General features: G+C 40.8%; 2 protein-coding genes and 1 pseudogene across 3 annotated transcripts in view; 1 reads left to right on the top strand and 2 right to left on the bottom strand.

Moving 5' to 3' along the window:
- Positions 1-2721: 2721 nt before the first annotated feature.
- Positions 2722-34283, top strand: LOC141764449 (noelin-2-like). Its single transcript, XM_074629712.1, has 8 exons — positions 2722-3274; positions 11866-12015; positions 15010-15165; positions 21877-22096; positions 23703-23809; positions 31086-31262; positions 32595-32768; positions 33393-34283. The coding sequence occupies exons 1-8, from the start codon at positions 3131-3133 to the stop codon at positions 33711-33713; spliced, it is 1449 nt and encodes a 482-aa protein (XP_074485813.1). The 5' UTR covers positions 2722-3130; the 3' UTR covers positions 33714-34283.
- A 17822-nt stretch (positions 34284-52105) lies between these two features.
- Positions 52106-57787, bottom strand: LOC141764456 (P2Y purinoceptor 14-like; annotated as a pseudogene).
- Positions 57788-59431: 1644 nt separating this feature from the next.
- LOC141764455 (P2Y purinoceptor 14-like) overlaps positions 59432-63431 on the bottom strand; it is a 5387-nt gene continuing 1387 nt past the window's right edge. The window contains exons 1-3 of one of the 2 annotated variants that reach the window (XM_074629720.1): positions 63088-63431; positions 61266-61525; positions 59432-60023 (exon numbers count right to left, since the gene is read on the bottom strand). The exon at positions 63088-63431 is cut by the window's right edge and continues 1387 nt beyond it. In XM_074629720.1, coding sequence (XP_074485821.1) covers positions 59438-60023; positions 61266-61525; positions 63088-63285 — 1044 coding nt within the window. In that variant the 5' untranslated portion in view covers positions 63286-63431 and the 3' untranslated portion in view covers positions 59432-59437. The remainder of the gene's footprint in view (positions 60024-61265; positions 61526-63087) is intronic. The other variant, XM_074629721.1, reaches the window with a different exon arrangement.

Raw genomic sequence — 63431 nt, 5'->3', positions numbered from 1 at the left:
CATAAGTAACATATCTATTTACTAGGGGTGAGGGGAAACATTGATACAGCGTAGTATCGCAACATTATGCGTGGCAATATTGTATTGATACACAGACATCAAGTATCGATCTTTTTTTATTATACAAACTATTAATCTCTTAACAATCCATTGGTCCGCTTGTGTATTTCAGAGGTGAAGATCCTGGTATCACATGAAACTACAAAACCTAAGGAATCGATTGGTACCAACCATGTCATGTTAGCTGGTCGGGCTGAAAAACACTCCAAAGTTACGCTAAATTTTGGCGAGGAAAAACTGGCACAGGCATTTTCAAAAGGGTTCCCTTTACCTCTGACCTCACGATATGTGAAAATGAAAACTCTGAGATGAACAGAGTGAAAATTGAATCTTATTAGTTAAACAGATGTTGACAAACTGCATAATTTGAGGTTGAAAAAACATAATAAATCACAATATATCTTATCGTAGTACTCAGCATATCGCAATATGTTTAAAATCACAATAAGATCCTATTGTGACTTAATTATCACGGTAATATCGTATCGTGGGGCCTCTGGTGATTCCCACCCCTAATATTTGCTGTATTTCTCTATCATTTAATTACTTTTTAGGCAAATACAACAAATGTATACATTTTTATTGTTCGTGCATAGCCCATGTAGCATATTAAACTATTTATATTTTCTTCCTTTGTTGGTGTATTAATAGTGCTTTTTCTCACGTTCATCAAATGTGCAAGCCCAGTTTGTGGTGAAGAGAATTGTTACCACTTCAGTACTTTTCTACGCATTTGGTTTTAATAAGATCAGAACAAAAGAAAAAATATGTTCAAAAGAGTTGAAAAGAGGACATTGGTTGATTTTGCAGTTATTATTATCGTTTTTAAACCGACACTAGTGGCATCTGTGGGAACCCAAACAATGAGGAAGTGAAGCCAATGTCACAAAAAATAAACAAAGGGTCAATCTAATATTTTGCTGAAGACACCAAATACCTCTTTCTCTAGTTTCACAGGTGCTGATTTGTGAACTTGAATCTTTCAGGGCTTATAATTATTTTCATTATAAATTAATCTACCAGTTATTTCATGAATGAATCACTTGGTTTATAAAATGTCAGAAAATAGTGAATAACGGTCGGCCATAAAACAAATTTGCACTAAAAAATATGCTCCAATCATAACATGGCAAACTGCAGCCCAACAGGCAACAACAGCTGTCAGTGTGTCAGTGTGCTGACTTCACTATGACTTGCTCCAAACTGCATGTGATTATCATAAAGTGGGCATGTTTGTAAAGGGGAGACTCGTGGGTACCCATAGAACCCATTTTCATTTGCATATCTGGAGGTCAGAGGTCAAGGGACCCCTTTGAAAATGACCATGACAGTTTTTTGCTCGCCAAGTTTGGAGCGTTATTTAGCCTCACATGACATGATACCAATGGATTCCTTAGGTTTTCTAGTTTCACATGATGTCAGTATCTTCACTCTAGCTTTAAAACTGAGCCCGCTATAACTTCCAAAAGATCGATTGCAAAAGCAAATCCTCACAATTGAGATGCAGGAACCAGAGAATGGTTGACATTTGTGGATGAAAAATTGCCTAAAAGATTGATCAACTATCAAAATAGTCAGTTTCACCTCTAAAGTGTTTGCTTTTATTTCATTTTTTTTGTCAGTGTTCAAATTAAAAAAAAACAAAAAACACTTGATTGAAATGAAATGTGACAAAATAGATAATTCTCAGTGCAGTCAGTATGCAGACTAAAAACAGCTCCATGAAAAAAAAATGGTCTGTCTCTTCTTGAAGTTTAATCTGCAGTGTCATCTGCAGTTTGATTCATCAGTGCACGCATTGTGTCATTTCCTGATAGTATAAAGTTAAGTATATTCATTTTTTTGTATACTAAATGCAAAAACGGTATATCAGTATATAGTATATACACCACACACTTAGTATGTAGTGTGGAATAGGACCATACTTCTGCTCTTTGGCAGATTTATTAGTTCCTTTTGATCTGCAGTCCCTACTCTCTACTCTAGTGGCACATTGGCTGGATGTTATTCTGGGAGTTTGTTGCCTCCATGGAAGCGCTGCCAACACAGATCAAATAAAACTTCCCATGAACATCTTGTACTTCCTCTCAAGTTTTGATCAAATCAAGTGTGAAACAGCTTGTATACGGAGGTTGAACTTGGGACATGGGACCGCAGGCCACATGGAGGCAGTGTTGCATCAGTTTGTACATGATAAGCACAAACACACACATTCAAACACACACACAGAGCAGGGACAGGTCAATCTGGAGCATTGTGCTTTCGTGTAGGCGTTTGCATTTAATCAATAGAAAGGCATATAGGGGGGACAGAGAGAGGAAAAGAAAGACATGTGTGTAAGGATGAAAAGGGAGAATTAGAGGACAGGAGGAAAGGACTATGGGTAGGAAAGGAGACAACAAAGGACAGATAAGGACAGAAAGAGGACAGATATTTAGCAGGTTTTTATTATCTCACTTCATATTTGATATCATCTGCTTGTTCATTTAGGAAATATTGTTCAAGAGGAGAATGTGCTCATTTGATGAAGAAGTTGAGAGAATAGATGAGAGCATGAATGAGAGGGAGAGTGTCTGGGAGAGAGATGGAGAGAGAGAGAGGGTGGAGGGAGGGAGAGGCAGAGAGTTAGTGGATAAATGAGAGAGCAGCTCTGGCTCAGCCACAGCGTCTTACTGCCAGGCGAAGGAAGCAGTCCAGGAAACACACACACACACAGATCAGTCGGACCTAACCAGCTGTGTCCAGGAGCATCTCCTGCAGCCTGAGCCGAGTGTTGGATGTTTGGACTTGATACGTCTTCACATGGAGGCATCTGGAGCGGCTAGTGCTCCAGGATTTATCCTCTAACCTGTGGCAGAGACTTCAGCAGTGGGACGATCCCGGCTGTGTTTTTTTGGGGGGATTCTAGAGCTGGAAACTCATGAGCGTGCACACCGACGTTTTATACCTGTAGCATCATGTTGTTGATGTTGTGTGTCATGACTGCTGTTAACAGTTTGGACTGTGTGTGAGAAGCAGCCAGAGTTTCTGTTTGTGTGTGTGTTTGGTGCATGAATGTGTGTGTGTCAGGATGAGTGTTCCCATGCTGAAGATTGGCGCGGTGCTCAGCACCATGGCTATGGTAACTAACTGGATGTCCCAGACTCTGCCGTCGCTGGTCGGACTCAATGGAACCGTCATTTCCTCTGAGGGCACGCATGAGCGGATCGTCAGTGTATGTATTCTGTGTATACACACTATATACAAACACACTTATATTCCAAAACAAACAAAAAATGCTTTTTTTTTTGGTAACCAGAAGCATCTTTCTCTAAATATATGTCAGTTTAATGGTACAGAAGATTGTTTTTGTTTTGTTATCTTGTGTTCTTTGTGTGTACACTCACTCACATGCTTCAATCAGCTGTTTTGTACACATCATCACTACACACTCTCTCTGCACATATAATTGCATAAGCTCTCTAATGTGATAATTCTTTGCGTTTGATTAGAGAAATTGCTGCAAAGCACCCAGGCAATCTGGATTTAGGAGGGAAAAAGGAGTCAAATTTATGGATCGACACATTTCAGGAGCGTTTAGCCTGCATGCAGCAGACATTTGATCTGTTCATTGGTGCAGAAAATAGAGCAAAGTGGGAAAAGAAACAAAAAAAGAAAAGATGTTTAGAGGAGCAGAGTTAGAACAACATTTGAAAAAAAAAGCGTGTTGCCAATATGAAGAATAAATAGCACTAATAAATAAATAATATCTTCTGTTTATATGAGTCATAAAGAACACATGTACAGTATGCACCCACTGCTATACACACACACACACACACACACACACACACACACACACACACACACACACACACACACACATACAAGCAGAGGGGTAATAGGATTGCTCTCTCTCTGACTTAGTGGGGTGATATTTCTCTTGGGGATGGCTGACTCACCCTTGGGACAGCCAGCGATTTGTTGCCCTAGCAACACCCTGGCAACCTCAGATATGTAGATGCTGTACCGCTGCTCATACAGGGATCTCAACTCTGTATATAAACTGTGTTTCTGTGTGTGTGTGTGTGTGTGTGTGTGTTTATGTGCGTGCTTAAGCTTTGCATGATTTAGCTTTCTGGCCCGAGAGGCACCTCACAGCTGCTGTGTGGCGGTACTTTGCAAGTTCAGCAAAGTGCATGCAGTCTCATACAAGTAGACGCCTACACACAAACAGACACAAACACACTCTACAAAAACACACACAAGAACTGGCTGAGAACTGATGGAGATGTTAGAGGTGCAGTGTTTTGCTACTTCATGCTACGTCAGGAGATGGTAGACAAAAAATCTCTGAAATCTTAAGCTGTTGTGTTCCTGTCAATCAGTTTAATGATGACGTGTATATACACTATACACATTGTAAGCCAGATCAGAGGTTTCCAACCTTCCACTCGTCATGTTCAAAATTGGATGTTATTCGACACTATTATTTATATAAAAGTGGATGTTATTACAGTATTTTTTTAATGCAATTGAACAGATATTGTCTGTTTAGGTTGATTTGGTCAAGTTTATCCATTGAGGCCCTGACACACTAAGCCAAGTTCGGGGCCGTTGGTGAGCGTCTGTCGGCCTAGTTTTTGCGGTGTGTCCCGCACCGTCGGCTCTAGTCTGCCCGTGTCGGAGGCTTTTCGGCCGATTCAGCATGTTGAATCGGCGGCGTAGCTCATCGGTGAGAGAACCCACTCTGATTGGCTGTTCAGCTTAAACGAATCAGTGCACGAGAAGAGAAACGGAAATGAGGAAAGCAAGTAAAGTCAAGAGAAGAAGGCTCTTCTCATTTTTCATCTTCGTCTCATCTGATCATTCTAATACACAGATATTTTCACAAATACATGGCCATCTGGAATGAAGCTAAGCCGCGTTGTTTCATGTACGCATCATAACAACGTCTTGTATATCAGCTCTCCTCGGTCTTCCTGTTTCCCTTTTCGAGTGATGAATACAGATTACCGCCGCCTGCTGGTGTGGAGAGTTATTTCATCTCAAACAGACGCAGAATGTGCGTGCTAACTGACCGTCGGCTGTTGTCTGTGCAGTGTGTGTAAGTGCATCTTGTCAGCCAAGACAAAGGGGACATAAGGTGACATAAGGTGACATAAGGTGACATGAGGTGACGCAACAGTCGGCCTTCATCGCCGCTCGTTCTTTGATGTTGGCTTGGTGTGTCTGGGCCTTTACCTTCAGCTATTTTAACCATTTATCCATTATTATCCATTACTTTTAGCCATTTTAAAAGTGTACTATATGATATCCAGAGCATTAATCAGGTTTCTGCTTGGTTACAGGATCAATATATTTTTTGAATCAAATTGTTTTTCAAATTAGTTGAACTACTCCGCAACCTTTCCACGTACCCTCTAGCAGAAAACCCCCCTCGGGTACAAGTATTGGTTGACGACAACATGTTGACCTTTACACTCGCGCTTTTTATTAAGTATTGCATGTTGTCGTATCTCTTCCACCTCTGTCTCTATCTGCTGAAGTCTTGCAGGAATTTAGCTCTGTTAGCTTTCTCTCTCTCTATTTGCACTGATCACAATCAGCTGAGCTGCCTGAGTAGATTTTTATCATTTTTCCCTTGTGTGAAATGAGCCCTTAGGTGCCGTATGTCCTCCTCTGTTTAATTACATCGAACAGTAGGCACAAACGATGCTTATATTCCCATCACATCCACGTCCTCCTGTTCGAAACACCCCTGCCCCCGTCAGCTCCATTGTAAATGGGACTTCAAGGTTACAACACCAAACCCAGCTGATTGATTTATCAGACGTTTCCCTCCAGGCCTCCTCCTCCCCCTCCCGTACCTCCTCTCGCGTCTCCATCATCCCCGCTTCCTCCTCTGTCGTTATTCTTTTTCAGGGTTTGTAGGGCAGCTTCTCAGACAGATAAATGTGACAGGCTGGTGTGTGTCAGGTTGAGCTCAGCCGTAGCTTTACATTGTTCCGAAATGTTAACACGACTGTAAGTAGGTCAAACTGAAGACCTAGTTAAATCTCGCCCAAAATGAGCTTGTGATTTCACGTGTTCCCTAATTTAACATGTTGTGAATTGGGTCCAACGATTAGACCTCAGGGAACAATTGCTGTCACCTCAGCACTACCTAATGAGGTCCCAAATAACCCCAAAATTAAAAAAGAAACACGTGTCATTATATAACAACACAGGTGGTATTTTAGAACTATTGATAAATGTGTCTTGCTGTGAGCTGCAGCATTGAAAATCACCTCAACAAATGCATGTTGTTCTCGTTAAAAGAAGTGTTTGCACTGTTCCTGCAACTGAATACTTAATTGTGAAATTTAAACACCACTGTATTTATAGAATTGAAATATTTTACTTTGAGAACCACCTATCTGAATTTACGTGGTCTGAATTTTCAGGAGGTGGTTTCAAGTGGTGCACATTCAAAAAAGTAGATTTAAAACCTGCAATAACTGATTTGGCTACTGTACTTGGGGGCAAAGTAAACAAGCTGTAAACACAACACTGACATATTATCACCTTTTAAGTTGATACGGAAAAGCAACATTGGCATTAAATTGGAGTTGTGCCACCTGATGAATTTAAGTACTATTCACTCTTTTTTTAGCTCTGGTTTTGGTCTCCACCAACTCCTGAGGGAACTATCTGGCTCTTTAGCTGCTAAATGCTCCACTATGTTCACCAGCTAATCGCTACCTGTGTCTGTCTGCTGTTTGGTGCTGAGCAGGTAGCGTACAGTCATTTTTTAGATCCTTATAGGTCATTTTCACCGCAGCCATTTTGACATGTAATTGCAGGGTAAACACAGATGTAATTGATACAATTAATTATTGTCCTATTTAGCGTCACAGCCAATCCAGTGAGCCAGCATGCACAATACCATGGCATTGGGCCACCTAAATGGATCAGGGCCGAAATTAATTTCATCAATTACACCTGTGTTTAGCCTGCAATTACATGTCAGAATGGCTGCTGGGAAAATTGCTGAAAACAGCTGCCTGCTGTGGCCGAAAAACAATGCCATGAGAGCGGTGAGTCGTCAATACCATGCTCCCTCAGAGCAACATCTGTGGCTTTGTGTTGTGAGATAAAGCTGCACATTTTAGAGTGGCCTGTTATTGTGACCAGCCCAAAGCACACCGATGTAATAATCATGCTGTTTAATCAGCATCTTGATATGCCACACCTGTCAGGTGGATGGACGATCTTGGCAAGGGAGAAGTGCTCGCTAACAGGATTTAAACACATTTTTTTTTTAGAGAAATAAGTGTTTTGTGTGCATAGGAAAAGTCCTTTATTTCAACTTGTGGAAAATGGGAGTGTTGCCTTTGTATTTTGGTTCAGTGTAATTTGCTTCCTTGTTATTCAGGGATCTTTTTTGTCTGAATTAGGGCTGGGCGATAGGGATAAAATAACAATATACATCACGATATAGCATGGTAATTCAGTAAAAAATGACATGGTAAACTATATTTTTGTGAATGAAATACTTGACAAATGAAAAGTACTGAATATTTTCTCATTTTATTAGAACTTAGGTGCAAAATGAACAGTTTCAAGTGGCCTAGCCTTTATCTTATCTAAATGAAGGTGATGTAATATGATCAAAAACAGCTGATAAATGAAGGACAGGTGGCAGGCATTAGGGCTGGGCAGTATATCAATAATTTATTAATATTGTGATATGAGACTAGATATCTTCTTAGATTTTGGATTTCGTAATATCGTAATATGGCATAACTGTTGTGTTTTCCTGGGTTTAAACATTACAGTAAAGTGATGTAATTTTCTATTTATCCAAAATGTCATTGTGTAAATATATTGTAAAAGCACCAGTAGTCAATCCTACAATATTAATTTGGTGAAAAATATCGTGATATTTGATTTTCTCTATATCGCCCTGCCCTAGCAGACATTAAGGTCCATACTAATTTATACATACACATCTTGGTCTGAATCCACTGCATGTAATGTAAGGTGTATACAGCCAACATAACATCAGTGATTAGTATATCATTGGTTATAATAACAGTACAGGTTTATTTTTTACTGGTTTTAGACCTGTTTTGTTGACATTCAGTGTCATTGCAATGTACAAGTAATGGACATTTAGTGTGATTGCGTCAAACATTCAAACTAATTGAAAATGCGGCGCTATACATTTAATTATCTGTGTTATCTGGGGGTGTGCACGGCTTCTCCATAGATTATTTTATTCATACGTTAACCGTTGCGTGTCGTACAACAGAGATGCTGTTCCTACATAAAAGAGAAGAAGAAAAGGGACACGTTGTGCCGGTTAATGACAACGGATAGCCTGCTCTCCAAATATGCCTTTAGTGGGGACCGGTGTGTGGCAAACTTTGCTGATGATTGTTTTCTGGTCCGTGTCTGACTTTCTTACGAGCTCTTCTTGTTTTGGTTGAGCTGAGTCTGGGAAAGTTTCTGTGCTCTCTCTGTTGTAGCAAAACAGCTGTTCCCACATGCAAGGATCAGGACGTAAAGCGCCATCCAACTGACGTAAATATTGCCATAATGCAGTTCGGCCGCTGGTTTTTCAACATCACAATATCACACATTTTTTATCTGTTCAAAATGTACCTTGAAGATTTGACAAGTATTTAATACTCTTATCAGCATGGGGGTGGGCAAATATGTTTATTGGAAATCAATTAACAACACAAAACAATGACACATATTGTCCAGAAACCCTCACATTTAGCATCAAAAATATGAAATCATAACTGTCAGTGTGCTGACTTGACTATGACTTGCCCCAAACTGCATGTGATTATCATAAAGTGGGCATGTCTGTAAAGGGGAGACTCGTGGGTACCCATAGAACACATTTTCATTCACATATCTTGAGGTCAGAGGTCAAGGGACCCCTTTGAAAATGGCCATGCCAGTTGTTTTTATGACATAGTATAGGTACCAATGGATCCCTTTGGTTTTCTGGTTTCATATAATACCAGTATCACTGAGCCCGCTACAACCGAAAAATCGCAAAATGCATTAACACCTTAAAGAAATTAGTGGCGTTAAAACGAATTTGCGTTAACACGTTATTATCTGGTTAACTTTGACAGCCCTAGAAAATATAAATCATTTTAATATCATTTCATGATATACAGTATCGTCATATCGCCCAGCCCTAGTCTGAACAACAAAGGAGGAAATAAACTAAACCAAAAGTATATTCAAGTAACAAAACGATTTGCTGAAGTTGAATGTTATGGTTATGGTACCAGCCACAGTAGAAGCGAAGTTGTGCATTAGTATGGACTGTGAGTAGGCTAGAAATCATTTTTTTTGTTCAGATTTGTTGGCACTCTGGGGAGCCGGTGACTTCTTGCCAGAGAGAACAGCAGCTCCGGCTGTGGATGCAGAGGGTGGAAACTCTCCAGCTCTGCTGCTAGCTTTCCTGGACACAGGCATGTGGGAGATGTCACAGCTGATTTTAGCTGCAAAATATCTCATTTAGACACAAGCTCACTATGGTGCTGTCAGGTACAATAAAGTGCAAAGAGCATGCCCTTTCCTTTTTAACATTAATGGACACTTAGATCACAATATGTGTCACGTCATGAGCTCCTGAAATCCTGCTGAGATTTATCAGCAAGATCGAATTAGACAGAAACATTTTTTAAAGGAAAATATTAGTCCACCCTTCTAACTACAGCCTGACCTGAATAACACGCCGAGCAAATGTGTTAGAAAATGCACAAAAGAAACTGCTTCAGTAATATGACTCATTGAGTCCGTTTGAAAAACACCTTTTCATAAAAGATATCAAACACAAAAAAAATAGATAGAACATGTAAACACTTCAAGGTCTGTGAAATATAGCTGGAGCAGTCACTTTATTTTTGCTTTAAAGAAGCACAGCATGACTCCCTGCCTTATTAACGTTAATTGTCCTATATACTGTACTCCTATACGGATACTGCATGTACTCTTTGAACACATACTGTATATGAGTTGTACGCAGCCTGAAGAGAAGCAGGTCCTAAGGGATGTGATTCAGGGCAACATATTCCATAACAGCCTTGCCAGTGTTCATGGAGCGTGTCTCATTTTGGTCACAATGGCTGGACAAAAAGGGACACATTTAGATTATATAGATCAAATCTAGCTCCAATGTTTTAGAGGTAGCGAGGGGACAAAAATTTTATTTTGAAAAGTGTGTTCCCAGTGGAAATTACAAGCTCTGCAATCATGTTGCACAAGGTATATATTTTCAACAAGTAATGATAATTTTACATAATCTATTAATCTCTTGATTATTTTCTCAGTTAATCATATAATTGTGTCATCTATAGGATGTCAAAAAAAATGACCATTAAGTCAAGTCAATTATATTTATATAACCCAATATCACAGTTTCTCAGAGCTCGTGGTGACTTCACATGCCTTGTTTTGTCCACCACCCAAAGATATTTAATTTGAATTTATTGATTTTAAATAAGAGAAAGTAGCAAATGATCATGTTTTAGAAGCTGGAACCAGTGACTTAAAATAACAAATGATCAATTATCAAGACAGCTGACCATTTTACAGATATATTTATTGGCTTATTGCTTTAATTGTTAATCGTTTACTATACATCAGACCGGCAATACCTCATCCCGATAGGCTTGCATGACGGTACCTCGTTGACGGCAACAGAGTAAATAGAAGAAGTTGAAACATGTCTCCAAACTTCTACTATAAACAAACCGGTAATAAAAATAACGCTATACCAAAGAGTAGCTGTGTAGTTGGTTGCACCAACAATAAATCAAAAAACGCTGATCTCAGATTTGTTCCCCTGACGTGTCCTAAAAAAGATATAATAGATAGTCTTTATGGCTCCGAGCTATAGACCAGACGAGCATCACGTCATCGCCGAGGCTGCGCTCCAGTTTTGGGGAAAGAAACTCGCTGTCACAGGAGAGAAAATGGAAAACGACGAAAAGCTGTTGTGTTGCGGGTTAACCGAGGCTTTCACACTGAGATTTGAGGCACATATGATACGTGAATATTCACTGTCAGTGTGATAAATCACTAAATGATGCTGGTGACAGTGACTAGCATGTGAGGCTGCTGCAGTAATACAGTCATACATTAACGTTATAGCAGCATCAAACTGTCGTCTCCAACTAAATCTCAGCCTATAGATCAAACAGTTGGTTCTTAACAGGTTGGTTATTTACAGACAACACTTAACCTAATGTGATTCAATCAGATATGTATAGAAGTCTGGATAAACAATATCCGACCACTGTGTTGGACGGTGGAAGACTGAAGGGACATGACGGCGCTCAACCTTAATTTATTAAGGTATCGCAAACGCTCAGGTTCAGGCAAGGTCGCAAAATAATTATTACACATGTGTTTAAAAGAAACGTATAACAAGAGATGAATGCATACGAATTTGTCAGAATTACAATCCAAACATACGTCAAATTGCATTGAAGTCTATGAGATCTTCTGTTTTCTATCCCCCAAAAGGGGCCCCAAAAGGCTGCCTTGACTTTTTGCGAAGTACCCGTATGTACCGATCTGATGTATAAGACAGTATAAAATCTCACAAGAAAAATGCCATGAGTGGTTAAAGGAGGAATTGTAGATGAATTTCAATAAATTAGTCTTTGATTTAAAGTGCACTATTGACAAAAACAAACAATTAATTCCATAATTTGAATCCAGTTCTACTTTGCTGACCTCCTCCTCTGTTGAATACTGACGTGTTATCCCTGCAGTGACTTCATTAACGCAGAGCTTGTTTGTGTGCAGGGTTTGTACCCGGGCTCAGAGGAGGGCTGGCAGGTCTACAGCACGGCTTCAGATCCTGACGGCAGGTGTGTTTGCACGGTGGTCGCTCCGGCACGAAACCTCTGCAAACGCGACCCTCGGAGTCGACAACTACGCCTGCTGACTGAACAGGTGTGTATGTGTTTGTTTGTCTCTTGACTCTGAGGTGCATCCCTGCATGTTTCAATGGTCAACATTGCGATTCAGCACAGGGGAAAAAGGCAGCGTACTGGAATGAAATATTCACTGGACTATCTCTTTGTTTTGACACTTGCGGAAACACACATGAACAGACAGGTTTCACTGACAGATGTATTCCTGATACATCAGTAGCTGTATCCTCTAAAGATTCCCCATCATTCAACATGTCAAAAGAGTTTAAACTCAAAGGGGAACACTGACAGATGGGTGTGAACGAAACATGTTCTATATTGCAAAGATGCAGCAGCTCTTTATGAGTATTTGTATGCATGAATGTGTTCACACTGTTTATGCGTGTGTTAATGTGAGGATATGTAACCTGGCTGCGTAAGCACATTTTCTCTCAATGTATATGTGCGTCCTGAGAAATAAATAAAATTGATTTGTGACAGAAGTTGATGAATAATTGAACACCATCGGGCCGGCAAACATTTCCCAAAGCATGCACTACTGCAAGGCTCACACATCAGGATATATACATCCTGTGTTCTCGCCAAAGTAAAACGATCACATCGCGAGGATTAATAGTAAGAAAAACAGATGAAGACTATCTAAAATAAGTCCTTCCTCTCCTCCCTCCTCGCTCTGTTCCTGTTGGGAGGCTTGAGTATTTATGAATCTTAATTAGCTCAGCGTGTCTCTGGAAGTGACACCTAAATCCTGCTGTGAGTGTGAATGTGTGTGTGTGTGTGTGTGTATGCATGCGTGTGTTTACGCGTGTTTTGCTTAGATTTTTCCGCCCTAGCATGTGTTATAGTGGGAGATGTGTGGGTAGCCTTTTTCTTTTTTTGCCTGAGTGTTTGTTTATTTGTTTGCATATCACTTCTGGATATCTGGGTCATTTTTATAATGGATTTTCTTTTTTTTCATGCTTGTTTTTCCCATTCAATATCAAAGGAGATTTGAAGTAGCATTTCAGGGTAGTTAATGAGAAGATGCGTGGGAGTGTTTGTTTCTTTAGAGCATAACAGACTCTGGGTGAGAATCTCGTGTTTTAAATGGATCTTATGAGAAGCTTCTTCAAAGAGAAATACTGTATGATCTGTGTGACTTTGCATCATGTTGTTGAGCCAAGGTGGTTCACCCCAAACACAGACGGCACATAACCCAAAAACACATTTTCTCACACCTCTTTTGGTTTCATTTGTCTGTTTTTGAATCATCTTTCCCTGAGATTTCTGCTGCCTTCCCTTTGAAATTTAGATGGAACGATTTGCTCACAGCTTTACAAAATATCATAAAAAGTCAGTAGAAATGTGTCCCTCTAGAATAAAGATTACCGTGACATTTGTGCTCCCCAGAGAATTAACCCTAATGACTTTGGTGATCTCTTCTTTCCTTTTAAGGATGAGATTTTTAGTTCATAGTGAAATATCTTGACAATTATTGGATTGAGTGCTGTGAAATTTGCGATAATAAATATTCAAGGTTCCCAGGGGAAAAGTATTGAGAACTTTGATGATAATTTCAATTTTCGTCTAGTTCCACCATCAAGTCAACTTTTTAATTTGTATAACACTTTGATTTATGACCAAATACCATAGACTGTGTATAAGAAGTGGACATAGTCACCGTGATGTCACCCATTGGTTTGTGGACTGCCTTTTTGAAGCCTCGAGTTCGGCATTTTGGCCGTCGTCATCTTGTTTTTTTGCAACCAGAAGTGACACGATAGGGTGGAGCCAAGTACCACCGAACACTGAGACATTTTTAGGTGAACAAAAAGGTTATAATTGACTTTAATGAACTGAAAACACGCTGTGAAAAGGTTAAAGTTGTAAGAGGAAAACACAGACAACTCCCAGACCGGACAACGCCGTGGTAGCGACCTGACAATCACAAGGTAGCCACGCCCTAAAGCATACCCTGCTTTATGGTCTATTTGACTCTAAATGGGTCCATAATTTACTAAATGAACATCATGCTGTATTGAAGAAGACTTGAAACTAGTGATTGAGACCATAAACTCATGTTTACAATGTTTACTGAGGTAATAAATCAAGTGAGAAGTAGGGTCATTTTCTCATAGACTTCTATTCAATCAGACTTCTTTTTGCAACCAGAGGAGTCGCCCCCTGCTGGCTGTTAGAAAGAATGCAAGTTTAAAGCGCTTCAGCATTGACTTCACTTTTCAGACAGGGAGGTTGCCCGCTGCCGAATATCTGCAAAACCAGTGACATTCTCATCATCATCAGCTGTACTTTGTATTTAGTGCTAATCAGCAAATGTTTTTCTGCCAACAGGCTAAACTAGGATGATGAACATTATACTTGCTAAACATCAGCATATCAGCATTCAGCTCAAAGCACTGCTGAACTGAAGTACAGCCTCACAGAGCTGCTGGGTAGGATGAAGACTCTTAATCCTGTCGATTAAATAATAACGTCAATATTGTCACAGTGACACAGTGATCAAACTCACTTACAGTATGTCTCACAGCCCCTCTTAGATGCATACACACACAAATCATGTTAGAAATGATCTAAAACTGAAAATATCTAAAGCCTCTGAAGAATAAATAGTCCCTCTGTGTTCTGTGGGTTAGCTAAGGAAACTGGGACAATGTTTCTGGAGAGACACAAAGTTTCTAAATAGAAAGTAGCACACGTGAAATTCCATTTTTATCTCTATTGTAATGAGGCGGAAGCAGAAATGTCACAGATGGATATCTCCTGGGCAGATAAAACTATCTGCACGGCTAGATACCGTGAGGGATGCGTAAGAAAATGTGTCTTTTTTGCAATTTTAGGTGAACCAACCCTTTAAATATTCCATCACATCAACACAACAACAGGTGCTTGGAAACAAAGAACAGGTGGCAGTAATCAAACAACAGCCAAAACCAATCATAAGCATTTCTGGCAAAGCAGGATACTCACAGTAATCACTCATCATATCAACCGTGTGTGTGTGTGTTTTTGTCAGGTTCAGAATGTGAGTCAGTCCATGGAGGTGGTAGACCTGCGGACATCTAGAGACCTGCAGTATGTCCGAGACTCTGAGCCGCTGCTGAGAGGAGTGGACGGACGTTTACACACTTACGTCGCCAACCCCCGGACTCTGACGGCTAAAGGCCTGCAGGTAAACACACACACACACACACACACACACAGCCAGACGCCCAGACACACACAGTGTAAGACGGTCGCTGTAGGGAACACATAACCTTTGGTGTGAAAACATTGATTTCACGCATGCCAAGCTGAAGTTTTCTGCTTGCACTCAGACACGCGAGCATCTTTCACGAAGGGGACCAAATTTGTCTTGAAGCTGTCAATTCACTGGCTCCATGTCCGCTGTGTAAAAGTGTCACACAGCTTTGTGCAGAAGGTGCCAGCAAAGCTGCAGCATCACTGCACACATTAAGACTTCGAGCTGTCCAAAAAAAAAAGAGTCTGTCTGGAATGAGTCTCACATTTTAATATTAATGATGAAATTTACATAATATTTACAAACAGAAAAAGCAGAGGGAGTTCATGTCCAACATACGTTTTCTTCAGTTTGGTGTTTTTAAATTTGCAGGAGAGAAGATAAGATGGCTGGATAAGTATTGCCTCTTATTGAAGGGACATCTAAATGTACTGCACCTCTTAAATTAGGAGTATTAATCTCATCAGTGTGTGTTTTTCTGCCATGATGCCGCTGGCAGGCGTCTGTGCCAACAACACACCAGCAGGCAAATGGAAGATTATCTCAAGAGCTATAAAGAGTGAAAGGCTGTGGATCTGAGGAATGAATGATCCAAACGGTTAAATCAGCTGTGACACTGCTGGTTTAATGTCTGCAATTGGCAGCCTAGGACTCCTAATGACACTGAACTAAAAGGTAGTAAAACCTTGTAAACTGTCTACACCTGCATGTCACTTTCCCAGTAAGCACTGATTTGGGGATATATGTCTTGTTGAACATGTGAAAAGTGGGATACATTTGGGTGAAAAGTGAATGTTTTTTTTGGGATATCTAGGTCTACATTTCAATCTGTAGTTAGGATATGCTTTGCATTCAAGTATAGTCATTTTCAACCAAATTTAGACTTAAACTAGATGTCTTTTGATGTGCAAATCACCAAATCAGGGCTTACTGGGCCATTAAAACATTACACTTTCACACATTAGAATTATTGGCAATGAGTACAGACTAATTTAACTAAATGAGCTTATTCACTTTCTTGTGCTGAGACGAGTTAGATGATGATGATGATGATGATGATACCGCTCACATGTCTGTACGATAAATATGAACCCACTGCCAGTTAGCTTAGCTTAGCATAAAGACTGGAAACTGGGGGAAACAGCTAGCCTGGGTTTATCTAAATTAGGGGTGGGCAATATATCGAATATACTAGATGATTATATCGCGAGCATCGAGTACAAATATTAATTGCCACGTTATTTTTTCAAGCCGCATGAGATTCGCTTTGGCGTTTTGCTTCTCCTGCGGCTCTCTACCTCTCACAGACACACTCTCATGGGCGAATGTGGCGTATGAGCATGGATGTGCGTATGGAGAGTGTGTTTTTGTATCTGGGGGGGAGCAGGGATCAGGAAAAGAGCCAGGAGAGAACGGAAGAAATTGAGCGCCAAATCGAGTTTATAATATTTGTCGGAAAAGGTGATGGAAGATGCCAGACTCCACTATCAAACTATTCCCCACGTTGTTTTGTGTAAACACACACGTGTATACAATGTACTAGGCATTATGATAAGAGCGTTTAAGAATTGACTTCAAAATAAAAGCGACCAAGAACTGGCTGCAAGAGTGATCTTCCGGTGAATGTGATTTATGTGGATTTCACATACATTCTATAAGCCAGTCAGTCTGTCAATAATAAAAAAGATTTATATATAATAAATAAATACAATTAATGATAATTAAAAAAGCACCTCTAAATCTCACTGATTAACACGTTATATCTCCTTTAATCCGTACAAAAGCTAAAGTGTGAAAACAATGCGCTGTTGTAGGTGGGATTATGCATCGGACTGTTTCCTGACCGGGAGCAGCGACTTCCTGGAATCTCCGTTGGTTAAACCAACCGGTTATTGACCATATAGGCGCTTCTTGCCTTTTCTGCAAAATAATGAATAAACGTCTTTCCCAAAATTTTCTTATAACTAACTTTAAAATACCAAACAGCAAACAAAGCACATATTAATTTTAAAAATGTAATTAAAAGCTCATTAATCCAACGTTATAGAATAATATATAAAATATTTAAAAGCATGAGATGCTATATGAACCGGACAACGGCTCCATTGGAGATCCACAAACAAACAACAAACAAACAAACAAACACATACACACACACACACACACACACACACACACACGCACACATACATGAACACACACACACACACACACACACACATACACTATCCCTTACTTCCCCAAATAGAGAGCATTTCCGCCTCCCCATAAATCCATTCTGCCTTTCATCTTTTGCCGAGCATCTTCTTAACAACATCACAGGGCTCTGGGGTCTGTTTTTAAGTTTTTATGCAGTTAGCTTGTGTGTGTGTGTGTGTGTGTGTGTGAGTGTGTGTGTGTGTGTGTGTGTGTGTGTGTGTGTGTGTGTGTGTGTGTACGCTTGTTGCTCCTTTGGGGTTTTCACAGTCATAAGCTTTTGCTTTTGCACTGAGAGGCAGAACTGGTGAATATTTATGCGATGTGCAGCTACAGTAAGTTTATCAATAACTAAACAGTATTTTTATCCCTTGGGGGAAAGGGAACAAGGGAGAAGGAGAAGAGGAGGTCAAACAGAGAGATTAAGACGGATTGATAGGTGGAGGGCTTCAGAGATGGAGGAGCAAGAGGGAGGGAATATATAGAAAAAGATGGCTTATTGCATATTACCATTTTTCCCTGTGGGAGGTTGGGATGAGAGTATTAAGCAAAGGGAAGTAAGAGGGGAGGGAGGTAAAGGTTAGGCAGAGAGAGGGGGAGACATAAAAGAGTAAAGCAGGAGGGGAGGGATTAGAGAGAGATGAAGATGAAGGAGGACACATGGCAGGGGAGGGATTAGCCAGGTTAAGTATTTAATATCTAAGAGGCCATGACATTTTCAGCATTTTGCCAAATTTGATTATATTAAAGGGCGGGTCCATTATTATTTTTATTATTAATATTATTATTATTTTTTTAGGTTTTTATATCATGCTGTAGCTTCACAGTGGTGTTCCTTATGTATTCAAATCCTAAAATGCAAAGTTTGGTTGAAATACGTATGTTTTAGTGTCAAAATGCTATTTTCTAAAATCATTTTCCCACATGACCTTGCGTAGGTTTCTGCATGATGCTGCTGCTACATACTGTATATATACCCTTATCTTTATTGCCTACAGTAACTTAGATGGCGGTCAACATGCTCCCAGTTTGGAGAAGCAGACAGGAGTACCGGCACAGAAGAACAGCAATGTACCTCTGTGTGGACGCTACGTTAGTTCGGATGCGAAAGTCAGACAATAACAAAAACAAACTTACCGATCGATGCAGAGTTAGACCAAATACTCCTGTGTACTGCGAGGTAAAATTACTGTTTTTGTGAATGCAGTCTGGTGGCTTTGCAGACAGCGATATAACGGCTTCAGTTCCTGGTTGAAAAGGGCTGATAGATTTTTTTAGGTGGCTAAAATAAGTTTTTCTGCTGCTCCCGTCCACAGCTGCTTTAACTCGCCATCAGACAGCCCTTTCCAACGGAGAACTGAAGCGTTATATCGACTCAGCTAGTGCTAGCGTTCACATTATTCATAACCTTATTTTGATGAGCTTACTTTGGTAACCTACGTCACTGCTTTTTGCTAATGGCTGAGTGGGCGTTACCATTTGAAAAAAACGGAAAAGAACACAGATGGACCCACCCTTAATTAAATTTACAATTATATTCAAATAATGATGCCAATACCAATCAGTGAGGATGAGGCGGGCGAATTTAATGTCAACCCAGGCAATCGCAGAATTTTCACACTATTCCCTCATGGCATGTAAAAATTGTATGCCAGAAAAGCTTTGTAAAATGTTTTGAAGTGATGTTGAAAAAGTATTTAGGTCCTGATTTGAAGATAGCAGGGGAGGGATTAGACTCATAAAGCGTTTGACTGACTGCCAAGTCTGTTTCCTGGATGTGTTGTTGTGTTTATGTGCGGGGGTGTGAGATGTTCTGACGAGATGATACGGTTTTTGTCTTCGCTTTTGACACTTCTTTTAATCCTCCTCTTTTTTTCCCATATCAAATCCAGCTCCTCTCGACACACAGCAAACAGTTTTTGGGGGGGATTTTAGGGTGAAACGAGATCTAAGTGTCGAGACTGAAACAGAGAAATGAAAGGGGAATTTTAGGAAAATCCTTTATCCTCCTGCTGCGTCACACAGAGTCATGTGACATACATATCATGCATGTGCTAAATATTAATCTTTCTTCAAGCTGATTGCAGGAAAACGTTCTCTTCTCTCCATCCACAGTGGCTCAAATTTAGCCTGACAATATTGAAAAGATAAATCTTCAGTCATAGAAAAAGCTGTCTTTAGCTGCTGATGGGAGGCCAAAGTGCAATGAAAGATTTATCTCTCCATTTTATGCTGCTTATCTGGGTCGCAGTGCCTGCAAACTGTGCACAGTAATCCAGACGTACTTTCCTCCAGCCACATCTTCCATCTCCTCCTGTGGGATTGTGAGGCGTTCCCAGGCCAGATGGGATATGTCGTCCCTCCAGCATTTTCTGGGGGCGCTTTCCATTTGGCTAACGTGGCTCCTCGCTTCCCTCACTCACCAGCTCTTCCTTGGGAGAGACAGGGGTGAGGAAGAGACGCGAGGATGGAGACGGCAATTACTCATGATGGACAGCATCTCATCTGTCAAATGTGCAGAGATAATTAAGCGGGAAAAAAGTACAAAAGGGGTTCGCACACCCAAATCAATTAGATTGTTCCTTTCAGTTTTCAATGTGAAACTTGACACACATAACGTTATGCACGTACGCTAGTCCTTCAGTTTCACATTTAAATCATTTGAACCTTTCACCAACAATGAGTGTCAATCAACGTAGCCCCAACAGATACACCCTACCTGTGGTTAGACATGCCTCACACTAAAGAAAGCTAAATTATCTGCATATTTTCCCCCTCTGCTGAATTTTGACATTGAAAACTGAATAAAAGGAATATTGATTTGGTTGTGGGAACCCTTTTTGTAATTTTTTTAAATGATTTAGTGAGGATTAAAAGAAAAACACGATGACTGCTGCTCCAATACTGAAAATACTGCAATAGAAATAACACCAATAGACTTTAGATCAGGTGCACAGGGCTCCAGACTAACTTGGTGCACTGGTGCACTGTGAACCCAAATGTTTTCACTGCGCCTTTTGGCGTCGCAATAATACATTTTAGGCATTTGTCAGTTCCCATAGGCCTACACTAGGGATGTCACGATACCAGAAATTTAGTAGTCCATACCAACACCAGTGAAATTCCACGAATCTGGAAACCAATTCGATACCACGGTAAAAAACAAAAGTAAAACAGTAAATCCCATGTACTTCAACATCCACTCCTTTATTACAGTTTGCATACTGTTTTTTGTTAGGAAGTTAAACAGGTCATAATTCCTTCTCTATTATCTATTTTATATTGCTGTGGAAAAAAATCTCCTTCAAACAACTGGATTATTCCAGTTTCTTGCCAAAAACTGAATTTTACAAGATTACATTTGAACACATCATGATAACGTGAGAATTTACCTTCGCCCAATACTCATGTTTTCTGAATAGAGCCTTAATCATAATGTAAATGAATGGCACCTCCTGTAAAGCTCCCCTCCTGCAGATTTCAACACAGAGTTGTTGTACACAATGCAGCATTATCAGGAAAAAAAATAGGATGCGTCCCCTTCTCTTTTATCGGAGAAGGTGCTTAGATAGTGAGATTAACAGTCTACCTACTCTACCTACTGCAGCATTTTTCTTCATGAAATAACAATTGATTGTTCTCTTCATTTTGAAGTACCGGTATGTTTTATGGTTTTGTTTCCCGAGAAGGAGTACAGACATATACACATACACACACACACAGACAGACCTGCTAAATGTCTGGTGCACCGATGCACCCAATGAAAATATTTAGTCGCACTTGACAGATTTTTGGTCGCATATGCGAAGAAAATAAAACTGGCTGATGAAGAAAAAGGAAACAAAGTTGCAAGAGAATTTTTATGATTCATTCATCATTCAGATTATACACACAACTAATCATTTTTATTTTATGAATAACAAATAACAGAGCTATCGTTGGTGCTTTTATTCCTGTTTCCACAAGTAGTTTGTCTAATCTACAATATTTAAACCATGCAGTAACATTCATTTTAGAGTAACGCTGTTTCCACAACAGACCGAATGTCCTTCTTTCCGTCCCCTGTCAGATCAGCTGACTAATCACTAAACAGATTCCCATTGAAATACACCTAGAATACACCTGTGGTTCCTGTGGAAGCCTCCTCTCTCCTCACTCCATCAGTTTCCGGGTCACAGGCTGCAGGACGGAGGAGTGAGGACAGGAAAAGGCATAACTAGCTGAATGGAAAGCACCTTGAGTCTATTCTGGGGTCTGTTCATCCACAGGGAAGTAGTCGCACTCTGAGGGCGTCCTGACCAGACACATAAACTACCTCAGTTGGCTGTGAAAGAGCAGTGGCTTTACTCTGAGCTCCCTCGCCCTAAAGAGAGAGAGTTACATTAGTGTGGACAAATCCATCTTCTCTCTAACGCATTTCCCTTCCTGTCTTTCTTGCACCCACAGGAGTTAAAGGGCCAGATGTCTCAGCTACGACCCCTTCTGTCCGTGGTCGAGCAGTACAGATTGGACCTGCAGACGCTGGCCACCCTTCGACTGGAGCTCCTCAACCTGTCAATCATCCTGACAGCCATTCAGGAAGAGATCGGAGCGTACGACTACGAGGAGCTCCAGCAGAGAGTTTTACTGCTGGAGACCAGGCTACACAGCTGCATGAACAAACTCGGTATGTGCTGGATGGACAGTAATACTCAGTAATACACACAAAAATATTACTTTTACTGCCTTCAATTAAGTCATGAGGTTATATATTAAAGTCAAGGACGTGAAATGTCTGGCATTCAAGTGGTTTAAAGGGGCACGCCAGATTATTCACATGGAGACGAGTCTATTTTCACGAGTACTCAGCCTGTGAAAATAGTTGTATAATCCATTTATTGGCTCTGGAGGGAACCTTGAAATTGTTAACAGAAAACCAGCGTTGCGGACTAGGGCAGTGAGGTTTGAAATATGTGGACATCTAACAGTAAGGATATCTCGGCCTCTGCTTTACCAACTTTTGAAGGTTCCTTTTTAAACATGTTTCTTACAAGTCCGCCTTTTCCTCAAACTTCCACCTCTCAAAAACACATTTCTTTCGAAGTTAAAAAATTTCATTTTATTGAATAGACTTCATGAAATGTTGATAAATTGAATAGAGATTTGTGGCAGGCGATGGTTGATCATAAACAAAAAGGCCAGATGACCTTGAAAGGCAACATCGCTCACTCCAAACTCAACACATATTGTTACTCCACTTCCATAATCTTCACTATTTGCTTACTGCAAATATGAAATATGAGGGGTGGAAGTAACAAAGATGAAATGATAACAATGGAAGTGATGGGATATGCATGTGAAATGAAAAATGGAGTGATAAATTACAAAGTGATTTGATTAATGTAAAGCTGATTTGTCTAAAACAGTCGTGATATGATGAAAACAGAGCAGTGTTTCATCATTTTCACCATCTTACATTCATCATTCACGCCCACACAGCGAATTTGAGACATTTGCCTGCACTGTAGTCATTGGCGTGGTTTTTGATAGACATTTTGGGCGGAAGTGACAAAAATTGCGTGCTGTAAACGATAAATGTCAGTTGGGTGCTGTGAACGATGAATTGTCGACAGTTGATTATCAGAGCAACACTGTCTCAAATAAAATGTCAATCAAGTTTATCAAATCAATTGACAATTTATCACTATTTTTTCAGTTCACATACATTTTCATCAATTCCCCTTTCTTCAATTATTATTTGTTACTTCCACCCTTGAGGCCACTTTCCTTAAATGATAAATGCCAATTTTGTGTTGTGAATGACGAATGTAAGAAAGGCGAAAATGATGAAAACGTGGCTCTGTTTTCATGATATCACGACTGTTTTAGTTGAATCGGCTTTAAATTAATCAAATCGATAATTCATCACTCCATTTTTCATTTCACATAAATTTTTATGGCTCCATTTCTTAATTCGCATCCATTTTTATCACATCCATTTTTGTTATTTCCACCCCTCATAATAAAACTTGCTATTTTTTAAATCGTGAGTTCAGATTTAACTCGTAATGTTTATTTGTTTATTTGTTTATTTGTTTATTTGTTTTGCACAATTTAAGACTATACAAAATAAAAAAATAAATAAATGAATAATACTGTATATACAGTGCAGGAAGAGGCAAAACACCCCACTGGGCTTATCTGAAGCCTCCACCTAGAGACACGATTAATATAAAGAAATAATATGACTACATAATAGTGATAACATTGATATGTCCATCCTTTGTTGACAGGTTGTGGTCGTCTGACGGCAGTTAGCAGCCCAATCACCGTGAGAGCCTCGGGGTCCCGATTTGGCTCCTGGATGACTGACGCCATGATTCCCAGCTCTGACAGCAGGGTAGGTGTACAGTGTGTACGTGTATGTATGTGTACATGACAAGTGAAGCAGGTGTTATGAATGTTGTCATAGGGTAGTTAAGCTCTATATTTTTCTTTATGTATTTCTTTCTGCCTTATTTCCAAAATGACTCCTGTGTGCACTTTGTCTTCACTCACACACACTGTTCGGCGAGCGCACATTAAACTAGTTGTCAAGGCGACTGTCTCCCAGTTGCCAGGTGTGATTTATATCGCCATGGTGACCCTTGCCTGTTCCCTATTAGAGCTTCTCCCTGGTGATGAGAAGGAGCTACACACAGCAGCAGTATCCCAGTTATTGCTTCCTGTCTCCCAGTTACCAGTGTGACTGTTTCAGTTATGGGTTGGGGCTCGTTCCTGGTCCCAGTGACTGTTTGCATATTTGTCCAAAGAATAGGAAGCTTTTTCTGTTTCTGTCTGTTAATGCTGTTTACTAAACAAATCCAGTACATTTCTTTCTGGATTTGTATTATAAACAGTCAAAGACAGAGAAACTATAAAAAGCTTTAATCTGCTGAAATCACTTTTATCGTGTTTTTTTTCTTCGAGCTTAAAGGAACCCTGTGGATTTCTCTTGTAAACAAACTTATGTTTACATTTTCTTTAGTAAAATGCTTTGTGTGTTTCCTTGAGGCCTGACAGATGTGTCGGATGCATTTCCTTCCTCCATAAAACATTTGCAGAGCTTAAGTAGATTTTCTTTAATGTTTTCACTTGCATTAACCAGTTTGATTCTCAAAGTAGGGTTCGGGGATCCCCAGGAGTCAGTGGTACTCCGTGAAAAGCCTTCAGTTTCATTCATTTAAATTATCATGATATAAAAAAAAATTTTTTACAGAAGGCTTCATAGTTCAACAAATAGTATTTTCATTTAATTATAATCTAATGAATTGTATATTATTTAGCCTGTGTATGCACTAATGCTGTGTTGGCACTATTAGCGAAATCAAAACATTCTACAAGTAATTTTTAGGGCTGTCAAAGTAAATGCTTTTCATGCCGCTAATTTCTTTAAAGCATTAACGCAACTGCCGATTTTTAGGTTGTAGCGGGGTCAGTATGACCAACCATATTATACAAGTGACAAGCTATCGCAAAGGAGGTTTAATAATGCTCCAAACTTGCACTAAATTTTGGCGAGGAAAAACTGTCATGGCCATTTTTAAAGGGGTCCCTTGACCTCTGACCTCAAGATATGTGAATGAAAATAGGTTCTATGGGTACCAACGAGTCTCCCCTTTACAGACATGCCCACTTTATGATAATCACATGCAGTTTGGGGCAAGTCATAGTCAAGTCAGCACACTGACACACTGACAGCTGTTGTTGCCTGTTGGGCTTGAGTTTGCCATGTTATGATTTGAGCATATTTTTTATGCTAAATGCAGTACCTGTGAGGGTTTCTGGACAATATTTGTCATTGTTTTGTGTTGTTAATTGATTTCTAATAATAAATATATACATACATTTGTATAAAGCAAGCATATTTGCCCACTCCCATGTTGATAAGAGTATTAAATACTTGACAAATCTCCCTTTATGTCCCGTTCATTCCAATGAAAGTCGCTCACTGGGCACATACAACGAAAAGGTGGTCTCTTCTCAACAACAGGATTTTTTTTTCTCTCAAGAAATACAGATATAAAACAGTGATATCTGTGAATGCTTCTAGCATGGACAAGCAGGTGACCTTGGCAGCCTTTGATATTTCATAAGGTCATGATTGTAAGGTTGCGGATATTGAGTGTCAGAAATATCACCTACCTACTGGCAAAAAAAAAAAGAAATTATATTTTGTTTTAAAATTGTATTAAATCATATAAAATCATATAAATCCATTAGTGAATTTCAAGGCTGGACAACCTGCATCTTTTCAGTTAAAGCTTAGTGGAACTAGTGCCACACATACACACACGCACACACACACACACACACACACACACACACACACACACACTGTAAGTCATTCTCATACATCCTTTGGTATCCATGACTACAGTGTCTGCACAGGGTCCCAGTTTGGCATTTATGAATTCTTCATTAGCTCATCAGTGTGTGTGAATGTGTGTGCACCCATTGTACTTTACACACTCACACACCCACACACGTATGCACACACCTGTCGCTGTCTTTGAGAACAGCTGCTGAGGTGTGGATCTCCCCTGATCTGTCAAGATGTCTCTGCTGATAGTGTGAGAGGGAGAGAGAGGATGAGAGAGACATGCAGCAAGGAGCGAGAGAGAGAGAGAGAGAGAGAGAGAGAGAGATAGAGAGAGAGAGAGAGAGAGAGAGAGAGAGAATGGGGCCTGTTGGTGAAGAGTTGTGAAGCAGGGACAGGAGACAGGGAAATGAAAAAGGGGGTGGACAGAAGGAGGAAGAAACAAAGAGAGTAGCGGGGAAGAGAGAGAAGGTTGATCAAAAGAGCAACAGTCAGGACAGACATGCAGGATGGTATGAAGGAAGCACGGGAGGCGATGAGAAAGGAAAAACAAGAGGAAGAGGGGAAAAGAGGTCAAGACATGTTGCAGTAGACATTAAAGATAGGATTGTTTTTGTTTTATTCTTAAGATTCACTGGTTGCTGTAATCATTCTTCTTCTCCTTACTAACCGTGAAGCGATCCCTTCGTAGCGTAAAGGCCCAGACACACCGAGCCAACATCCAAGAACTAACGGCGATGAAGGCCAACTGTTGCGTCGCCTTTGTCTTGGCTGACAAGTTGCATTTGAAAACACCACAAAGACTACAGCTGACGGCCAGTTAGCGCGAACGTTCTGCGCCTGCTTGAGATGAAATAACCCTCCACCCCAGCAGGCGGCGGTAGTCTGTATACGTCATTCAAAAAGGGGAACCCATAAGACTGAGGACGGTGGATATAAAAGCTGTTGTTATGATACGTACATGAAACAAAGCGGCGTCTGACGACCATTTTCACACCACACTCACTCACCACTTAGCCTCATTCCAGATGGCCATGTCGCTTTGAAAATATCCGTGTATTGGAATGATCAGATGAGATGAAGATGAAAAATGAGAAGAGCCTTCTGTGTTTTTCCTCTTGACTTTACCCGTCGGCTTGCTTTCCTCACTTCCGTTTCTCTTCTCTCTTCTCTCTCTTCTCCCACCGACGGGCTCCGCCGCCAATTCAACATGCTGAATTGGCTGAAAAACCTCAGACACGGGCAAACTAGAGCCGACGGTGCGGGACACCCCGAAAAAAACTAGGCCGACAGACGCTCACCGACGGCCCCAAACTGTCGAACAGCCGACCATCGGCTTGGTGTGTCAGGGCCTTAACTCTGTAGAAATACGGGACAACATCCTTGTTTCGTGTTTTATTTTTTACAATAGTTCAGCTGAAGATGATATGAGGCTTCAGGAGTCTGAGTTAGATATATCAAGTATCAAATCTCCCTTTAAGGTACATTTTAAACAGATAGAAAATGTGCGATTAATCGCGATTAACTATTTGAATCGATTGACAGCCGTATTTATAATATAACTATATTTATTACGTAGAATGAAAAAAAACAACAACATTGGGACAGTTGTGGGACACTGAGGAAAAAAGTAAATTTTGAGCCCTGGCAATGAAACCAACTTGATTTGTTTAACAAGCTGAACTTAACACTAAACATTTGCACAGAACAAGAGCTGTGGATTTTGTTTTCTATCTTTAACAGTGTAGTTTCACGCCGAAGAGATCACTTCACAGCATGCAAGTATTGTATTAGGGCTAATTAGACTAAATCCAAACCTATCCTTCAGGGAAGTATGGGAGAAGGCCAACTGGGAAGGAGCAAAAAGAAAACGGTGTGACAAGCTGTAAAACTGAGGTGTGAGTTCAGAGACAGCAAAAAAAAAATTCCCCAATCACTTTCCAGCACGCACCGTTCGTTGTATAATCAGCGTCTGGGGCTTGTTTATATAAAGCAAATGGTGCATTCAAATGCGAGACGATTACAGCTGCCACAAAACAAAAGGACTCCAGTTCCTTTGAAACACTGTTTTAAAGGGAATTAAAATAGAAAGCTTCATCAGATGAGCTGGTGAAGCAAGGAGAAAAATAGGTTGGAACAAGAAGTATTTAGAGAAGAGAAGAGAGTAATCAGCCGGTTTCATTGTCTTTGCAAACCTCAAGCTAAGTCTCAGTTAAATACAGAGTTATTCAAGGCCCTCAGAATCACTGCAATCAGTTGCCTTTGTCTGAAAGTCTCTAATTCAATGTGAATTTAAAATATTGCAACTTCAAATCAACTGTAATTTAAAAAAAAATGGTTCTGATACTGCAGGAGAGATTTTCTTTTCTTTGACCCACGAAATGAAAAGGGTCCTTTTCATCCGGTCCCCCCTTTCTGCCCTCACTTCTCTCTGTTTGCAGAGGGAATAACGAGCATCTTTTCTCCAACAATGCTTTCTCTTGCCAGCGTTCTCTGCTCTTTCATCTATTTCACCTCTCGTCCCACTTTGGGTAATTAATCCTCCATGCTGTTGACGCTCAATTTTCCTCCCATCTTGTCTCTTCTTCCCCCCTTTCGTCTTCTCTCGTTCTCTGTCCGTTTGTTCTTCCAGGGATCTCTGATGGTTACGGACGGTGAAAGAGAAAACCATCCAGCAGATATGATTAGCTGTATAGCTAGCAAGTGTTAGCTCATTAATGTTGACTCTGTGTGGGCTGAAAACTGTCTCTGACTGGACTTGACGGCTACATACATGACATCATGCTACACGACTGAGGCTAAAGCACCATGTCCCAGTATGAGTCAGCATCCTCACCAGTTGATGTTTCATGCTGAAGAAATGGACATAAAATAAAAAGAAACTAGTCAAATTTATTAATCTTGTGTTTCTCTATAACATCTTGAAATTTTAACATTATTTAAGTGGAGGTTTCAAATAAACCCAGTGGGTTTTCTGCGTCTTCCTGCACTTTATATTATTTGTTATTTTTGTTATGTTTATGTATTCTTAAATTGTGAAAAAAAATTAAATTCTTGTATTATAATGCCATAATGATAAGGAAAAATGCAAGATCTGACACGTCTGTGTAACTCTGCTTATTATAGAAAAATATAGCCTAACAGATTCATGCTTTGACGTTCATATTTTCACTTTCACAAGAGGAAAATCTTTGAGGATGATCAATGTGTCTGACAAACATAAAACTGTCTTGTGTAATGAGTTTGGGTTGCTGGAGTGTGAACCTCCTCAAATAGAGCAGGACAGAGATGCTAACATTACCCCTTTAGGACTTTAAGTGTTGTGTATTTTTGTGTGTGTCTGTTGGGTATTGTTGTGTATGGTGTGTGTTGTCTTATATGCCAGTGCAGAAGACACATTTTATGTAAATCTAATGGACAATAAAGTAATATGAATCTAAAATCTCTGATTTAGTAGCATCCAGGACCAGCTTCCACACGGTGGATATGCGAACGTTTAATTTCCTTTTAATTACATTTTTCTAATCCTACATAAAAGGTGGTTGTTTAATGATGGGCTCCTTGGTTTTGGAAGTAACATTGCAGGTTAGGTTACTTCGACATTTACAGTTTACATTAGACAAACACTTTTCCTTTTAATTTTGGTTTAGAGAAAGCAATTTAAGAATTCACAACCCTTTAACCTCCCGTGACCCACTGACTTTACTGTCTTTCAGAAGCTGTTGCAGGAGTGAAGATACAGCTCTCATATGAAACTAGAAAACCGAAGTAACCATGTCATGCTATCGTGTCAGGAAGGAGGCTAAATAACGAAAAAAAAATTCAAGTTTTGACGAGGAAAAACTGGCATGGCCATTTTGAAAGGGGTCCCTGACCTCTGACCTCAAGATATGTGAATGAAAATGGGTTCTATGGGTATCCACGAGTCTCCCCTTTACAGACATGCCCACGTTATGATAATCACATGCAGTTTGGGGCAAAAACAATGCAGTTTTTTGAATGCAGTATAAATGTGTTATTTTTGCCTATTCTAAAATGATGTGTTTGAATGTTTCTGCATACTGGGGTCCCTAAACAGTCTTGGACAAAAATTGGATATCACTGTAAAGCTGAGACTCTTGTGGATCCAATGAGCCCAATTATATTAATGTGTGATGATGTTAGCCTCCATAGTAGCCATTTCATTGTAGTGAGACCATTTTTGTGACTTGACTTCACTGTATAAAATGACCTGTGGTGACTTCTAGGATAATCACAGCCTCATGAAACTTAACAACCACAAACTAGAGACCAAGAGCATTCAGAGGTTGGATGGCTTTCCTAGGTATATTGACATTAAGGGGGTTTCTGAGCAGTTTATACAACAGAAGTGCTCGCCGAAAAATGCAATTCTTGCAGAAACTTCCAAATGTCAAACATCTTTGATTCCAAATCACAGCATGGCTCTTTCTATGGTGTTCCTCAAGGTCTTGGTGTCTTAATGTGGTATTTTGGAGCGATTATTGATTTTTTTTATGAATTCTCGAGTGGTATATTTTTTTTTCAATTTAGCACCAAATCTGTGTAACAAATGATAACAACCCAAACATTGCTGCAACAATTTATGAGACATAATAGAGCATGGGAATGACCATCATATGCTTCTATCATAATGTTCTAAACCCTTATACACTGTAACAATGTATTTTTGATGAATTAATTAATCAATTAATTAATTAATTCCTGTTTATTTCTGATTCATGACTAGAACAGCTTGACACACAGTGCTGAGCTGCATCTCAAATGAATCTTCAGCTTCCCAGCTTTCAGATGATGTACACCACTTCTATGTGACATCTACTGTTGACCTGCTATCTCCCCCTGAGATCCCCTGCACCCCCCTAAAAAAGACACAAATGGGTCTATTGTGGGTCTCAGAGGGTTAAACTCTTTGGATATTCTCACTAAAGCCTCATGCACACGTCTTCGGCATGTGGAGAAATCAAAAGCTTGACAGACCTGCTGTGCCTGGTTACGGTTGCTAAGCTATGATTAGACAACCGCTGTTGGGGTGAGGAGTTTAGCGTACGGTCAGTTAAATGTCTTTGGATTGCTGTCACAGATTTCATTGGCTTAAGTTGTGCGTTGGCCAACGGGGGCAGACAAAAGCCAAACACCATGTCATTATCTAATCAAGATGCTGGTGAGCATGGCAGGTGTCCATTACTGATCTCTCTGTCAATTTAACAGAATTAAATGCTTGGTGGGTGTTAATTTTGCATCCTGCATACAGAGGTGACATCAGAGGTAAACCTGTTTCTCTTTCTTCCTCCATCAGGTGTGGTCGATGGACGGCTACTATAAGGGCAGGCGTGTGTTGGAGTACAGGACCATGGGGGATTTCACAAAGGGGCAGAACTTTGTGCAGCATCTGTTGCCCCACCCCTGGGCGGGAACCGGCCACGTGGTTTACAATGGGTCACTCTACTACAACAAACACCAGAGCAACATCCTGGTAGGAGACTGGCTGGAGTGGAAATACAGGAGAAGAAGCAGTTTGATAATCAGATGACCAGAGATTCAAGTTTATTTCATTTATACAGCACTTTAAGGGTGCTTTCACACCTAACCTGTTTGGTTAGGTTAAAACAAACTCAGGTCCCCATTTAGTTCTGTTCGTTGGGGGTGGTGTGATAGCTCAGTCAATCGAACCCTGGTATGGATCAAACAACCAAACCGAGACTGCTTGAAAAAGGTGGGTCTCGGTCCACTTCCAGGTGGATTCTGGTGCGGTTTATTTGTGGTGTGAAAGCAAACGAACCAACCACAGGATTTAAAACGGTTGTGCTTTTATCTGACTCCGTGTACACTTACGTGTGTCAGTTCATTAACTCCATTAAAACGTGTGCAACAGCGACCCCACAGTAATGCTTCACATGAGTGTTCCCGCGCACTCCCTGATGTTCGCAGTATGTGTTTGTACCAGTCATCTGGGCGGCTGTGGCTCAGGAGGTAGAGCAGGTCGTCCACCAATCGGAAGGTCGGTGGTTCGATCTCCTCCAGTCACATGTCGAAGTGTCCTTGAGCAAGATACTGAACCACAATTTGTTCCCAAAGGCTGTGCCATCAGTGTGTGAATGAGTTTTTACTTGGATTAGATCCTGATGGGCAGGTTGGCACCTTGCATGGCAGCCTCTGCCATCAGTGTTTGAATGTGTGTGCGTGTGAATGGAAGAATGCTGACATGTGGTGTAAAGTGCTTTGAGTGATCGGAAGACAAGGCGCTTTATAAATGCAAGTCCATTTACCATTTATTATCTGGAAGCACGCAAAGGGGCTTTTGTACAGTCCTGTATCTACCATTATTCATCAGAACATGTGGTCTATTTGCAGTCTAATAATACTATTAATGCGTATAATCAGCTATTCTTCAAAGAACATAAATATACATATCAGAAGCATTAGAGTGCTGCTTAAACTTCTTTCAGTAACCAGAGTTTGATTTCCCCACGTGGGTCCTGATGATGCAGGATGAGGATCAATAAGTTACCTGTCAGTCTGTATACCTTCATGTTTACTCCTCTGGTTTGTTTGTAAAAAGTCAGTGTGAACAGGAACCGGACGAGAACTAAACTACAACAATGTATCACCCTTTCCCCCCCTGTGAAAGCACCCTAAAAAGCAAACAGGTTTTGCACCAAAGTGCTTCACAAAGACAGACATACGAATACACAGACAAGCATTGAGACACATATGTGCATAGATGTGGAAAGATTAAAATAGAAACCTAGGGAATGAGATGAAGACAGAAAAACAGAGTGAGAGATGCATGTGTCTGTCTTTCCAGATCCAGTACCATTTCCGCTCTCGCAGCGTGTTGCTCCAGCGCAGCCTGAGTGGAGCCGGCTACAACAACACCTTCCCTTACAGCTGGGGGGGGTCCTCTGACATCGACCTCATGGCGGATGAGATGGGACTCTGGGCCGTCTACACCTCCATTCCAAATGCTGGAAACATTATGGTACAGTCTGTGTATAACTAAACACAATAACAAGCGACATGAACATGAAGATATGTTTTCACTCTATTTAAAAAAAGGTACATTTGAAGTTAAAATTTGATGAAATTAAATCTTAACCCACTGATGTTTGTTCCAGTCAGAAGTCACTGCCGTCAGCAGGTTTGCTTTACCTTCCACAAGTCATATACTCCCACGGTTGTTAAGAATCCATTAAAGCTGAGGCAGATTTCTGCATTGTATAATGCAATCTATCATAATGAACAGCAAGTGTATTGTAGTTTTACCTAACATGATTTTAATGTACTGTGTACAGCTTGTTTTCTCTGTCACTGTGCACTTGTTACAACTCCTGCTTACGCCTATAGGGTTTGAAAAGGCTCAATAAAATGCAAACAATTCAATAGGAAGTTAAAGTTCTTCGGTCTTCGGGTTCACCGACATGAAATTAATAATCCAAACACAATTCATCATTACAATCTAAATTACACCCCAAAGAAAAACACTGAACTGTCTATTTGAACAAGGAGGAAAAACAAACCTGATTGCAGCTCACCTCTGCAATCAGTGTCAACTGTTTTATGATCTTGCGATCTCTGTAAACCATCCCTTCCTCTCTGTATGCAGGTGAGTCGTCTGGACTCTCGCTCGCTGGAGGTCCTCCGGAGCTGGGACACGGGGTTTCCTAAGCGCAGCGCAGGGGAGGCCTTCATGATCTGCGGCACCCTGTATGTCACCAACTCCCACCTGGCCGGGGCCAAGGTACACTTTGCCTACCACACCAACTCCTCCACGTACGAGTACACTGACATCCCCTTCCACAACCAGTACTCCCACATCAGCATGATGGACTACAACCCCAGAGAGAGAGCGCTGTACACCTGGAACAACGGACACCAGGTGCTCTACAACGTCACACTGTTTCACGTCATCAGGAGTGATGGATAGATCGACACGTAGGAAATGGTAAAAAAAAAAAAAAAGAGGGAGTATTATAGAGTCAGAGGCGATGGGTCGTTAAAGGGTACTGCAACTTACAATACACACACACACACACACACACACACACACACAATGGCCATTCACGTCAACAGGAAAACGAGTACCGTCTGTGTTTGAATATGAATGACTTCTAGACTGCGAGAGCTCACTGAGCTAATAACTAGACACAAAACACAGTTGTGGAACACAAGCCTAAAGGTCACAGACAAGAGTATTCATCACGGCGAAGATGGAAATTAACTGCTTCTGCTACAGGGACGCTGATAGAAAAAAGTCAGATCATCCTATTCTGTTGCGTTTCATTCCACTTGTGTCTCAAGAAGTGATTTTGGAAGTTGAGGTTGATTCGTCAGGAAAAAAAAGAAAAAAAAAATGCCGTTCGTGAACTGAATTTGAACTCGCCTTCAAACCTTGAGCTTTGACGACGGACGTGATGGAGATATTCTGGGTTTGTGATGTGATCGTGGACGTGTTCAGTCAGCATGGTTGTTCATTCAATAAACATTACTGTCAAACTTAAGACTGTTGTCTTCTCTGTTATGGAGCAGAGAGAGTGGAGAGGTGAAATCAGTTTTTAATATTTAATTTGTCTCGACAGAACGTAGGTCTGATTCTCTTTTACATAAAAATGGCTCAAACGTAAAACCCCCTCCAAAAAGTTACAACTAACAATAGTTATTGAGTGGCGAAGTCCCGCCCCTTCCGGTGGACCACCATTGGACCTTATTTCGGAAAAAATAAGTAGTCAACGGAGAGAGACAAATATTTTTTTAGCCCATTTGAATTACGCCATGAATCACACATATGATATTTGTCAATTTAAAACATAATTTTGCAAGTTAAGACTGAAAATAAGTAATTAGAAAGACTGCACACCCAAAAGTCTCTCTCTCTGAAGCTACGATTATTGTGTGTTTCGTACTGGGATGAACTCAGATCAGGAACGGGTCTCGCTCGTTCTTTCTCTTCCTGGCCGATTAAAAGACCAGGAGTCGCTTGATAAAACACATCAGGTAAGATAACTTTTCATTTGTGCCTGGAACATAGCTAAGTTAACTAGCTAGCTAGTGTTGGTGACATATATAGTGCGAGATGAGAGATGTAGTTCACTGAGCGGTTTCACATAAAACTAAATGATACTACGGCAAACTGTGATTCATGGCGCAATTCAAATGGGATCAAAAACGTATTTGTCTCTCGTTGTTGACTACTGTACATATTTTTTTCCGAAATAAGGTAACAAAAGTAACTTACAAATCAGACAAAGGGAATCAAACCTCAAAATAAGCGAGGAAAATACCGAGGGCCAATCATACAGAAGTCCTACCAAAAACAATATAAAGCTTACCCAACCGAAACAAAGCCGAAAACAGGACTGCCGGTGACCTCCAACCCAAATCGAGAATACAATAACAACAACATAACAAAGAGCTTTGTGTCAGCGGGGAGATGGTCTCTCTCTCCATTCTGCCGTCTGTACTCAATCAGCTCAGGTGCTCTCCTTTTCCTGTCAGGGTCTGGAGAGGTGAGAGCAAGACGTTTTAGAGGAGCACTTGTGTGTGCTGTGTTTTGCACCGGAAAACAAAAAAAATGGATGAAGTCACGACGTCAAACGTCTTGCAAGCACTCATATTGTTGCTATACCTCTAAAAGCTTGTCCTTCTTTCCCACTGGACACCTGGCTCGGATGAAAAAAGTTATATTCGTGCTGCCGGCAGCCATGTTTCTGGCACACACGACTACAAACATGAAGCGAAACAAACCAAAGCACATTATTAAACTTTGTGAAGAAGAAAAAAAACTGTCAAGCTCTCCCTGTCGTGGTCTTGGATTTTGGTTGTAGTTTGTTTCCTGTTTTATTTTGTGTGTTCCCTCCTCATGTGTCATGTTTTGATTTACTTCCTGCCTTTGTGATTTCCCGCCTTTTTGATTGTCTGCTCCGCCCTGATCAGTTTCACCTGTCCTTCATTAGTTCTGCACTCACCTCACTGTCACAGTGCAGGAAGCAGAACAAGCAAGAAAGACCCAAACGCAGAGACGGACAGATTCAAGGAAGATCTTTAATTAACAGAAAGGCTTCAAACTGAGAGTCCAAAGATGCAGGCAGGTAACAGGCAAACAAAACTCCATACATGACGAAAGAAGAGGTGAAACTGATCAGGCCGGGGCAGACAATCTCAAAGGCGGGAAAACACAAAGGCAGGAAGTACGACAATACATGACACAAGAGGAGGGAACCTACAAAATAAAACAGGAAACAAACTACAACCAAAACCTAAGAAAAAAAACAAAAAGTATTTTTTGACGGAGTGAAATGACCCGGAAGTTTCTCAGTAGCAGCCATGATAAGAGCTGTTTGAATCCTCTAAATGCTAAGGTGCTTTAGCATAGGATACACTGGACCATTCTTTACCAAAGGAAAGGAGATAATGCCGTCCCACAATTCCTTGCAGCCGCAACATTTAAAGCGACGCACCATTCTTCCGTTCATGAAAACAAACAATATGCTTATCTTGCATATTATTTTCATACAGTCGTATACTTACTGGGATTCATATTAATAAATATTCGGACAGTTAAAACCATTTTGTTTCACTTTATTTTTAAGATTTTATTTATTTTGAACATTTAACAAATTAATAAAAAAGAAAACAAGAATAGCAAAGAAAATGAACAGTGAACATATAGCAAACTGTCAATAAACAAATAATCAACATAAATAGATATAACATGTCCTAAAAGGAGTAGGAGGAAGTACAGCTTTTTTTTTATTTCAATTCCAACCTTGGTAATGAAGTAATATTTTTCACCAGTTGTCCACTTTAGGTCAGATGATCCTTTATTATATGTTGATAAAAAGTGTTACAGCAGCAGAAGGACCTGTGATATCTCTGTTTTACACAGCGCGGGTGAAGTAGCCTGTCACTGAAAGAACTATCTAAAAACGCATGGGGCGAACATGCGCCTTTTGTAGTCCATCGTTGGATCATTGTAGTTTCACCACGGTCACGAACATCCGCCGCCATAATCACGGAGCCTAGTGTCAGTGCAGTCGGATTCTCTTAACACTGCAGTTGTCTTTTCCTAAATCCTTCTGAATTCTCCTTCACATCTTTCCTTGACCTCATGACGTTTTCCATCAAGGTCAAGGAAAAGTGGTTCGCAAAAGACATTCATTTTTTTACTTTTCGACCGCAGCCCAGGAAACTCCCTCACAGAGTGTAGCAGGTGATGGTGAGATGGACATAACGTTACTTAATGACGTACTGCAACACGTCGTCCTTTGTTGACCTTGAACATGACTACCTGACTAATATGTTGAAAGCTTGGAGGAAACACTGCCCAGCGCGTTTATGTCTGGCAGGTGTTTCACATTTTTAGGATGAAAACATGTTAAATAGGATCAGAGAATTAAATGAACACTGTGTGCGGTTGCTGCATTGCTCGTCCCAAGAGCTCAAATAGAGACAACTTTATCATGCGAGTGGGCCTTTTGCCCAGACACCCCCAGGCAGAACTGTGTTAACCAAACGCTGAAAAGTAGCAGCTGTGTTTCGCACGCCATACAGCATCACCATTCACTGCAGAAAAGGATCAATAACCTTTCAGTAGATTTAGTTTTGTCACACGGGTAGCATTGTTGACACGCATTACATAAAAGGTAGCTCCACATAAATAGGATCAGTGTTAGTTATGAGTTCCCTTTGTGTAATGATGTTTGTCGTTGGGTCTAATACATCCAAGCCGTGTTATGGAGGATCTGAGTTCAGACGAGAGCATTGTTTTGATTTTGGTTCAAGCACAGATGCAAAGGTTAACCTGCTCATTATTATCTAAGTGGCTATTATGAGCTGAAAATGGAGGCTAACGTCTCCAGAGATTAGTCAATACTGTTGGTTGAGACGAGGTCACAGATACACACAGAACACATTGTACATACACAAAACACGTACAGACACAAAGAAGAAGAGTCAGATGTAACAGATGGTCTCACAGATGATGAGATAAAAACGCTGGATCGATACAAAGCGATGGAGGATAATAAAGCGGCTCGGCTATATGTGGATCTAATTGTGGAAACATCACGAATGGCCACTCTGTTGCCATGGTGACTGTAATGATGCTGTGTTTAACTGCCTTGAGTTCGGGTCAGATATGACTTCACATCCTCCACTGGATTTAATTCTCTCTATTTTATTTAATTTGAAACATTTTATTAATAGAATTACATTTTTACATTTTATTTTTACCCCAAAATGAATCAAAACTTCTCCATACATCAATAATCCATATACCGAGGGGAAAAATCCAGTTTCATATGTCAATACACTGGGACGTTCACAACAAGAGTCGCAGCTTTCCTCAGCCTGCTTCGTTGGCTTCTTCTTCTTCAGTGTGTGATTTCCTGAGCAGCCCTGAGAGAGAACAGGTGTGAACCTGCTGCACCTGTTCATTTCCTTTCCTACAACAATAATTAGTCGATTATAACCAGAACGAGGTGATGCTCATATAATTACAGCGCTTATATTGATGCCTTAACAAGGTTTTCTTCCCTGCATCAAGGTCGTTCTGTAACGATTGACGGGGCGCGGTTACTTAACAAACTTCTGCACTCACATTAGCTTTCTGTTTAACTAAATTGTCACTCAGCCCCGAAAAAAATATATAAATACACATAATTATAGCAATGCTGCAGGTTGTAGTCTGGTTTACGTTGTATGGCTGTGTGTGTTGTTATATTGTTCAAAAATAGATGATGACACACTCGAATCTTGACTTCCCCATTACCAAACACAGTGTTTCTATTGTTGTGAAGTTGTGAACAAAACACTGACATACTATCATATTGTAAGTTGATACTGCAAACAAACAGTTGCCTATTTAAACATCCAGCTGACATGCAGCAACATTAGCATTCATTTAGAGTCGTGTATCTGTCCACCTGATTGATGTAAGCCCAAAATGTACTCTTCTTTTTGCTCTGTTTTTAGTCTCCACCATCTTCTGAGGGAAATATCTGTCTCTTTAGCTGCTAAATGCTCCACTATGTTCACCGGCTTGTTGCTAACTCTGTCTGTCTGCTGTTTGGTGCTCAGCAGTTAGTGTAAAATTGTGTTTTTTAGCATTTTATTCACTGAAAACAGCTGCCTGCTGCTGTGTCTTGAAACAACGCTGATGAGAGCGTTGCAACCATAAAACCAAAACAATGAGCCCGAAAGACGCTAAAACACTCTGTAGAGCTGAGAGGAACTGCAGAGACGGTTGATAAATCTCTGTGAGTTCACTCCTCTCACATACAAGTAGTCATTTGATTCATTGTTAATATATAAATATTGATTATACGTAGCCGCTCTAAGGAACCATGTCCACAAAAGCGTTTTTTCCCAGCTGAAAACGCTCAGCTGGGAGCTCTTGAGAGCGATTTGGAGTGGCAGCGTTTTTTCAGCTGAGACGCTTTGCTGCGTCTGGTGACTATTGGTACTTTCATATGAAACTTGTGAGCTCGTGTTTACAATATGGGAAGTTGTGTACACGATATGCTTGGCGTTCAAGTGGTTAGAACACTGCTGGTAATCAACGGCAATATTAACGTTACTGTCGGCGTCTAGAAGCCATAGATGCTGACAATGTAGCAAGCTAGGAAGTGGGTAACTAGTGTAAGAAATGCAAAGGCATAATGACAGAAGAAGAAGATGAAGCCATTGAGAATATCAACATTTTCCTCAGACGTATTATAAAATTACGAAGAAAAACAATATACGACTAAAATTACAATTTATATTCACTTATTATGTACCGAAAAATGAACTTCCATAGCCTCCACCAAGAGGGGGGTGTTCATATGGACTCTTCTCGTGAACACGGTTAACACGACCCCATTTGAAGGCACCATATGATACGGAATATTCGCGGAAGTAAACGTGTCAGCACAAGGTAGAGCGCTTGCTGTTGATGAAGGGAAGGCTGAGGCACGTAGGGAGAGAGGACGGACCTGCTGGTCTTGTGGGTTCATGAGATTTTGTGGGCGAGAAAACATCTCAGCGAGTACAATTCAGTTTGGTTCAGATTCAGATCAAATTTTTTATCCCACATGGGGAAATTCGTTTGGTCCAGTGCTCCAGACATGAGGACAACATAAAGTCCACAGTAAAAACAATAAAAACAAAAGCATAACATACACAATAAGACCACAATATACTCTCATACTTTGTGGTAGGCTATTTGTCCCAACCCTCCTCCACTGTGATTGGTGGGCTGGGTAAAAAGTGACAGTGACGAGCGCAGCGTTGAACATTTTTCAACTCTCGGCGACCTGAAAATTAATGGCAAACATGTGGCGCAGAATAGACGCTCAGCGCCTCGTCACGCTGCTGTCATTTTTACCACAGAGTAAATACGTGGCGCTCCCATTGCAAAGCATTAAAATAAATACACTGGTCTCAGGAAAAAACGATTTGGTGGCCACAACGCCTAACTGTTGTAATTTTTTCAGCATGGTCTTATTAGGTGCTGCTATATTGAAAATGAGATAAAGAAATAAAACAAAACTTTGACTTTGTCCTATTATATTCCCTCCTCGTAAAATCTACCACTCATCCTTTTAACATTAACTTGTTCATCAAAGTAACGCTGTGTTTTTGGGAAATTTGCGTCACTGCGAACCACGTAAACACCTTCATCAAACTATCACCTTTAATTTTTTTGGCTGCTCCATTTAAATCCATGTAAATATTATTATGTATCATTGGAAAACTGTATTTTTCACATATACTGAACTTTATGCTTGGATTTTAGGAAAATGTCTGCCTTTTCAATGGTGCACTAATTGAACACTGTCTCTATATAATTAGTAGCAAATCACATCCCTCTTTCAAGGAAACCTCACAGGAAATCATTAGGAAATTACCAACCTGTAATTTTATGTTACCTGAAAGTCCAACAACAACCAAATTGGCCCAAAATTGCAGTGCACATCTGCTTTGTTTTTACACAATATTAAAGTATATTTAAGGATTCTTCTTTCAGCGTTGTCTCATTGCAGCATATTGCACACAGTAAACGACAAGTCCGTGTTTAGTATTGCACTTTGTGATGTTATCCTTGCAGACGTGTTACATAACAAGTTTGCACACATTTTAACTTTCTGACAAGTGAGCATATTGTTGGATTCACTGACAGACTCTATAGACTCCCTGAGAATTTAGTTTGATTTCCCTCCATCCCTTTGTGCCCTCCATCCCACGTTTATCTCTCTCTCTCTCTCTCTCTCTCTCTCTCTCTTGTCTTTATTTACCCGCCTCCCTGCTGTCTTTGGCGAGGCCCCAGTCGCTTTGGCACTGTCCCTGCTGCAAGGTTCCCTTCTCTCCATCTATCACCATCATTGGCTCCGATTTTCTGCATCGTGGTAGTGCTTCTCCGGAAGACCCGCCGGAATTCCACACAGGGATACGCCGTCATGCACACACACGCATGCGGCGCGCGTACAAACACACACATCCTCGGACAAAATGCTACCTGATGTATCATTTTTACCTTTTTATTTATTCATCTCTATCCGTCCATCTATCCATTGGCTTTGGTCTCCTGGGCGGATATCAGCCTGATGAATAATTTACTGCTGTTAAAAGAGACCACCTGAGGGGGACAGAGGAGGGAGAGGAGGAAACAGAACAAGTGAGGAAGGAGGGATAAGAGACCTTGAGTTGAGAAATAAAATCCTGATATGGGAGAGAGGGAACAGAGATGGAGAGGGATGCGTAGCCGTCGATGCAGAGACTCATGGCCTGCTGTGATCATGTTTAATTAATGGTGGAGGGATCAGCCTATTAAACGAGGACACAGGCTGAAAGACTAGCCTGGGAGGGAAACACGAACGGGTGGGAGGACGAGAAGGAGGAGGTCAGGGAGGTGGCAGATACTTTGCTCTCTTAGTAGGGTGTAAACGAGCAACAGAGGATGTGGGGGTCTGAGAGAGAGAAGAGAGGCATCAGGTTCCACCCGGGCTGCTGTTCTATTAATAGAAGTCAGAGCACATTGGGGAGGGGAAACCAGCCAATTAGAATAAAGCTGCACTGCCAATGGGTAAGCCACACTCACACATGCACTCACAAACCCGTCAGACTTGCGGTTGTCACTTATTGTCACCTGGATCATCTCTTCAGGGAGCTCCGTGGGAAGCTGTGGGGGTCGTTATCCAACCCCGACCGCTAATGGCGACCCTCTGCCGATGTTTGGTCGGTCAACCATGTTGTGTGCAGGAACGGTGCTGCAAAAGTTGAAATTCTCTCATCTGGGCCTGAGGGGTTTCGATGCACTTGGGAATTTAGTGTGGTAGCGGTGATGCAAATCAGCAGTGTTGCAGCAGTTAGGTAACAAATTGGTACACAAGGTTTGAATCTGGTTTCCTGTGTAACCGCTGCTGCAGTGTAAGGATGTGATGGTGTTCACACAAGTTTTCCCACCGGTTAATAAACTTGTGACAACACCGTTGTTGCCGATTACACCGGACATTTTACAAGAAAAGACGGCGCTTAATATATGTGGAGCGCTGACTTTGATCTCTTTATTGTCGGATGGCTGTGTGTCTGGCCTCTCCGGTCCAGTTTTCGCTGCATGGCTGCAGGTTTCCATGCTGCGCCATGCACACCGACATCCTCAGCATGGTGATTGCCTCATTAATGTTATGGTTCCCTTAGTATTGCCAAATGGGCGCTTTTGCTTTTCGCTTTGACACAAAATCCTCCGTCACCGTCTTGTCTGTCAACTCTCTCTCATCCTGACTCCTGCTGCTGTGAGCTGAGACTCCGTACGGAGCAGACACTCTCTTTCAATTTGTAGCATCCGTCGTCCGACTATGTATTAATAACGCAGCGCTGATACGCCAAAATTAATTAAATGGGTTTTATTTTTGTCCACCTGCCACTCCATATATTACCATTGTTTTTGTTGTCGTTTGTTTTTTGTCGCTGTTCTGTATTTTCTTAGGTTGTAGCGGGCTCAGTTTTCAAGATATTCAGAATACACTGATATCCTGTGAAACTAGAAATCCTAAGGAATCCATTGCTAGCTTATCGGGAAGATCACTAAATAACGCTACAAAATTACGCAAAATTTTGGCGAGGAAAATTAGCATGGTGAATTTCAAAGGGGTCCCTTGACCTCTGACCTTAAGATATATGAATGAAAATGGCTTCTATGGGTACCCACGAGTCTCCCCTTTAAAGACATGCCCACTTTATGATAATTATATATATAATATAATTATCATAAAGTGGGCATGTCTTTAAAAAATTCATGCAGTACAAATGTGTTATTGTCTCCTATTCTAAAATGGTATGTTTGAATATTTCTGCATACTGTGGACCCGAAACAGTCTTGGAATTGCATAAATTGGGCATCACTGTAAAGCTGAGACTCTTGTGGATCCAATGAGCCCGATTGTATTCATGTGTGAGCATGAGAGGATGGATGGCTTTCCTAGGTAGATTGACAATAAGAGGGTTTCTGAGCAGTTTCCAGAATGTAATCGCCGTAAAATGCAATTCTTGCAGACACTGTATCTCGAAATGTCAAAAGTTTTTGATACCAAATCACAGCATGGCTTTTTCTATGGTGTTCTTCAAGGTTTTGGTGTCTTCATGTGGTATTTTTAAAGGATTATTGATCATTTTGATCAATTTAGCACCAAATCTATGTATAAAACAAATGGTATCAACCCAAAGATTGCTGCAACAACTTATGATGCATAATAGAGCATGGGAATGGTCATCATATACAATCATTATAACGTTCTAAACCCTTATACACTTTAACAATTTACTTTAATTCATTAATTAATTCCTGTTTCTATTCTAATTTATGACCAGAACAACTTGACACACAGTGCTGAGCTGCATCTCAAATTAATCTTCAGGTTCCCAGCTTTCAGATGATGTACACCACTTCTATGTGACATCTGCTGTTGACTATTTATCAACCCTTAAACATACACCTGTCCCCTACCTCTCTAAAAAAAGAAGTCGGAATGGGAAGGTGTTAAAAAAGCCAGCATTAATGATTTAACTGCTATAATGAAGGATTGCCTTCCTGTCTATCCTGGTTTACCCCATTTTCCAAGAGCATCCGACACGTTTTTGCCTTATGGTTGAGCACACAGAGCAGCCAGTTATCTCTCTAGCCAAGAAATAATGACATCTTGAATATATGAAGCCACATTTGGGGCGTCTTAGCTGGGAACTGCTGTATCAGCAAACTTTAAATTTTAAAAGCAGTAAAACCTAAATGACAATGTAAACATTTGCATACATAAAACAAACTACACACAGAGTGTATACTGCAGAATCACTGGGGAAACATAAACTTAATGTAGACAGCTGTATTCCCCGCTCAGATGACTGATGATGATGATGATGAAGGTTTTGTATTATGTCTTGCATACAAATATGTTCAGCCTGCAGCTACCACAAATTAATATAAAGCAGCGCCACACTGCAGTGCACTCATTTTCTTATGACGCCATTAAAAGTCTAAAAAAGTCAAATTTTTGATCTTCTAGTAATAGTTCAGGGTTTTGTCATTTCATGAAATATCGACAGTAGTTTGTACAACGCAAAAGAAAAGGGGAGCCAATTTCTACAAATGACACAGCTCACACAATCTATTTTCCCCGTGAATATCTTCTAATCTGCCAGAGGAATACGTTTCAAATGATCTCAACTTTACAACTAAAGATCTTTGGCTCAATGATTTTAAATAATTAGTTTGATATTTTGGGGAAATTTGCTTTCTTGCTGAGATTTTGATGAGAAAATCGACAGTTCTCTTACATTTGTCTGCTAAACATGACGTAACAGCCTGCAGCGGATTAGCTTAGTTTAGGATAAAGGCTGGAAACGACCAGCCTGGTTCTGTCCAAAGGTAAAAAAAAAAAAAAAAGGACGTCTAAAGCTTACTAATTAACATGTTATATCTCATCCAACTATAAAGCAAGCAATCTCTGTCTGTCTGTCTGTCTGTGGGTCCTTCGCATATCTCGAGAGACGAGTGGTGAGTGTGTCAGAAACGCCAGCTCTTTCTGTTATTTAGCAGCTCCTCTGTTATTTTCCTCCAGTCGATCTCCTTTCCCCTCCTCTCTCAGTCTGTTTATGAAGCAGATTCATTAAGCCCTGGGATTCGCATAAATATTTCACTCAAGTTGACATGTTTTCAACGCGGGTAGAAGTGTAGTCACGTTAACTCGCGCTGCCCAAGGCGCTAATCCCATATTCCCAATGACTTTGACCTCAAAAATTTGCTTCACATTTTGTCGGAACACAGAGTGAAAACGACAGTTTGTGGGTTTATCGGGGGGTTATGTGTAGGACTATTTCTTGGCCCGGCGCAGCATCCAGTCTTAATGCTAAGCTAAGCTATAACCAGCTGCTGGCTATAGCTTCGTGTGGTGTCAATTTTTTCTCATCTAACTCTGCTAGAAAGCAAATCATTTCTCAAACAGACTATTCCTTTCATTTTTATTGTCTCCTTTTATGTTTTCTTCACATAAATTTTACGATTATTGATCCGCTGGGGTAAACCATGACTTTCCCTTTATGGTTGTCAGTGTTAAGTACTGGGGTGACAGACGTGGAAATAAATAATTGATTGTGATTATGCACACGACGGAAGTTTAAGCGAGCAGGAAGAAATCCGCTGCAGAGTCGTGATGATCTACTTTGTTGGGAACGTTTACCCCTGGACGCCGACGTTCCCTTTCAACCCACATTATTGATTCTCTGCATTACTCCGTCCTCGCTACCTTCCCTCTTGTTCCCTTTCATCCTCTAATTTGATCTCCCTCCCTCCCTCGGAGTCTCTCTTCATTGAGATGCCGTCCCTTTCCCAACATCCATCAGAGCATCGCCTCCCTCTCCCACTCCTCTTATCTCATTACTCTCTCTAATTAGCCCCAAACGAGCCCGTAGGAACCAATAACACGCCTTCGCTCATGCATATCAATGAGATTCACACATACACACACACGCACACACACACACGCACACACATCTGCATAGTCATGTTTGATTTGTGTGTGTCTGCAAGTTTGTGTGTTATTCACATTAGTCTTGTTGATATTTGCATTTGTTGATACGGCCATGAGTTTTGGCAGACTTTACTTTGGTCGATTATGCAAGAGAGAAGGGAAGTGTGTGTGTGTGTGTGTGTGTGTGTGTGTGTGTGTGTGTGTGTGTGTGTGTGTGTGTGTGTGTGTGTTTGCGTGTGTGTGTGTGTGTGTGTGTGTGTGTGTGTGTGTGTGTGTGTGTGTGTGTGTGCGTGTGCGTGTGTGCGTGTGCGTGTGCGTGTGCTTGTGCGTATGCTTGTGCGTGTGGCCAGCTTGGATCTCGGTTGGACACAGGAAATGGGTGTTTGGACGGGAACAGATGATTGTGAGGCGCACTGTCCCACGCAGAACTCTGTGCCAGGAGGTGGCCAGTACACACAAACACACACGGACACACACACATTCTGTTCACTTGCAAAAAAATAAATAAAACATGTACCAACAAATAAACAATTGCAGGTCCACTCATGCTAAAACGTCAGCGCTACACCAAACGTTAAAGAAAATTTCATGTTTTTATTAGCGCTGTCAATCGATTAAAATATTTAATCGTGATTAATCACACATTTTTTATCTGTTCAAAATGTACCTTAGAGGGAGATTTGTCAAGTATTTAATACTCTTATCAACATGGGAGTGGGCAAATATGCTGCTTTATGCAAATGTATGTATATATTTACTATTGGTAATCAATTAACAACACAAAACAATGACAAATATTGTCCAGTAACCCTCACAGGTACTGCATTTAACATTAAATATATGCTCAAATCATAACATGGCAAACTGCAGCCCAACAGGCAACAACAGCTGTCAGTGTGTCAGTGTGCTGACTTGACTATGACTTGCCCCAAACTGCATGTGATTATCATAAAGTGGGCATGTCTGTAAAGGGGAGACTCGTGGATACCCATAGAACCCATTTTCATTCACATATCTTGAGGTCAGAGGTCAAGAGACCCCTTTGAAAATGGCCTTGCCAGTTTTTCAATTTAGCATAAGTTTGGAGCGTTATTTAGCTTCTTTCGCGATAAGCTAGTATAACATGGTTGATACCAATAGATTACTTATGTTTTGTAGTTTCATATGATGTCAGTATCTTCACTCTAGCTTCAAAACTGACCCCACTACAACCTAAAAAACGCAAGTTGCGTTAATGTGTTAAAGAAATTAGTGGTGTTAAAACAAATTTGCATGAACGTGTTATTATGACGTTAACTTTGACAGCCCTAGTTTTATAAATTTGCACACTGATATAAAAATTCCATGTTTTCCCTTATGTTTCTGAATGCATTATTTGGACATAATATATGATAAATAAAGTGACATCCAGACAGTTTTAATTGGAGTTGGAGTCGAGTGGTGTGTTTAAACGTGGTGAGAGGGTTTATTAGTCAGCTGTGTGTGACTGAGATGGGAAGTAACCCAGGCACAGCTGCAAGTGCAGCTAAACAAACACTCATACATAAAAGATGAGTTCCTCTCCATCCCCCTCTCTCTCTCACACACACACACACACACACAACACCACTATATCTATAAGTGTTTACCTGAGTTTATTGACTAATCCTCTTTTCTGTAGGATTTAATTTACCTTCTCTCTGTGTGCCCAGGAACTGGACAAACAAGGTTCCTCGGTTCCACTTATTTTAAACCTGTATGGATCTGTGCACCTGTGTTTATTTCTGTCTTTTCCACCTCCCCTCTCCTCTCCTCTCCTCTCTCCTCTCCCCTTTCCTCCCCTCTTCAGGCCTCAGTCTGTCTGAGAGGACAGAAAATTACCTCTAGGTGTTTTTTATCACCGCCACTCAGCTATGAATCTGTGTCCGTGTATGAAATGGGTTATGCCGTATCTCCCCGAGCCTCAGCTTAGCCTGTTTGGCGTTGTGTAATGAATTAACAGCTCTGCATATTATGACTGTGTGTGCAAGCAAGCAGGTCATGGTGAATCAATAGTATCTGTGGAGTGAAAGGAAACAAAATCTCTCATCTTCGTCTCCGTCTCAAAGCTGTATCTGTCTTTTTCTTTACAATATTTCAGCATGTCTGTCTGCTTATCTGTCCTTTCTCTCTCTCTCTCTCTCCCTCTGCTTTTACCTTATATACCCAGAAGCAATGAGTGACTTGAAGGGCAGAGGGTGAAAACACAAATTAACCACAGAGAGCGGGTGTGTGACAGAGGCAGAGAGGAGAGGGAAATGGAGGGATAGACCATGTAAAAGAGATGGGAGAAAGAGATTGTCTCCGATATCGATCTGGTAATCCTCCTTGTGCTCTCTGGCGATTTTAATCTTCCTCCTACACGAGATGAGGAGACGCAGGGAAAGGGCGAGAGAGAAAAAGGAGTACATGGAGGGAGGGAGGGAGGGAGAAATGAGAGAGGAAGAGCAGTGCCATCCAGTGGTGCAGAGAAATGCTGCGGCTACTGGGTATTATTGTTCCATTGATAAACATCTGTTAATGTGTGCTCATATGTGTTATGTGTGTGTGTGTGTTAACAAAGATAGCTGCCCATTCACGAGAAAAAAGGAAATGCACAACGTGTCGGCTCCTTCCAGCCCTCTTTGGGCTCTTTGGCACAGAAGAAGCAGAGCTAAAAACAGTGAACATATGGTCCCGGCGACACGCTCTGACCTTGAGTCGGTTAATGTAGCACACGCAAATACACATTTAGACACACATTGTGACACAAACTTGCACAAAACATAGATTTTGAAATCCTTTAATAAATAATGTGTACATATTATTCTTTATTTTGATTGAAAAAAAATAATAATGATGCATTAATAATATAACACACAGTATAAAATATACATCAGACTGGCACATTCGGGTATGTCGCAAAAAGTCAAGGCCGTGTCCCCCTTTGGGGGAAAGAAACCCAAAGATCTCACAGACTTCAATGCAATTTGACGTATGTTTGGATTGTAATTTTGACAAATTCGTATGCATTCATCTCTTGTTATACAAGATTTAGTTGGAGACGACAGTCTGATGCTGCTATAATGTTAATGTGTAACTGTATTACTGCAGCAGCCTCACACTCAAGCCAATGTTAGCTAGCCATGCTAGTCACTGTCACAGGCATCATTTAGTGATTTACCACACTGACAGTGAATATTCACGTATCATGTGTGCCTCAAAACTTAGTGTGAAAACCTGAATTAACCAACTACGCAACAGCTTTTTGTTATTTTCTCAGCGAGAAACAGCGATTTTCTTTCCCCTAAACTGGAGCACAGCCTCGGAGATGACACAATGCTGGTCTGGTCTATAGCTCGGAGCCATGAAGCCCCTCTATTATATCTTTTTTAGGACACGTCAGGGGAACAAATCTGAGATCAGCTTTTTTCGATTTATCGTTGTTGCAACCAACTACACAGCTACTCTTCCGCATAGCTACTGTTTGTTCACAGTAGAAGATTGGAGACATGTTTCAACTTCTGTTTTACGCTGTTACCGTCAACGAGGGACACGGGATTGTTTTCCTTTAAAAGGGGGCGTGGTCACGAGAGCCTACTTTGGATGACGTATTGCTGGTCTGATATGGCCAAAAGGACTTACGTAAATACAGTGGGATTTTTTCTTTTTGGCCTCGGCCAGAGGAACTTAAAGCTGCTATAATCAATATTTTTATATTGACAATGGATCTCATGACATTTTGGTGTCTTTTAGCTCATTGTTTTGTTTTTATTGCCTGCAAATTCACTGTTATGGTTCAGTCTCTGAAAAGGTTAGTTTGGATTTTTTGAAGTAGGGTTGTATGTATACTTCTGTGTTCTGTGAGGTAAAATTACTGCTTTTGTGAATGTAGTCTGGTGGCTTTGAAGAAAAGCGATATACCAGCTTCAGCTCACCATTGGAAAGGGCTGTGTGACAGCGAGGGAAAGCAGCTATGGACAAGAGCACCAGAAAAACATATTTTATCCAGCTAAATATAATCATCATTTTAATGTACGCTATATTTAGAATATTTTCACCGCTTTACCTCGCCAGCAGACAGCCCTTTCTGACGGGGAACTGAAGCCGTTATATCGCTGTCTTCAAAGCTATCAGACCAAAAAAAACATTTTACCTCGCAGAACATGGGAGTTGCTGGTCTACCGCTGCATCAGTCAGTTAGTCACTTTGTGTTATTGTGTGACATTCAAATCCAAAATAACGTGGCGTCCACACAGCGGTACATTGCTTAGCTTTCAAGCCGGTACTCCTGTCTGCTTCTCCAAACTGGGAGCGTGGTAACCGTCATCTTAGTTACTGTATGTAACATTAATACACTGACTATAGCGTGCTCCAGGAATTATGTATTTTTGTAGGCCAACCAGGAAGTTAGCATCTCGACAAAAAGCCAATGGGAATTTTCCATTGGGTTTTGGATTATTGCAGAAAATAAGCTCTGTGGCAAACAAACGTTTATGAAATTTGCACGTTTTGTTCAGCAAGATAACCTCCACAAATGAACACCACTTTTATGATTTTTGAAGTGTGAATGCAATCACCAGAAGTAAAAACTAACGTTACGCTATAAACAAACTACGCCACGGCCACATGAACGAGTATACACAACGAGGCTCTTGTGGAAAGCCTTCCTAGAAGAGTGGAGGCTGTTCTAGCAGCATATTAGGGCTCATGGTTTTGGAACGAGATGTTCAACAATCACATATCGGGGAAATGTTCAGGTGTCCACATACTTTTGTCCACAAAGCGTATCAGCATACTTCCTGTTCAAAGCTCTCTCTTACAAAGAAACCTGCTTTCTGCCCTCCGCTCTATCTCTCCTATTTTCCCTCCGGCTACATTGTGATGACCTCAAAGCCATTTATTAACATGGATTATATATCGACAGGAACAAAACCTGGCAGAAAATCAGCGGCTACACCCCTCTCTCTCTCTTCCTCTGAGCGAATGCACCAGCTGACACAGAGATTGAGATAAAAAGAGAGAAAGATGGAGAGAGAAGACGGAGAATTATACGAGAACAGAGGAAAGATTGACCGTCATTGGCCTTTTCTTAGTTCATCATTCAGAAGGCCCTGGGTTTGATTTTCCTCTCTGTGTGAGATGAGCCATCAATAACTGTGCTGTTAAAGTCAGGCAGCTCCTCTGGTAGGGAGATCAGAGGAGAGGAGAGGAGAGGTAACTCTGTTCCTGTCTAATAACACAGCTCACACAAACCACCAAAATACTCCAAAAGCATTCAAGCACAGGACATCAAAGTAAAGTAAAGCACTTTCAGAAAACACTGACTATGATACAGTATACAATAAGATAATGGCGGTAATTAGGATTGTTGGTCGATTGGTCTACGATTTCTGATCCAGATTGAAATATCTCAACAACTATCGGATGGCACATTTCATACAACCATTCCTGGTTCTCAAACGGTGAGTCCTAATGACCACGTCCCCTGACTTCCTCTAGCACCACCGCGACATTTGTGGGTTTTAAAGGAACCGTGTGTAACATTTTTAGGGATCTATTAGCAGAAATGGAATATAATATTCAACCATGTTTTCATTAGTGTATAATCTCCTGAAACTAAGAATTGTTGTGTTCTTATGCCTCCGCACCCGCGATAGCCGTGGCCAGAGGCATTATGTTTTTGGGCTGTCTGTACGTCCGTACGTCCGTACGTCCGTCAGTCGTCCATCCTGAATGCGATATCTCAAGAATACCTAGAGGGAATTTCTTCAAATTTGGCACAAAAGTCCACTTGGACTCAAGGATGGAAGTGATTTGATTTTGGTGGTCAAAGGTCACTGTGACCTTACGTCCGTCCCATTCTCATATCTCAGGAATGCCTTGCGTGAATTTCTTGAAATTAGGCACAAACGTCAACTTGCTATCAAGGATGAACTAATTTGATTTTGGTGATCAAAAGGCAAGGTCACTGTGACCTTACGTCCGTATGAAAGTGATAGCTCAGGATCGCCTTAAGTGAATTTCTTAAAATTTGGCAAAACATCCACTTGGACTCAAGGATGAACTGATTCGATTTTGGTGTTCAAAGGTCACAAAACACGTTTTGGGCCATAACTCAAGAAGAACAGGATAACAGGATCAAATTATGAAGTGATGATATTTTAGACAGACATGGATGTAAACTGCAACTTCACTGGTTAGTGGAGGCATATAACCGCGAGGCGGTATTTCCAGTTGTTAGTTTAGAATGAGCCCCTCATAGCTACAGGAGGAGCGGCTCCTCTTTTTGGAGTTCGCCATGTTGTTCCGCCATGTTTCTACAGTAGCCCAGAACGGACAAACCAAAATACTGGCTCTGGAGAGAGCATTTCACGTTTTTATGTTAGCTGAAGGCCACCGTAGTTCTCCGACACACTTGTGAAACTGTGGTAACGTGTAACAAACGGTGTTACCACGGTTTTGCACTCGGCGGCTCACGTTACCGACGTCTTGGAAAGGGAGGAGTGAATGGAGGGTTACTCAGTTGGCTGCAATCTGAAAACACACCATTACATGCCGCAAAATCGTACACAAGTGAAATGTCTCTAAAACCATTGGTTGGATTGTCATTAAGTTTGGAAGAGACATCCATGTGCTCTACGGGATTATTTGTAATGGGGTGAATCCATGACTATACTTTGGTTTACTAATACTGATGGCAAATACATACTACCACTCTTCTTGTTGGTGCTGCATCTTCCATGTGCATGGTGAGCTGTGCGCTGCTGAACATCTTGCAAATGTCATAAATACATTTTCAGTTCCCGACAACATGTGTAATTTGTGTTGGTAAGAATATTAAGAATTTAAATTGCCACGGAAATCGTAATGTACTGTAATATCAAACACAAAATGTAACAAGCAGTGATTTTATTTGTAGAATGTTACATTTTAAGTAGTTATTATATTATACGTTTTATTCATTTTTTTAAAGGAACAGTGTGTAGCATTTAGGGCGATCTATTGGCAGAAATGGAATATAATATTAATATTCATGTTTTCTTTGGCGTATAATCAGCTGAAACAAAAAATCGTTGTGTTTTTGTCACCTTAGAATGAGCCGTTTCTATCTACAGTACATACAGAGCCGATCCTCTTCACGGAGCCAGCCGCCATGTTTCTACAGCAGCCCAGAACGGACAAACCAAACACCGGCTCTAGAGACGGCCATTTGCATTATAGCGTCAGCCACCATAGTTCTCCTACACGCTTGGCGCACGGGAGACGTTTCAGTTGGTTGCAGTCTGCAACCTCACCGCTAGATGCCGCCAAATCCTACACATTGCACCTTAAACAAAATGTTCACAATTTTCACGTTATATGCAGTTAAAACATAATTTCCAATTATATTATCGGTCGTTATTACACCATGTGCAGTTTTTATGTTTTACATTATTAATTTTTATTAAATCTTTCATCACATTATTTGTAATTAAAAATTAAAATATGATATATATATATATATCATATTAATAAAATATGTATCTGATTTTTTTATTATATTGTTTATTACATAATGACACAACATTTTGCTTATTACATTATTGGCAGTTAAAATGTTATAAACAGTAATTATCAGTTTCCGGACATCACTCCCAGCCTAAACTGCTTCCTGAAGCTCTTGCTGAGGATGAAGTAGATGAGCGGGTCCAGGCAGACGTTGAGGACTGACATTATGACAGTGACCTCCATCACGTAGTAGAGAAAGTTGCTCGATGAACAATAACTGGACATGAAAGCTATGGGGAGGCGAACCAGGTGGTAGGGGACGAAGCAAAAGCAGAAGACACTGACCAACACTAGCATGTTTCTGCGCGACTTTGCAAGCTTCGTGGAGCTGGAGGACGTCGGCTGCCTCTGCTGCGCCAACGACACCCGGCGGGAGGTGCTGTAGTAGAAGAAGACCAGGGAGACGAGGACAAACAGGAATATGGCGGCGGACCAGGTGTGCATGATCTTGAGGAGCAAGTTGACCTGGCCACTGTGCAAGCTTTTACAGCCCGCTGTGACGGAGGTGGAAGGTTTCTGGGTGTGGAACGACATAATGACGAAGGCGCTCGTCAAGGGCAGGAGTAAAACCCAGGTTACCGTGGAGATGATGTGAGCGGCTCGCACCGTCTGCAGGATGTGAGTTCTTGAAGGTTGGACGACCTTCAGATACCTGGAGAGGAGAGGCGTCAGTAGATAACCTCAAATGGAAATCGGGAAATGTTTGACAGGAATTTCAGTGCATGGTATGCTTGGCAAATGATGACAAATAGTGGTCATGAGAACATTCTTCGTCTACTCTTGAAAAGGAGCACTACTTTGAATCAAGTAGTTGTGTGTGTGTTAACAGGAAAGACATGAAATAGGTATATTTTTGTTCAGGCTATTCTCATACACCATTCGTAGCTATACATATGAAAAGTAATGCACTGTAATTCATATATCCCACAAAATCAATTTGTATGTAATAAGTAAAGCAAAAAACACCAGACTTTCAAGACTTTCAAGAGACCGGTGTTCATCGTACCCCGTTTGAAACCAGAAGTCAACATTGATTTGTCACATAACTTCTGTACTTAAGTTACACCAATTCCAGAGTTATTTTAAACCAAACCACGATCTTTTCCTAAACTTAACTAAGTAGTTTTGTTGCCTAAACCTAACCAAGTTGTTTCCTGTGAAGACGGAAGTTTATTTTTGCTGGTGTGTTGCTGGACATACATCAGATCGGCAATACGTCATCCAGAGTAGCTCGAATGACAACACCCCCTTTGGGGGGAAACAATCCCGTGTCCTTCATAGATGTTAACAGAGAAAACAGAAGAAGTTGAAACATGTCTCCAAACTTCTACTTTAAACAAACTGGTGATAATAATAATGCTATGCTGAAGAGTTACTGTGTAGTTCGTTGCACCAACAATAAATCCAAAAACGCTGATCTCAGATTTGTTCCCCTGTCGTGTCCTAAAAAAGATATAATAGAGGGGCTTTATGGCTCCGAGCTATAGACCAGACCAGCATTGTGTAATTGCCGAGGCTGCCCTCCAGTTTGGGGGAAAGAAACTCGCTGTCACAGGAGAGAAAATGACTAAAAGCTGTTGTGTAGCGGGTTAACCGAGGCTTTCACACTGAGATTTGAGGCACATATGATACGTCAATATTCACTGTCAGTGTGATAAATCACTAAATGATGCTGGTGACAGTGACTAGCATGGCTAGCTAACGTTAGCTTGAGTGTGAGGCTGCTGCAATAATACAGTCATACATTAACGTTATAGCAGCATCAAACTGTCGTCTCCAACTAAATCTCAGCCTATAGATCAAACAGTTGTCTATTAACAGGCTGGTTATTAACAAACAACACTTAGCCTAATGTGATTCAGTCAGATATGTATAGAAGTCTGGATAAGGAATGTCCAGCCACTGTGTTGGACGGGGGAAGACTGAAGACACATGGCGACGATCAACCTTAATTTATTAACGTATCACGAACGCTCAGGTTCAGGCAAGGTCGCAAAATAATTATTAGACATGTGTATAAAACAAATGTTTGTATAACAAGAGATAAGTGCACACGAATTTGTCAAAATTACAATCCAAACACACGTCAAATTGCATTGAAGTCTATGAGATCTTCGGGTTTCTATCCCCCAAAAGGCCTTGACTTTTTGCAAAGTATGTGCCGGCCTGATTTATTCATAGGAAAGTGCACGAAAAACAAGGAATAACTTTTCAGAAGATATCATACGCACCGTTGAATGAGGATACGCTGTTTTGTTTGTACTGATAAACATGTGAAGTCTGTTTTGTGCAATATTGGATTCAAACTGGTCTGCCCTACCTGTTAGCAGCGATGTAGCCCATGAACATGATGCTGGAGTACATGTTGAGGTAGAGGACGGCGGTGCCAAAGTTGCAGTTGAGTGAGCGGATGGTGGTGGAGCTGCTGGCGTAGCGGGCGATGCGGATGGGGAGAGAGAGACAGAGCAGGAAGTCGGCGACTGCCAAGTTCTTCAGGTAGATCATAATGCTGCTGGACGCCTTCTGCTGAGCTCAGCAGAAGTAAAACTTCATGACGAAGCCGTTGAGGAGGAGACCCACCTGGAGAGAAAACATGGTGAGGATGGAGAGATTTACAATTTATAACATTTAGTCAAAAGTATTTTGAGCTGATGGACATAAGGTAATAATTTTCTACCCAATAGCATAGATCTTTTACACAAGTTAGTTAGAAAAAGGCGAGGAAAAATTTAGCTTTCACTATTTGTAACTTGTAGGGAGAGTGGGGGGATTTGAGCCTGTTTCTGGGCAACCATGGACAAAACTGGTCATGTGGCCACACATTTTTGAAGAGTAAACCATTTTACTGACCCTGTGATGGAGAGGTCCAAATGATAAGTGGTAAGCACATTTAGGTTAAGCAAACATCATTTGCCATTCAAGGTGATTTTTTTTTATGCTCAAGGAGTCATGAATCTTGTGAGTGAACAAGTACGGACAAGTTTGAAGAGATGTCACATGTTAGTGCTTTAGGAAGTTACAATATGAGGGTATACTGTTAGCATGACGTTAGCTCTAACGAGCCATTTACTGTATACTTATATAAAATTTAGGGCTGTCAATCGATTAAAATATTGAATGTTGATTAATCGCAAATTAATCACAGTACACATAAACACACACATTCTAATCACTTTCAAGAAAAAAATATGCACCAACAAACAAACAATTGCAGGTCCACTCATGCGAATAAGTCAGCGCTACACCAAACCTAACAGAATGTTTCAAGTTTTTACTATGGCCGTCAATCGATCGCGATTAATCACACATTTTTAATCGGTTCAAAGTGTACCTTAAAAGGAGATTTGTCAAGAATTTAATACTCTTATCAACATGGGAGTGGGCAAATATGCTGCTTTATGCAAATGTATGTATATATTTGTTATTGGGAATCAATTAACAACACAAAAAAAAACATTTTCATTCACATATCTTGAGGTCAGACGACAAGCTAGTATGACATGGTTGGTACCAATGGATTCTTTAGGTTTCCTAGTTTCACATGATGCCAGTATCTTCACTCTATTTTTAAAACTGAGCCCGCTAGAGCCTAAAATTACAGGTTGCGTTAATGCTTTAAAGGAATTAGTGGCGTTAAAACAAATTTGCGTCAACGCGTTATTATCGCATTAACTTTGACAGCTCTAATATAATTAGATTATAGCTTCAACTTGTTATGTAAATCTCAATGTAAACTGCAATGGTTCAATAAAGGAAAATCAAAATTTGATCATGTAAGCTAATCAACTTTTAACGTGACGTGATTGGTTCGCGTTTTAGGGTGCGTCACCATTTGACATGCCGTACTCCTGAAGCAACCTCTCTGGGAAGAGCCACTGCCTTTACTGTAGGCACAATGTGGGAGCTCTCTAACTCACTTCAGTGATAGACAGGTATGATTGATAGACTACTGCATATGTCCCTCATCTGGGGAAAGTTGAGCCAACAGACCACTTTTTCTTTTGGAAAGTCATTTTTTAAAAGCTGTTTATTTTAGATCCAAAGTGATTGCTGAAATATACATACATGTTTTAGTTGGAGACATTACTGTCCTTCCCTCACTTTAAAGATGCCTCAGGTAAAAACTGGCTGAACTCACCCCACTTTCTCTATGTGCCAAACCAAAAAACAACCTGGTATCAGTTAGGGTATGAGAAGAATTTGATCATGACCAGTGTTATTTCCCCTGAAAAGGTTTATTCTCAGGCAAAAGACAAAACATCTCTGTTGAAGAAGGAAAGTGATCTGAATTGTCAAAACTCACCAGAAACACGAGGCTGTAGACCACCATCAAGTAGGGGTGGGCTGAGCTGTCGGCCTGATTACAGTTAGACGTACTGTTGACTTCGGTCTGGTTTGTAACTGATGACTGGTTGAGGGATGTGGTCACTTCTTCTCCTGCTTGATCACTCATTTTTTCTGGTTGATCTAACAGAGGAACCCAAATTACAGATCAGCATATACACAAAAACACACCCAAGTCAGAGTCAGCCCGAGAAGACAAGACTGTGACCACAAGATCAAGATATACCACTTAAAGGAACCAATGGGTGGTTTCAAATGAAATATCCTAATATATTTAAATCAAAGTAGGAAATGATTGGTCAAAAATTGTGTCTTTGATTGTACCATCAATTCTGTATCATATATCCTCTTAATGGTCAGCTGACTGTATGATTGCGAATATAAATACATGTAGTTTATCAGCATGAGTTGGTCATAATTTCAGTTCATAGATATAAAAAATTCAAATTCCAGCATCAAAAAAAGTGTAAGTGCAAATAAGAGAGGATGAAATAGGCTACCTGCAGCACTTACCTGTCTGTGCTTGTCAGTGTGGATGTCTAATAAAAATTCTTTTCACTTTGCTGCTGCCGTTGTCACCGCTTTCACAGAGGAAGGAGAGCTGCAGAATGTGGTTATGATGACTTCACAGTAAAACAGCATCACATTCCAAAAAAGGAAGAAAAACCACAAAAATCCCCCCACACTGCTGTTGAAATGTCATTTTATCTTCCTGTCTAGTTGCTATGAACAAGTAACACTTACCACTGAAGACACGTTTTAGTGTCAAGGTCTTAAGGAATTGTAATGTCAGTCTGTTGGTCCCTAGAATAGTGGTTCTCAACCTTTTCAAGTCGCGACCCCCTCCCTCCATAGCACTGGGACATTTAACTCTCAACACCCCGATGCAAGCACATTGATCACTCATAAACTGTTATTAATATCATATCCCCACATATACTGGTTGATTCACTGTATGCTAGCAAGTGGGTTAAATGTTCTCTCTTTGATATTCAGAGCATTAATATAGCAGCAAACAACTATTGTCTATGTAGGATACAGAGGTGTAGTGGCTACCTGAGCAGAGAATGAAGTCGCTCTCCCTCTGTGTGTGTTGTAATCTGAGCAAAGAACGTATATTGATAAGAAGTGAAAGTCAATTATGCGTTCCATTGCAACGCCAGCGCCCAGCAGCAGACCTACGCCTCCGCCATTTTGGACTGTAATCGAGTCGACTACCATGATGACGGCAGTTCAACGTCCGCCTATGCCGTACAAAAGTAAAACTATTCTATTGTCACAATTTAAATGTCTCTACTGAAATGGCCTGTGTTGAACAAAAAAAATATATAACAAATATGCATACTATTATAACTATTTACTTATTTATGTATTTATCAGACTTTTTTGCCCGGCTGCTTCCCAGAGGAGCATAAAGTGAGCGATGGACATAAATGGACGTTTGAAAAGCCAGCACACACAAGCCAGCACGACCATCATCTACAGTAGGTAATACACTGATTATGGATAAGTACCTCATACAACCCCAATTCAAAACACCCGAACTATCCCTTTAACCATTCAAGGTCAAAGCCTGACCTTAACCATCTCGCCAGAGTTTCACAAATCGAGAGTTACCATCTTTACATGGCCTTTGTGGTGTTTACATTATATTCTGTTTTAATTTCCAATTATATCATTTGCAATTATCAAATAATCTGTTATAATTACATTTTGTTTATTACATTATTGGCAGTTAAAATGTTATGAACAGTAATTATCAGTTTCCGGACATCACTCCCAGCCTAAACTGGGTCCTGAAGCTCTTGCTGAGGATGAAGTAGATGAGCGGGTCCAGGCAGACGTTGAGGACTGACATTAGGATGGTGACCTCCATCAAGTAGTAGAGAAAGTTGCTCCATGAACAATAACTGGACAGGAAAGCTCTGGGGAGGCGAATCAGGTGGTAGGGGACGAAGCAAAAGCAGAAGACACTGACCAGCACTAGCATGTTTCTGCGGGACTTTGCAAGCTTCGTGGAGCTGGAGGACGCCGGCTGCCTCTGCTGGGCCAACGACACCCGGCGGGAGGTGCTGTAGTAGAAGAAGACCAGGGAGACGAGGAAAAACAGGAATATGGCTGTGGAGCAGGTGTTTATGATCTTGTAGAGCAAGGTGACCTGGCCACTCTGAAAGCGTCCACAGCCCACTGGGACATAGTTGAAAGGTTTCTGGGTGTGGAACGACATAATGACGAAGGCGCTCGTCACAGACAGGAGTAAAACCCAGGTTACCGTGGAGATGATGTGAGCTGCACGCACCGTCTGCAGGATGTGAGTTCCTGAAGGTTGGACGATCTTCAGATACCTGGAGAGGAGGCATCAGTAGATAACTTCAATAAATAACAGTAGCAGTGTGAAGTTCAGCATTCACCTACTGCTGCCCTCAAATGGAAATCGGGAAAAGCTCCGTATGCTACCCTCCAAAAATGGTGGCAATCCCCAGAATGCTCCGCCATTCCAATTCCCTATAGCTACACCGTTCGTAGCGATACCTATGAAAGGTAATGCACTGTAATTCGCACATATCTCACAAAATCAATTTGTATGTAATCCAAATTGTGAACCAGGAAGTAAAGAGCAAAAACACACAGAACTTTCGCCAATGTAACTGATGTTTGTTGTACCCCGTGCCAGAAGTCAACGTTGATTTATTTGTCACATAAGTTCCAAACTTAAGTTACGCCACTTCCACTGTTATTTTATGCCAAACCATGATCTTTTCGTAAACCTAGTTTTTGTCACAAAAACCTATGCACTTAAGTTATGCCACTTAACTCTAACCGTAACCCTAATCCACAATCTTTTCCTAAAAGGAGCAGATAGCGGCCCTGCTGCTGGGTTGATGCCCTTCTACGGCCCTGTCCAGCCCTCCTCGTGTAACAGCTGGTCTCCTGGTATCTCCTCCATGCTCTTGAGACTGTGTTTGGAGACACAGCACGTATGGATGTGCCATCCTGGAGGAGCTGGACTACCTGTGCAACCTGATTGGTCTGCAGGTACCGCCTCATGCTACAAGTAGTGACAAGGACACTAGCAGAACACTAAAACTAGAGAAGAATCAGTCAGGAAAGATGAGGAGAGAGCAATTGTCTGTGGCCACCACATGCAAAACCATTCCCTTTTTGGAGGGTGCCTTGCTGTTGCCTCTCCGTTGCACCTGTTGTCACTTTCATTTGCACCAAAGCAGGTGAAAGTGATTCACAATCACTTGTGCTTCCTAAATGGACAGATTGATATCCCTGAAGTTTAGCTGACTTGGTGTTATACTGTGATGATTAAGTGTTCCCTTAATTTTTTTGAGCAGTGTAGTTTTGTGACCTGTACCTAACAAAGTTGTTTCCTGTGAAGATGAAAGTTTATTTTGAAAAGACTGGAGCAGAAATTGACACAAGTGTCACATGTTGCTTGACATTTGTAGGAAAACGCACGAAAAACGAGGACTAACTTTTCATAAGATATCATAGGAACTGTTGTATGTTGTTTTGTTTGTATTGATAAACAAGTCGTCTGTTTTGTGCAACATTGGATTCAAACTGGTCTGCCCTACCTGTTAGCAGCGATGTAGTCCATGAACATGATGCTGGTGTACATGTTGAGGTAGAGGACGACAGCGCCAAAGTTGCAGTTGAGTAAGCGGATGGTGATTGAGCTGCTGGCGTAGCGAGCAATGCGGATGGGGAGAGAGAGACAGAGCAGGAAGTCGGCGGCCGCCAAGTTCTTCAGGTAGATCATAATGCTGCTGGACGCCTTCTGCTGAGCTCGGCAGAAGTAAAACTTCATGACGAAGCCGTTGAGGAGGAGACCCACCTGGAGAGAAAACAGGGTGAGTCAAAAGCATTTTGAGCTGAACAAAGGATTTGGGTAACACTTGCTCTACATAGACATGAACGAGTATCGGTCAAAACAGTGAGGCGACACACGTCAGCTAAAACCACAATATCACTCTATCTTTCACCTGCTTGGCAGTAATGTTAGCAGACCAGAAGAAGGTCTCTCCATGAATCAGTGCTGATCCTAGTGTTGGCTTTTCCTGCCTCAGCCTCCCGACTGCGGCCGGAGGGAACAGGGGAATCACCGGAGTTTTGGTTGGAGATGATAACATTACTCGCTCCGGAGCACAGTCTATCCACTCAGCAGCAGGAAATGACACGGGAAACCTCTGTTGGTCTGGAGGAGCTGCAGCATTTATTTCTGCATAAACGTCCACAGAGCTAAACTAACTCTTCTGCAGTGTGTAGTGTGTGCGCATGCACGTGAGGTGGAGCGAAATAGCGAGTGAAAACGAGCGCGGTGTGTGAGTGAAGGCAAGCAGGCAGGCAGAGGAGCAGAGTACAGCAGAGACTCCGGCCCTGGAGACCAAAGCTTCGGTCTCCCCCGCGTCCTCCGACCGCGGCCAACACTGTTTTGCAAGACGGGCTTCACTAGATATAACTTTGCGATTTTGGTGCTTCCGTGTAGTTTGTGTTGGAGTCTGAGTCTGAACAGCGTAGCCACACGCGAGCGCACATGGGACAACGTCCCGGATTGATTTATACGGGTAAGAAGTTACAAACAGTCCCTTTAAGAAATTGTTTGTAAAACATCTATAAACATTACATAGATATTTGTAACACTTTGTTAATGGTTAATGTTAAATATTATTTGGATGGCTATTATAAAGTTGCAACTTATAATAATAATAATTGGTTTCTGGTCCATCTATCTGTAATGTTTATAGATGTTTTACAAACGATTTCTTAAAGGTTTACAAATCATTTCATAATCATTAACAAATACTTAATATAGTATATAAAATGGTATAATGTGTGCAACAATAAACTGATAATGAATACTTTACTAATATAATAAGAATGTCATTGTTTTAGTCTCCTATCAGCTTTGATACAATTTATAAACTAATTATTTAACATTACACAAACTAATGATAAAATAACAGAAAATATAGCATTACTAATAATTAGTAAACCTTAATGATCATTTCATTGTTTATTAACAGTAAAATAGCTATGAACTTTTAGTTATTAAAGTTTAATTCGCTATCAATTTACCATTTCTAAATTATGGTTATTCAAAAGTGTTACCAGGATTTGACCTGATGAGCAGAAGATAATACTTTTCTACCCAAAGAGGGAATCAAATTCCAAAAAGTAATTATTATCCAATAGCATAGCTCTTTTACTCAAGTCAGTTAGAAAAAGGCGAGGAAACATTTAGCTATAGCCAACCAAAGAAATATGATATCAGTTAGGATGTGAAAAAAGGAAATTCAACTTAGATCATGATCAGTGTTACTTCCTCACACAGACAACCTGATACATCTGAACGGACTGTGTTGAAGAAGGAAAGTGATCTGAATTGTTGAAACTCACCAGAAACACAAGGCCGTAGGCCACCATCAAGTAGGGGTGGGCTGAGCTGTGGGCCTGATCACAGTTAGACGTACTGTTGACTTCGGTCTGGTTTGTAACTGATGACTGGTTGAGGGATGTGGTCATTTCTTCTCCTGCTTGATCACTCATTTTCTCTGATTGACCTAACAGAGGTGGGCCAAAATTACAGATCAGCATATACACAAAAACACACCCAAGTCAGAGTCAGCCCGAGAAGACAAGACTGTGACCACAAGATCAAGATATACCACATAAAGGAAACAATGGGTGGTTTCAATTGAAATATCCTAATATATTTAAATCAAAGTAGGAAATGATTGGTC

The sequence above is a fragment of the Sebastes fasciatus genome, chromosome 3 (genome assembly GCF_043250625.1).
Source record: "Sebastes fasciatus isolate fSebFas1 chromosome 3, fSebFas1.pri, whole genome shotgun sequence".
In the NCBI taxonomy this organism is placed as follows: domain Eukaryota; kingdom Metazoa; phylum Chordata; class Actinopteri; order Perciformes; family Sebastidae; genus Sebastes; species Sebastes fasciatus.
The sequence above is the reverse complement of the archived record's forward strand: the minus strand, read 5'-3'. Positions and strand labels throughout refer to the sequence as shown.

Excerpts from the sequence above, each read along its gene's own strand:
- LOC141764449 (XM_074629712.1), top strand. The coding sequence starts at position 3,131 with ATGAGTGTTCCCATGCTGAAGATTGGCGCGGTGCTCAGCACCATGGCT. Across the intron at positions 15,166-21,876 it reads TGACGGCTAAAGGCCTGCAG|GAGTTAAAGGGCCAGATGTC; the intron begins GTAAACACACAC and ends TTGCACCCACAG. Across the intron at positions 32,769-33,392 it reads CAAATGCTGGAAACATTATG|GTGAGTCGTCTGGACTCTCG; the intron begins GTACAGTCTGTG and ends CTCTGTATGCAG.